This window comes from Oryx dammah, unplaced genomic scaffold (genome assembly GCF_014754425.2).
Source record: "Oryx dammah isolate SB20612 unplaced genomic scaffold, SCBI_Odam_1.1 HiC_scaffold_18, whole genome shotgun sequence".
Lineage (NCBI taxonomy): Eukaryota > Metazoa > Chordata > Mammalia > Artiodactyla > Bovidae > Oryx > Oryx dammah.
Genome location: NW_024070202.1, coordinates 92,697,287 through 92,766,457, shown reverse-complemented (window position 1 = coordinate 92,766,457; position 69,171 = coordinate 92,697,287). Strand labels below are relative to the sequence as shown.

At 48.4% G+C, this 69,171-nt stretch overlaps 1 protein-coding gene across 1 annotated transcript; it reads right to left on the bottom strand.

Moving 5' to 3' along the window:
• Positions 1-25,901: 25,901 nt before the first annotated feature.
• On the bottom strand, positions 25,902-30,621 carry LOC120877318 (leptin). The gene is made up of 2 exons (XM_040259579.1): positions 30,454-30,621; positions 25,902-28,628 (listed from the first exon to the last, which is right to left on the bottom strand). The coding sequence occupies exons 1-2, from the start codon at positions 30,595-30,597 to the stop codon at positions 28,269-28,271; spliced, it is 504 nt and encodes a 167-aa protein (XP_040115513.1). The 5' UTR covers positions 30,598-30,621; the 3' UTR covers positions 25,902-28,268.
• Positions 30,622-69,171: the final 38,550 nt, after the last annotated feature.

Sequence of the window (69,171 nt, the reverse complement as noted above, 5' to 3'; positions counted from 1 at the left end):
AGTGATAAGGAAAAGATTTCAGAAAGCAAACTCTGAGGGCTTGGACAGTATTGGTATCTCTTTGGTCCCCAGAAAAGTCAGTGTAAGGGGGCATCAGGGAGCCTCCAGCCATGACCACCTGGGTGACCCTCAGCTGGGCCAGCAGCCACAGCCCCCTCCTCAGTGTGGAGCAGCCCCCTCAAATGGGAGAATCAAGCTGCTGCAGGGCCAGACTGGGGTGCTGGGGACTCCTATATGGTTCCCCCTACTGTGACCCACCATAGGAGGTAAGGGCAGTCACAGGAGGCCTGGGCCTCAGCTCCCTCTGCACCACCTCCCTTCACACAGCTGAGGGGGATGCCAGGAGCTGCCGGGTCAACTCTGTGAACACACCTGGGACACAGCTCCATCCTGTGCTCCTGTGCAAGCTGGGGGAGAAGCAGAGAGAGACATGGAGATGGTGTGTGTGTGTACATGTGTGTGTGTGTGTGTGTGTGTGTGTGTGTAGGATGCTGACTCTGCAGGGGAACCTGTGCAGCACGGGAGGCCCTTCTCTGTGGTGAGTTCCTGAAGCTGCCACACCAAGACCTGGACTTCTCTGCCTCCCTAAGTCTCTCTGATGCGGAGCTGCCAGGGAGAACCACAGGCCGCAGGAGAATGGCCACGGATAAAATCTAAATAAAATAGAACCCCAGACCCTCTCCTCTCTAAATTTCCAAACACAATTAAAAACCAAACACTTCTTGGTGACAAATAGCAACCTTGACAAAAATGATCTGTGGGCAACTTTATTTTTAATTCACCATGGAATAATTTCTTTCTTTTTTTAAAAATGAAAGTGAAAGTCTGTCAGTCGTGTCCGACTCTTTGTGACTCCATGGACTATACAGTTCATGGAATTCTCCGGGCCAGAATACTGGAGTGGGTAGCCGTTCCCTTCTCCAGGGGATCTTCCCAACCAAGGGATTGAACCCAGGTCTCCTCCATTGCAGGCGGCTTCTTTACCAGTTGAGCTACCAGGGAAGCCCATATTTTTAAAAAATATTCATTTGATTTATTATTTATTTGGCTGTGCTTGGTCTTAGTTGTCCACAGGCACATGGGGACCTTCAGTCTTCGTTGTAGCAAGCAGATTCTTTTTAGCTGTGATATGTGATATGCGGGATTTTTTTTTTTTTTTTTTTTTAGTTGTGGCATGTGGGATCTAGTTCCCTGACCAGAGGTTTAACCTGGACCCCTGCACTGGGAGTGTGGAGTCTTAGCCCCTGGACCACCAGGGAAGTCCCCACGGGCAAGTTTAGAGTTACCTGGTTCCCAGTCTCAGATGAATAAGAGTAGAAAAATTGGTTTTGTGCACCAAAGGGGCAACCAAATGGAAAAGAAATTTCACTTGCCCCCAGGAAAGAGAGAGCAGCTTCTGGATGCTGCTGCTGCTGCTAAGTAGCTTCAGTCGTGTCCAACTCTGTGCGACCCCTTAGATGGCAGCCCACTAGTCTCCCCCGTCCCTGGGATTCTCCAGGCAAGAACACTGGAGTGGGTTGCCATTTCCTTCTCCAGCAGCTTCTGGACTCATGTATAAATGAATAAATACCTTTCCACCTTTCCCCTCCCTCCAGCCCTGACCCTCCATCGGGCTGTTGTCATTCTACCCTGGCTTCCCAGACAATGGGCTCACAGGTGAATTCAGAAGCCCCAAGACAATATACTCTTTAAACGAACATCATTGGTCTTCCTTAGGCCTAGTCTACTGGGGAAATAATATGAAAAATTTCTAGTCTGAGGTGTGGGATCCAGTTACTAGAGTATTAGTGCCTATAGTATTTAGTGCCTATGGCATTTAGTGTCCACAGTATTTAGTGACTGTTGTATTTAGTGTCTACCATATTTAGGGACCACATTATTGAGTGGCAGTAGAATCTGGTGACCTCCTGGAATTCAGTGGTTAAGAATGTGCTCTGAGTTCTGATGCATGACCCTGCAATCCCACTCCTGGGCATATATCTGGAGAAAAACATGATTTGAAAGGATACATGCACCCCAATGTTCATTGCAGCACTGTTTGCCATAGCCAAGACATGGAACCATCCTAAATATCTATCGACAGAGGAATGAATATAGAAGATATGATACATATATACAGTGGAATAATACTGAGCCATTAAAAAGAATGAAATAATACTATTTGTAGTAACACGGATGGACCTAGAGATTGTCATATTGAGTGAAATAAGTCAGACAGAGGAGCAGAAATATCGTATGACATCCTTTAAATGTGGACTCGAAAAAGAAATGATGCAGATGAAACTATTTACGAAACAGAAGGAGACTCACAGACTTAGAATGAACTTATGGTTGGCTGAGGGGAAGGATGGGGCTAAGGAACAGTTAGGGCGTTTGGGATGGAGGTGCACACTGCTGAATGTGAAACTGATAACCAACAAGGACGTGCTCTATAGCCAGTGGGACTCTGTTCAGTGTTACATGGTAGCCTGGATGGGAGGGAAGTTTGGGGGGGCACGGATATATGCATATGTGAGACTGAGTCCCTCGGATGCTCACTGGAAACTATCACAACATTGTTAACTGGCTGTATTCCCACAGAAAATAAAAAGTTAAAAAAAGAAAGGGTTAAAGTAAAAAAAAAAAAAAAGTGCTCTGAGTTTCCTTTGCTGCCTCTGAGCAAACTGCCCTCCCAGCAGTTCTTCTGTCTGCCCTGTCAGTTCAACCGCTCCCTGGGCCAATGCCCTCTGCTCATAAGCAGTTTTCATTCCCTTGGCACAGCTTCATTAAAAAAAATATACTACTGTGCGGCACCCGAAAGATTTTTCTGCTGTTCTTCTAAGTTCAGCTGTTTCTGAGTCATTTCCTCTACTTTTCTCTGCCTTCCACCCTTGCCTGGCCCCCCAGTTGAAGCTCTTCTGGCAGTGAAATCTGGATTTTTCCATCTCTGGCTTCAACCTCCAGAACCAGAATGTGATTCGGCACAAGTTTTGGGGCAAGATGGGGCAAGTGTTTATCCAAAGGGTGACAGCAACTGAGCTCTGAGTTGCTAAGAGGAGGGCCACTTGCTGTGACTTCAGCCCTAGGGTCCGTGGGGGACAGGTGTGGGGTGACAGGCTCAGACTCTGTGGGGGAAGGAGGGTGGGTGGCCCATGCCCACCCCTTGGCCAGTGGTGTCACGCAGGGGCCTCTGGGAACCCAGAGGTCCTGACTGATACAGTGGACATAACAGCATCCCTCCCTCCAAGGGCTGTGATGAGGTTGGAATGGGCCCGGGGTTGGCTCGTTGGACAGTGCTAGTTTGGTGGCCTGCATTCCTAGCTGCAGGATTAGCTGAGCAGTGACAAGGGCAAGGCTCGTTGAACTAACCGGTGGAGCAGCCACACCCCTTGGAGTAATTTGAGAAGCAAAGGAAAGGTTCTTTTCCACCTTTTCTCCACCAACCAGAAAACTTTCCATTGAGAGCTGGAAGTTCACTGGTGAAGAGTTCATTGTGCTCATATCTCCTTCCCTTTCCCATTTGGAATTTAAAATTTATCTGGAAGGGAAACACATCAACCAATTGGTGGAAACTCTTTTTATTAATAATTATTAGTAATTAACAAATAAAATATGCTTAATTCTACAAACATTGACTGAGCACCTGTTGACTTACTATGTATGAGACACTGGGCCAGGCCCCATAAATTTGAGTGAGAAAGATACGGTTTCAGTGGGAAGGAGTCTCAAGAGGGAGGGAATATATATATTCACATTGTTGTATGGTAGAAACCAATACAACGTTGTAACAACATTGGAAATTAATGTTTCCATTTCTAAATGTTTCCATTAGAAATAAACAACATTTATTTCTAATTAGATATTGCTCCAATTAGAAATAAATTAAAAAAAAAAGAAAGATACGGTTTCTGCAACTTGACAGAACTTCCCACCATCCCTTCACTCCCAGAGCTTGAGGAGGGGGTTCCTGGGTCCCTGTTTGGGTCCTTGGAGGAGTCAGACTTGTCTCCTTGAGATTCTGTCCCAGATCCTACCTTCTGACTGATGCTCCCCTTCGAAGCCTCCTGCCTCACTGTAGCCCAGAGAGCAGACACTCATGCGTGGGAGCTGTGGTCCCCGTGCACTGATAGAATGGCCCTTTTCACTCTTCATTTTCTTGCTTATCCTTTGTCCTGTGATTTGGGACACAGTCTGAAGCGTCTGATAATTTCCGACTTCTACGACAACTTAAGAATTGCAAAGGCAGCAATTAAGCCTGGTCCCTGGGGTAGTTTAGACTCTCAATCAAGCCTTTTAGGCTTTTTGATGAAAATAGAGACATTTAATATCATTAAATGATGCCCCCAAACATACTCCAGCTTTACACATTAGTCTCCCTTTCTTGCCTTCTTAAAGAATAATTTTATTTCCTCTCTTGGGTCCTTTTCTCCCTCCTCCCTCTCCATTTTCCTTTCTCCTTCTTCTTCATGTCCTGCCACAATCCTGGGAGACACCAGCATCCAAGGAAATGGCCTGTTGAACTCCTAGCCTCTCACATCCTTGACTCCTCACCCACAGGGCCCTCTCCACCATTCCAGCCCCTGCTGGGGATTTTGGTTGTCCCCGATAACACCTGCAGTCAATGTGACCCCTGGCTGCAGCCCCCGCGCTTTCAGCTCACCTGCTTGGCCACCCGTAACACCCTGCTCCTTAGGTCCTTTGGGACCACCAGCCCATAATGCCTCCACGCTCTCTCCATCCCCTGGTCCCCACTATCTTCACATGCTTCCCTTCCCAGCTCAGATTCCACACTCCAGCTCCAAGAGCCAGACTCCCTCTCTCCCTTGCCCTTCCTTTGAATGCTCCTGGCAAAACTCCAACCGTCATCAAAGGTAGCCAACGACTTTCCATAATGCCCGGCAGGCAGGCCGTGAAGACCCGGTCTCCACCACAACGGGGCCCAGCAGTCTCACTAGCCCATGTCCCCAAGTCAACTGTTGCTTCTGTCCTCCAGAAAGACTGCTTCACCTTCTCAGACTCTGACAAGCTGGCCAGCCCAGTGGTGTGCCAGCAGCCTTTTGAAAAGGGGCTCTGGAGGGGGCGGGGAAAACCCTGATTTGTAGTGTTTCCTGACTCCCACAGTATAAATACTCCCATTGTGGCCTATTTCAAGCTACTGATATGTTATCAGCTACCATAGATGTAATATCCTTAAGAGCTGAGTATGTGTGTGCTTAGTCGTTCAGTCGTGTCCTACTCTTTGCGACCCCATGGGCTGTAGCCCACCAGGCTCCTCTGGCCATGGGATCCTTCAGGCAAGAATACTGGATTCCCTTCTCCAGAGGATCTTTCCGAACCAGGGATCGAACCTAGATCTCCTGCACTGCTGGCAGATTCTCTCCTGAAATGGAGTGAAATAATTAGGAAGTGATGAGTTTATAATATTTGTCTTTAAAACTATAACTTATTTAATTGTAATATATATAACTTAGTTTTAAATTATTTTTAGTTTAAAATCCATCTGTCTATTTTTTATTCTTTGGTCGTGCTGAACAGCAGATCTTAGTTCCTTGTCCAGGGATAGAAACCTCGCCTCCTACATGGGCAGCATGGAGTCTTAACCACTGGACCCCCAGGAAAGTCTTGATTTAATTTTTTAAATATTTTATTTTGCAATAATTATACGTTCACACACAGCTGTAGGAAATAATACAGAGAGAACCCTTATACCCTTCTGCCCTTTACCCACCTTGGCCCTGCTTCTTCTTCTTCCTTCCTGTTCCGCATCCTTCCTTCCATCTGAGGCCAAAATATCGCACGCTATGAATTCTGGCTCCACCCAGTTCCTTAGAAATCTCTGCACAGCTTTTATCTCTTGCCTCTTGGGGATCTCAGAATTCCCTACTACCCTTAGTCCTCTTTCGGGTTCTCCCTGCCCAAACTTTTCCCAAGAATTATTTCCATGTCTTCCTCCTCCATCTACTCCAGTCTTCAGGTCGTGGTGCCAACTCTGACCTTCTCAGGGTCACCTGTTACTGACCTCCCCTTGAACCCTGAGGATACCTGCGTGTCCCCACTGGCTGAGCCCCCAGTAGTGTTCACATGGCTGATCACTCCCTCTTCTCAAGACATGCCCTCCCCTAGACCTCCATGTGCCCCTCTCGTCTAGTTGGCTCCTGATTTCTCCTTCTCAGGCTCCCTGAAAGGCCTTTTCCTCATTTTGTGCTCAGGTACTGGGTTCCCAAAGGCTCTGGCTGGCCTCTCCCTCTCCTTGGAGCGGGGGGGGGGGGCTCCCTCCCTCCCAAGGCCTCAGTGACCTCACCTGCCGCTGCCTTCAGGGTCTTCCTGCCAGCCCAGGTTGCCTCCTGAGCACTTGTCTCTGAGAGCCGGTCGTCCCCCTGAGTACCTTGCAGGTTCCACCTGCTCCAAGTGGATGCAACACGGTTCTTCTGCCCCTGCTCCCCTAGGCTCCCTCTTCTCAATACTTGACCCCAGTCTCACCTGCCCTGGCACCTCACCCTCAGTGCCATTTGCCTCCTCACCCGCAAGGCCTTCCTCTCCTCATCCTTCCCTTTACAACCCCCAAGCTCTGTCAGCTCCGCCCCCTCCTACCCCCTCAAATCCTGCTTTTCTCCTCCCCTGCTGCTCCTGGGTCAGGGTCCCACAGTCCCTTGTCTGAGTCATAGCAGCCTCCTAACTGGTCTTCCCAGCCTCCGTTCAATGCATCCTCCACTGCAGCCTAAAGCACCAACGTGACCATGTCACCCTCTAGCTTCAAACCTTTGGCTGGTTTCCCTGGTCCTCTGATCAAGCTCCTCTGAAGAAGGTTCTGCAGGCTCCGGTCTTGCCCAGCTCCTCCTCTTGTCCCACGTGAGCTGAGCATCATTCAGATGCTCAGTGGGCCTCAGGCTGTCCCCCTACCTTAAAAAAATTGAGATAATTCACATACCATACAATTCACCATTTTAAAGTGTAAAATTCAGTGTCTTTTTGTATATAAGTATCTCCTGCTTTTTGGAAGTTTGCTTTAGTCCCCTCACTTTTATGAAAGAGTTATGTTAGTACCTGTCTTCACTAATGGAAAGCAATCCCAAGTGGACGAAAAGAGGTGAAATACAGAAACGTGGCTCAGCATTGGTTTTGCAGCGGGTGGTTAGAGAGGCGTGCGTACCCTGAGCAGTGAGAGGGCCTTGCGACTCCCTTCTTGGCAACTACACTCAGCATCAAGCTGCCATAGCTTTACCTTGTGTCTGTGAGCATCTGTGCTTTAACCTGATTTATTCTATGCATCCATTAGCTGGATGTGTCCTAAGGTAATTGTTTCTTTGCTTTATGCCATCTTGGCTAACAAAAGGTTTCATAGGAACACTTTACTTTTGGATGTTGGGGGACACCTGTATTCACAAGGGTGTGTGATCATCCTCACTGTTTAATTTTGCAACATATTTATCACCCCAGAAAGAAACCTGAACCCCTCAGCAGTCGTTCTTTATAAGCCCCATCATCCCAACTGCTAATATGCTTTCTTTCTCCATGAATTTGTCAATTCTGAACATATAATATCAATGGAATCATACAAGCATCATGTTTTCAAGGTTCTAGAGCCTCTCTCCTGCACTGGGAATTTCAAAACACTGTTACTCTGTCTCCTCCTCTGCCTGGAGAGCCCCTGCTCAGCCTTCGGTTCTCACTCACCTCATCTTTGGGGGAGCCCTTCTCTCTCTCTCTCTTTTTAAATTATTTACTTGGCCACGCCGGGTCTTATCTGTGGCACTCAGGATCTTCAATCATCACTGCAGCATGCAAGATCTTTAGCTGTGGCATGAGGGGTCTGGTTCCCTGGCCAGGGGTCGAAACTGGGCCCTTTGCTTTGGGAGCATGAAGTCTTAGCCACTAGACCACCAGTGAAGTCCCCGGGGAGCCCTTTTCTGCCCCGGATACCAAACCCCTAGGTTTGGCTGACACCCCTGGTTTATGCCACAGCAGTTTCACTTCTCTTAGCATAATCCTCGTCATGTTGTAATTATTTATCTGTTATGACCTATCTTGTTATTATTACCTAATTTATTATGAGATCATTATTACTTATCTGTTCTTACACTAGATCCACTATAAGCTCCATCAGGGCAAGGGTTGCTGTCCTGTTTACTCCTACAGCCCTAGGGCCTGGGATATAAAAGCCCTTAATAGACACGTGCTACATGTAAAAAGTCAGTCTAGGTCTCTGGGGTCTTTGGCAGAGTCTATTGATAAGTTAGCCTCACTGTGCAGTTGCTTGTTCTTACCCTGTCTTTCTCCTCCCTGACATCTGGATGGAATTAGGGGTGTGTAGGGAAGGGCTTTGGAGAAGGCAATGGCAACCCAATCCAGGACTCTTGCCTGGCAAATCCCATGGACAGAGGAGCCTGGTAGGCTGCAGTCCATGGGGTTGCTAGGAGTCGGACACGACTGAGGAACTTCACTTTCCTTTTTCACTTTCATGCTTTGGAGAAGGAAATGGCAACCCACTCCAGTGTTCTTGCCTGGAGAATCCCAGGGATGGGGGCAGCCTGGTGGGCTGCCGTCTGTGGGGTTGCACAGAGTCGGACATGACCGAAGTGACTTAGCAGCAGCAGGGAAGGGCTTTGGACAAGACCCCATATCTCAGAGAATCTGGGACAGGCAGAGGGGAAGCTGCCAGCCCCAGAGCTGGAGCAGGTTTTGTGGAGAGACGTTCAGGAGAGACAAAGCATGAGGGACCAGGCTGTAAGCTCCCGTGTTTGTCTTTGTCTCCCTATCCGCTGTGATGGGGAGAAGGCAGTGCCCAATATGTGTCTGGTGAATGAATTAATAGAGACAGACAGATCTCAGCTTTGGGATTTGCAGCTCAGAGCACCCTGATTCCCCCTGTGTTTCTGCAGGGCCAGGATGAGGTTCTACCCAGAGACTGGCATATTGCACTGTATCTACCCTTCCTGTCCACACTGGCACCATGTGGGCCTCAAGGCAGTCCCCCAGGAGGGAGCTGTACCCTGAGAGTTGTGTTGGGCCCAAGGAAGAGAGGATGAAATCCTAGAGACTGGGCTAAAGACTGCTGGCTCCTAGGCTGAAAAGGCAGCCGTCACCCTGGGGAGGTTTACAGGATGTAGTCAGCCCCAGAAGCTGCCTTACAGGAGGAGGCATCTGCTCTTCACATCAGCAATAGCTCAGAAAGCAAAGCTGAGGACCTTGTTTCCAGAAGGTTCAGTTCTGTGGCCCATTTGGATCTTGATCACTGTCATTTGGGGTTCTGTCAAATGATCAGTGGGGGATATTTCTTTAAAAGGTGTACATGCGGCTCAAACAGTTCCTGAATTGGAGGGTGGGAGTGAGAAAGATGGGATGGTGAAGATCTTCATGTTTGGTCAGTTATTCATTCTTGAGGCTTGTATATCACTGTCACTCCAGTGGAGTTAGCTGGGTATTATCAGCCCTGTTGCAGATGAGGCAATGAAGGCTCCAAATGCCTGGAGTTACTGAGAAGGCTGGGAGCAGTATTTAACTGAGTGAGTGAGTGAAAGTCGCTCAGTTGTGTCCGATTCTTTGCGACCCCATGGACTATACAGTCCATGGAATTCTCCAGGCCAGAATACTGGAGTGGGTAGCCTTTCCCTTCTCCAGGGGATCTTCCAAACCCAGGAATCGAACCCAGGTCTCCCACATTGCAGGCAGATTCTTTATCAACTGAGCTTTCAGGGAAGCCCTTGTATTCAGCTGGGATGGAATCAAAGTTTCCAGACTCTAAGTCCTTTTCACTTCTCTCTAGCAGCCCCCTCCCAATGTTGCTATGAGAAAGGGAATCCCCTTGTCTTCCAGTGGGGCAAGAAAGAGGGTCTTAGGAAGTAGCCCAAACTGCAGAAGTCCCAGCTGGAGGGATTGGTTTACTCAGCACCACCCCCATCCCCAGCTCTTTGCAGATTACTGTCTACTGGGCACGTTGCTCACCTGGGCAAGTTGGGCTGGGGTTTTGTGAGCCTGGGAAGAGGCTGTAGCATAGAAGGAGGAGAAAGAAGAGATCCTAAGTGAGCCTACTCAGTAGAATGGAAGAGAAACAAAGCCCACCTGGGAGGGGGGTCCCCCACAGCTGGGGGTGCTGTGGTTGTGCCTAGAGTGGGCATTTCTTGGAAATGGAGGCTCTTCTGCAGTCTTAGTTCAGGGCCCATGGGGCTAAGATTATATATCAAATATAGCAGATGAAAAACCAGGGGGCCCAGGTAAATTTGAATTTCAGATAAAATGTATCATTTTTAGCACAAGTATATCCCAGATAAACAATAGATAAATTTTTAGTATAAGTAAGTCCCAAATATTGCATGGGACATACTTATGCTAAATATACATACTGATAGACTTTTAGACCCAAGTGTAGGGTAGTATTTTGGGGGCAGGATTCCTCCAAATGTCCCTTCAAATCTTTATGCTCAGATGAACAGTCACTGGTTTACTGATTACCATTTTATTACTATTGCTCAGTTGGGCTGCTTACAGTAACAAGTCAGGTAACAGGACGTACTCAAAGTTTTAGTGAGAACAAAGCGTACTGTAAAGCACTGTGTTAAAGGGTCCGAAGTGATCCAAGTCCAAAGAGCTGGGAATGAGCTTCAGAAAAGGGAGCCGGGGGCTGGCAAGCAGGCAGGGTGCCCAGGAGACCACAGGTGCCTAGTGCCTGCTCTCCCCCGGCCAGTGCCCTTGCACCAGCCCCAGGCAGGGGCAGATGTTTACTTGTCTGGGCAGAAAAGGGGGCCCAAAGCGCAGGTCGCCATAGTGCAGAGCTGGCCTCGGTGAAGGGAAAGTCACTCGGTCGTCTCCAACTCTTTGGGACCCCATGGACTCTATAGTTCATGGAATTCTCCAGGCCAGAATACTGGAGTGGTTATCCATTCCCTTCTCCAGGGGATCTTCCCAACCCAGGGATCGAACCCTGAACTCTCATATTGCCTGAACTCTCATATTGCAGGCCTATTCTTTACCAGCTGAACCACCAGGGAAGCTGGCCTGGGGTATGCAGCTAAAGGGATCTGGGTGCGCCCTGGACAGTCTCTCTTTCTCTTCACTCCATCTGAGTCGCTGGGCTCAGCATCGCTGACTCAAGGGAAGAAGGAAAAAGAGAACGTGGGGGAAAGCCAGCAGACAAAACCAACAAGAAAAGGAAATGTGCTGATCAAGTGAAATTCTCTCCTGACACCCAGCAAGTTGAGCACGTGACTGGACGCCAGCGGGGGCCCGCGGCGGGGCATTTTTTTGCAGTAAACCTGGCTGTTCTCCTCGTTGCCTCTCGAGGCCCAGGGCAGGAAACTGGAAGACCCCATACAGACACAGGCCTGAGACCCTCAGGACTGGGTCAGAGGAGGGATGATGGCAACCAGTTTCCTGTCTACGGCTGGAGAAACAGGCACAGGATGGGCTCCCTGAAGAGCAGGGGGCGGGGGTCACAAAGGCTTTTCTGGAAATAAATTCCATCCAGGACCAAAGGAAAACGAAAGGGGCAACTCAAAGTTTCATGAGGATTTGGGGGTGGGCTGTCTCCTCCGACTCCGCTCTCACCTGTGAGGTACCTGATCTCCCTCTGAGAGAAACAGCGCCCTCATCACCAGAAATGAGCCCTGGGAAGAGAGAGAAAAGATAAAGTGGCTAGTAAAGCCCTTCTGTTCACCCTCATCACCAGAAATGAGCCCTGGGAAGAGAGAGAAAAGATAACGTGGCTAGTAAAGTCTTTCTGTTTTGGCCCCCCCACCCGCCCCACTTCCATGCCCACCCCAGGCAGCCCTGGCTCTTCCTAGCAGGGCACTGACTATGTACCAGACCCCATGAGAGCAGTTTTCCGTGCATTATCTCATTCATCAGCACAACCAACCCTGGGAAGCAGGCAGTTACCATCCCCTGGGCTGGGGGAGATGGAGTAACTTGCCCGATTCACACAACTGGCAAAGGCACCTGCCTGTGAGCCCAGCTTTTAACCCTCAACCATCCCGTCTCTCGTTGGACCCAGATAAGGCTTCAGCTTCCTTCTCAGCACAGCAGTGCGGATGGCTACTACCCACAGATCTAAGTTGGCACAAGAAACACAACTGTTTTCCAGATGTGTTATATTGGCATGTTGGTTCAGACGCAAGTTGTGGCTGCTGGATAATTGGACCCGGGCTGTAGAAGGGCCTCACCTCTCACCTGTAAGTTTATGCATGGAATCATAGAATAATAAACCTAGAATAGACCTAAAAAATGAACTGTAGCATGTGGATTTTTCAGATGAGGAAGCTGAGGCCCAGAGACGCCCAGCCTTAAGATGAGAATCTGGTATCTGGCATCCCAGTGTGGGGCCCTTGATTAACTCTTCCCGAGGACGTCTGCACTCCTGTCGGTGAGCCCAGACCTCGCTTCTGGCCAGCCCCCTTTCAGCGGGGTTTGGAAGTTTGCAGGCAGAGCCGGAGCCCAGGGCCTCGAGCCCGCGGCGGCGCGGTCTCTGGGGTCTCCTCGAGCCCTCGGCGCCGCGGTTTCTGGACGGGGCGTAGGCCAGCGGGAGAGGCGGTGGAGGAGTTCCCGTGGCCGAGCCCGAGTCTTGGAGGACCAGGCTGGACGACCCCGGCCAAACGCCCCCTGGCGGGGAGAACCGAGAGAGGGCGCTGGGCCTCGCCCAGCCCCCAGCATCAGGGCATGTTTGAGAGAGTGGAATGAGGCACCGTTTGTTGGGCAGCCCCCAGGCGCTGGCCAAAAATCCATATCAGATCAGCTTAAAGGATTGACAGCCAGACATCGGAGCCCCACGGCCTTCCCAGCCCAGGTTCCAGGGCAACCTGGTTCCTGTCTAGCCAGGATTAGCCCCGAAGCTGCCTTTTCAGACACCGGATTATAAAATGTGGCAGACCTCCCCTCCACTCACACTTCCTCATGAAAGCCCCTTCTCTGCTGTTTACCCTTATCAGATATTGTATTATTTCAACAACTTTTTACATATAAAGAAATGTGAACAGTGATCATATAAACCTCAGTAGCAGGCATACACCTGGGTATGTGGGAAGGGGGTGCTCAGGCTTGGGGTGAGGATAGGAAAGGTTCCCACGGGTGGAGCCTCCAGTGGTGCCCAGGTCTGTGGCTTCCTCTTTCTTGCTACAGTGGGAGCAGTGAGTGGGCTGGAGAGCTGCTCCGACTTGCCGGGCTCACCCCAGCTAAAGGGAAAGGGCACCATGAACCAGATACCAGATATCCTGATTCAGGCCAGCCTGTGATTTATTGAAGGCCACTCCTCAAATTCCTCCCCCTAGATCTGTCAGTATTCCTAAAGCATTGCTGTTATAGGCCCCCAACCCGATCTACTGCTGGAGGGTTTGGGGGTTCAAGAATGTCCTCTTTAATCACGCTGGAAGGAACTCTTCACTTGTCACTATTACTTGTAGAGGATTCTGGCACCTGCAGAGGTGAGGGAGTTGGGGGGGTTTCTGGCAGGGACACTGGGACCTCAGAGATCACCTTGGTGTATTTCCTGCAGCTCTGGGAGGCTCTTCTTCCTTCTGGGCAGCTGTCTGCCCAGCTAGAGTAGGAGCTCCTCTGCTTGCTACTATTTGCTGTTGTTTCTCTTGAGTCTGCAACAGTGCCTGGCACATAGTAGGTACCAGGAAATGTTTGCCAAACAACTTCTTTTACTCCAGCTCCTCACATTTAACTGGCCTGACCCAGAACCTGCCAGGAGTGGCTAAAGAGCTGCCCTTCACATTCCTCCCCCAACCCTCCCACCCCCCACCCCACCCCCAACCCCACCCCAGGCAGCCCAAGGATGAGCCAGTGGCAAGAGAAGCCACAGGACTCCTCTAGAAATGTTTTTCATAAATTAGGCTCCAGTGAGGGAGTTCGGAATTCCTGAAACAGCCAGTGTGCCTTTGGGCATAAATGCTTGGCTTGCCCGCTCCCCGATGTGTCTATGAAAGGCATCCGTCAAGCAGCTTTCCTGGCCTGGCGGGGCTGGGCGGGGAGCTCCACTCTGCCAGGATGCTTCCTAGAACCCCTTGGGGCTGCCTGTTCTGGGCCAGGACTGCCTTCTTCGCCCGGGGCCCGCCTGTGGGCCGCAGCTGGCCCCTGAGACAGCAGCTGCTTGTCCTTCCTCCTGGGCTGGGAACACATCTGCATTTGGCCGTGCCCAGATTGAGCCCTATTACCCTCCTTGCTGACTGTGCAGGAGCAGAACATTTTCTCCAGCCCTCACCCCGCCTCCCCTGGGAAAACAAAGCTGATGTTCCCACAGCCAAGGTCCTCACCAACCAAGGAGATGATGGCCATGTCCAGTTCTTGGAAGAGCGAGGCCAGAGTGTGTTCTTAGGAGGGCAGGAAGGCGCCGGGGGATCTCGAAGCTCCCCAGATGGGGCAAGTGGAGCGAGGCCGTGAGACTAAACGATGCAACCGGAACCACCGGAGATGAGGAAATCAGAGAGAGAGGGGTGGGGGAGGAGGAGAAAAGCCTGATTTGCAGATTTCATTTCTGTTGTCTGTGAAGTTAGACTTCAAGTGAAATCAAGAGCACAAAAGCAACAAAGCAGCAGGAAAAGTTGAGAGATCAGGCAATTAGTGTGTGCTTCGGGGGCTCACAGGGAGACTTGCTCCATGCTCCACCCCACGCCAAAGGCAGAATACCAGGAGTCACCCCGCCTTAGGGACACCTCAGAAGACTATGACAGAGGGGCTTCCCGGGTGCCTGCATTTTGCTAGGAGACAGTAACATCCTGGAAGGCAGGGACCTGGCTCTGGTTTATTTTTGTATGTACCATGCCAAATACAGAATCTGGCATACATTAGTTGCTCAGTAAATAATAGCTATGTGCTCAGTAAATAATAGCTATGTCCTGGGAGTTGTGCAAAGCCTTTTGCACATGTAAATTCATCTTATCCTTTCACAAGGTTATGAGATAGATATTATTATCTTCATTTTACAGAAAAGAAAATGGAAGCACAGAGAGATTTAGTTACTTGCTCAAGGACACGCAGTTAAAAAGCATCAGAGTTGGGATTCAGAACCACAAAGACTGATTTGAAAGACTGCTCTTACTCACCATGCTCTACACTCTTGAAAGAAAAAGAGAGCAAAAAGAAAGAAAAACATCTTAGTCATGGAATTGAAAGAGATCCCGGGGATCACTTAAACCAAGCTATTTGCTTAATCAGTTAAGGTTTAGACAAGTGAAGAGACTTGCACTAGCCAGCTATTGGCAGAGTCAGAATTAGAACCTGAATCTCCAGACTTCCGGTCCTGGAGCTTGCTGCTCTGCGAGCTTGTCTTGGAAGAGAACAACCAGTGTCCTTCAGAGTTTGTAAACCAGCTATTTAATAGAACTAGTGTCCACTAGGCTTGGGGAAACAGTGGAAACTGGACACTTTCTCTCTCCCCAGTTATCCCCACCAACTTGTTCTGGCCAGGCTGGCTCCCTAGGTCACCCAGCCCAGCTGAAAGATGGTGAGGCTGCAGGTCTCTAGGAGGCAGGCAGGAGGTGTCCCTGAGGGAAGATGCCCAGGCCAGCCCTTGGGAACGTGGGCTCTGTCTGAGGCACAATACTCTATGGCCCAGCCCGGGACATGACGGTGTCCCGTGTGGACTTTCTGTGCTTAGATTGCAGCATAAATTCCCAGTTCTCTGGCATCCTGACTGCTTACAATTTTCAGGGTAATTTTTCTCCCAGGGCATTTGTTCTGGATCCCTGTCTGATACAAAAGATATCACTTTTGATTCAACATATTTAAAACTCATTTTTCCCCTAGACAAGACAAATTGAATTTGTCTTCCCATATGGGGCCTTTCAAAAAGATTGGTGCTGAGACAGGCTGGGTTCCCAGAGTGATGTAGTTTGATTAGTCCTGACATTCTTTTCCTGCTTATGGTCGGGGGTGGGCGGGGGGGGGGTGGTGGTAGGTAATTGCAGATATTCCATCTGGGAGAAGGTGTGATTGGATTTTTCTCCTATGGGGGAAAAACAAATTCTTTCACATGGATGAGTTTTTGGCATCTGCTGTATGTCTCTGCTGCGAGGTGGAACCTTCTAGAATAGAAACCTCCCTGCAGCACACAGTCTGATGGTTCAGGGAAGCCTTTAGTTCAAGCCGGGGGTGGAGGGGCAGGGTGAGCTGACTAGCTCCTCTTCTGGCCTATGCAGGCTTTGTAAAGCCTTGTCCAGGACTTTCCTAAGGGTCCAGTGGTTAAGACTTCACACTCCCAATGCCAGGAGCCCAGGTTCACTCCTTTGTCAAGGAACTAGATCCCACAGGCTGCAACTAAGAGTTTCCATGCCGCAGTGAAAAGATTTTGCATGCTGCAGGTAAGGATTCCACATGCTGCAACAAAGATCTGAGATCCTGAGTGCCACAGCCAAGACCCAGTGGAGCCAAATAAATAAATAATTTTTTTTAATGGGGGGAAAAAAAGAAAAAGAAAAGTCTTGTCTTGCTTATCTCAGATAGCGCTGGAAAAGCTTTCTGACCTACTGAATCCCACTGTGGGGTTTGGGGTCAACACAGAGTGGGTTTTCTGGATGCTCCTGATGCTGGGCTGCCTCCTCTCCTGCCTGCCATCCCAGGACTTTGACAATGAGTCCCAGGGACAGGGCTGGAAAGGCAGAGGCAGGGTCTGCAGGGTCAGGGGGCAGCCTTTATCTTGTCTGCCTGTGCTTTGCCTCAGACACCGGCAGAGGGTCTGGATGAGAGGGTCCCTCGAGGTTTCCAGGGGCAGGCCAAATAATGGGGTGGGGGTCCCCAAGTCCCCAGAGTCTCTTCGTCTCATGTCAGGAGGCACTATCTCCTCTGGCCACCGTGCCCCCTAGCAGAATCTGTGAGCTGTGAGGAGGCCAAGGGGGATGGCTAGCTGTTTCTCTGAGGGGACTTATCAAAGAGGAAGAGAGGCCTTGAGGAAAAGGCCAGGGGGTGGGTGGGAGGGGGAGAAGCGAGGTCTTCAACGGGAAGCCTCCAGAATATCAGGCTGAAGTTTCCACCCAGCCTGGGACTTCCCCAGCACTCCAGACCCTGCTAGACTTGTCTCCTCCCTCTCTGTGACCACAGCCCCAGTCCTACCCCTGGTCCAACTACCGGCCTCTTTGAGGAGAGAAGGAGCTGGAAAGTTGTGGAGCAGGTCCATGGCAGGGCCGAACATGCTTGCGGGTGACCCCTCAGTGCCTACCTGCTGGGCTGGGCTCTAGTCAGGGCTCTGGAGGGCCCCGTGACCCAGTGTTTGTTCTTGGGTCCTTCTGAGCTCCTGCAGTGTGCATACTGCAAAGTAATACCGCTGAGGTGTTGGCCGATTAACTCTGCAGCAATAAAGTCTAATCTTGTTAAATAAAGGCAGCCTTAAATAAATAGCTGCTCATTCCTGCCAATATTTTCCTGCTGCCCCAGCCAACATAGCTCTGTGACCTTCAGCCAGTCACTTAACCTCTCTGAGTCTATTTCCATACCTAAAGAAAATAAGTACAATACTCTATTCCTTCACCCTGGTTTTTGTGGGGATTAAACATAATAATGTGTATAAACGTCTTTTCCAGATGTCAAGATGCTATTCTCCTATATGGGATCATTACTGATCATCATGCTTATTGTAATGTGCCCAGAACTGCCATACCTTACAATATAAAGTGTCAGCAGCAGGAGTTCCATTATAAGGGAGGAAAAAAGGAACCAATTTTCCCAATGGAAAAGAGTGACCCCAGAAAGAGCAGAGAGACCAATAAAATAACCCCAACAAGAGGGATGACAATTTGGATCACTTCATGTCAAGGCTCAGTTCAGTATAGCCAATAACAAAATGTTCCCATTCTATTGAGGAGAAATTTTCAGCACCAAAGACAATCATTCCACGTTTTTCTAAGCCTGGGGTCAAAGGATATTTTTTTATCTGATGCTGTGTAATTGAAGTTAAGGGGCTTCCTCCCAGGTGGCGCTAGTGGTAAAAAGACGAGATCCAAGTTCAATCCCTGGGTTGGGAAGATACCCTGGAGTAGGAGCTAGCAACCCACTCCAGGAGTCTTGCTTGGAAAATTCCATGGACAGAGAAGCCTGGTGGGCTATAGTCCATGGGGCCACAAAGAGTTGAACATGCCAGAGCGCAGCACACAGTTGAAGTTAAGAGCCAGTCAGAGATGGTTTCAGATCTTTGTACAAAGAATAAGAGGTCAAAGTGAGTCTCCCCTCTTCCCTTTCTCAGAAAGAAATCCTAACTGGAACAAGGCTCTGGAAGGCTCTCAGGAATCAGAGAAGCCAGGACAGATGCTCAGAGCATTCCTGGAGGAGAGCATCTATTGTTTCTGTCTTCCTAAAGTCCATTCCTGTTTCTCTTTTTGGTAAAAGAAGCCTCATTGCTGGGGGGTGGGGGGAACTATCCCTTCCTCACTCTCATGCCAACTAAGACGACTTCTTCCCCAGTTTCTGGAATGACTAAATCTGACCAATCAGAATACTGCATCTTCTGGGCCACAGTGATTAGCTCAGCAAGGGACACGTGATCCAAGCCAGGCCAATGACAGTAGGTCCTGGGACTTCTGTTAGAACAATTAGGAAGGAGATGTTTTCTTCTTCGGGTGGATCCTCCAAACTGGAATATAGAAGCGTGAAGTTTTTGTGGTCACCTTTGCTACCAATCTAAGAATGATGCCAATGTTGAAGGAAGCAGAGTTGAGAGACTGAGAACGATTCTTGTTGACATGGTTTGAGCACACTGGTTTAGCTGCACAGGAAAGGCAAGACAAGGCAGGGTAAGGTAGATACATTCCAAGGTCCAGAGTGGGTGCCTGAAATCACAGATAGTACAGGACCCTGTATATGCTATGCTTTTTTCCCATCCATACATACCTATGGCAAAGTTTAATTTATAAATTAGGCACTGTAAGAGATGAACAATAATGATTAATAATAATAAATAAAATTTTAACAGTATAGTGTAATAGAAGTTATGTGAATGTGGTCTCGCTCATTATCAAAATATTAATCTCTTATTGTACAAATGTAATGCCTTTTCCATCTTATCTAAGCACTGACCTTTCACTGTGGCCATACCTTTTGCAGTTTGAGGTATGCCAGCAAAACTAGCACATGTTTCTTTTTCCTTCTTCACTATTCCATGGGTAGAAGATTCATTCTTCCTGCGGATCTTAGCAACCTCAGCATACGATTTTTCCCCTTTCCTTCTTAGGTCTAGAACTTTCACCTGAAGGAAACACTGTACGGCTTCTCTTTGGCATATCTGAATTGCTAGCATCACTACTCTTGCACTTTGGGATCATAGTTAAGTAAAACAAGGGTTCCTTGAACACAAGCATTGAAATACTTGGACAGTGGATCTGAAAACTGAGATAGCTACTGAGAGTCTAATCAGAGGATACTCGGGACAAAGCGATGATTCATGTCCTGGGTGAGAGATTTCATCCCACTACTCAGAATGGTGAGCAACTTAAAACTTTTGGATTATTTCTGGAATTTTCCATGCAGTATTTTCAGACCCCAGTTGACTGAAAGTGATTGAAATCTTGGGAAACTGCTGAATAAGGGGCTGGGGGGACTACTGTATGTATATCCAGCCTGGGTGTTGCAAGTCTGAAGACTCAGGTTCTACTCCTCAAATGGGGGTCTTGTGATACCTCTAAGCCTTGGTTGTTGTTATTTAGTTGCTAAGTCATGTCCAACTCTTTGCCACTCCATGGACTGTAGCTCGCCAGGCTCCTCTGTCTGTGGGATTTCCCAAGCAAGAATATTGGAGTGGGTTGCCATTTCCTTCTCCAGGGGATCTTCCCAACCCAGGGATTGAATCTGTCTCCTGCTTGGCAGATGGATTCTTTACCACTGAGCCACCTGGGCCTTGGTAGCATTTTCTAACACATGAGATAAATAAAAACACTCTGCCACACTGCACCAAGGATAGGACGGTCATCAAGTGTGGAGGGAGTTTCCTGGGCTGTTTTCAGGATCTCCAAATAATTGGTGGGTTTTGAAGGCCAGTTCCACATTTTGTGCTGACCAAGGTCCAAGCTCACGTGAGGAAGGGAGGGGGCTCCCCCTTCTGTGACTGGGGCTGGTGGGAGGGCGGGGAGGCTCTGCTTCCCATGCCTCGCGCTGCACCTGCTGGGCCTCCCTCAGACGAATACACGCATTTTATACACAGAAGAGGTGAAGCTGTGAGGGTTGGCATTCCCTCAGGAATTATGGCCAAAAAAGGGTGGGGCTAAGGCAACTTCAGAATCGTTGTTGGTGGTGGCTTTTTTTTTTCAGTTTATTTTGTTTATTTCGCTGCACAAGCTCTTATAATAGTTGTGAGATGTGGGGTCTAGTTCCCTGACCAGGGATCGAACCCAGGCCCCCCTACAATGGAAGTGTAGTCTTAGCTACTGGGCCACCAGGGAAGTCCCCAGGATTGGTTTTCTGACCTGTGATATTTCTGGAGGCCCTCTGCTTGGGATGAAACGCTGGTCTTCAACAAGAAGGCCCTGCCTGAGGTTTGGCAGCCCTGAGTGCCCAGGGCCTGGCTTCGGCCCAAGGACGTCAGGAAACACACCTTCCAAACAAGGCCTGCCCCGCTCTGCACTCCTTGAATCTCCTGAAGCTTGTACGGAAGGTGTGGGTGTGTGTTGCGGGCTGAGCAGTGCACCGGGGCAGAGTACAGGTCCAGAGGAAAAGGGATGAGCCTCCTGGGGCTGTGGCCTGATGCAGAGCCCTAGGGGCAAGGTTCTGAAGGTTGGGATGAAGAATCTTTTTGTTTGTCTTTTCTCAACTGGTAAAGAATCCACCTGCAATGTGGGAGACCTGGGTTTGATCCCTGGGTTGGAAAGATCCCCTGGAGGAGGGAAAGGCTATTCACTCCAGTATTCTGGCCTGGAGAATTCCACAGACCGTACAGTCCATGGGGTCGCAAAGAGTCAGACACAACTGAGCGACTTTCACTCATTCACTTGTTTGTTTTGAACAACAGTTTATTCATTAACTTTCTTGAATCGTTCTACATAAGTGACCCCTCAGTTGGCTTATATGAAGTGCCAAAATGTCTGAATCTCTGTGCTGATGGTTTAGTCACTCAGTCGTGTCCGACTCTTTGTGACTCCATGGGCTATAGCCCTCCAGGCTCCTCTGTCCATGGGATTTCCCAGGCAAGGATACTGGAGTGGGATGCCATTTCCTTCTCCGGGTGAATTTTTTTTTTTTTTTTAATGATAACTTAATTAGGAAAGAGACAAAAATCCTGTTTTCCTTCACAAATGGGCTGAGGGCGTCTCTCTATATAGTATGTTTAATATGGAGGAGTAACTGAACAGAGAGAGGACCATGATTTTCCTGGGGGGAGGGGAAGGGAAGGCTCACGGCTTCCTCAGGTACCCTGGGGCCCAGCAAGGAGGGGACAGAGCTCACAGCCTTGATTTCTGCTCTTTTTTTTTTTTTTTTAACCAGCATCAGAACTTGTCTTGCCAGAGTCTTCAGCTGGCTCTTAACCACTTTCTCCTTGTTTGATTTGCTAAATGTCTGTTTCAGTTCAGCGTTTCACACCTGCTCCCCCCCAGGCCCTGGGACATCTGCCAAGTGGTGACATCAAATGTGACGGAAATGCAGCTCGGCTCCACGTGGCATCCTCACTCTCCCTCCTCCCTCCACCACCTCCTTCCTTCCAAGAATGCAGACGCCCAGGCAGTGGAGGGGCTGGGCCGAGTGACCCTTCCCCTGCAAATATTTATTCTGGAAGTTTTACCCCAAAGTAGAGGACCTGGTATAATGAACTCTTATGTACATACCACCCTGCTTTAACAATGATCAACATTTATGATCTTATTTATTCAACTTCATATGTATATCTATACATACTGTACATATGTGTGTACATAATATATTACGGCACATCTTGCTTATTTAACTCCATGTATATGTGTATACATACTACACTTATATATGCATATATATACATAATAAATAAAAGGATATATTTCTTCCTGAAGTATTTTAAAATAAATCCCAGGTATCACTGTATTTCACCTTAAACTACTTCAGTTTGACTCTCTAATGAATAAGAAAACTTTAAAAAATAACTAATCACCATGCCATCATCAGAGCTAAGAAAATTCATAAGAATTCCTTGTCATCATCTAAAACAGAATCCACAGTCAGATTTCTGTCCATTGCCTCAAAGCAGTCTTTCACAGTTGGTTTGGATCTCTATCTTTGAACTCAAAAAGAAGTTTGCTGAGCAAATTCAGAGTGAGCAGAATTCTAATGAAAATTCTAATTTAACGGCTGAGGCTGTCTTCAGGTTTTTTGCAGAATTGGTTTACATGTAAATAATGGGCTTAATGTACGAGAGCCTCAGTTTCTTTGGTCACCAAGCAGGAACGGGAGGCCTGCATTGTGCCAGACGCTATAGCCAGGCACTGAGCGAGGTGAGCGGCCCTCAGAAGCTCACTACTCAGAGTGGAATGTGGCTGTGAAAGCCATCAAAAATGATTCCCTGTGAGCTAGTGTATAGGAGCAAAGAGGCTGTGAGAGTTCGGTGGAAGGAAGAAATGCCAATATTAAACCCTATTTTTGTAAGAAGACATTTTACACAGAAAATATTTAACAATTGAGACTCCTTTGATTTGGCCTGATTGTCCCTGCAGTCATCTATCATAAGGTGATGCCATGGGTTGAATGTCTGTGTCCCCCCTCCCCCACATTCATATGTTAAATCCTAATGCCATGTGATGGTATTAAAAGCTGGGGTCTTTGCCTGATGATTAGGTCATGAGGGTGGAGTCCTCATGAACGGGGTTAGTGTCCTTATTAAAGAGAATTCAGAGAACCCCTAGCCCCTTCTGCCACATGAGGACACAGTGAAAGATGTGGTCTATGAACCAGGAAGGGGGCTCTCACCAGACACAAAATCTGCTGGCACCTTGGTCTTGAACTTCTAGCTTCCAGAACTGTGAGAAATAAATTTCTGTTATTTACAAGCCACCCAGACTATGTTGTTGTTTCGTTGCTGAGTTGTGTCTTTTGCAACCCCATGGACTGAAGCCTGCAAGGCTCCTTGGTCCATGGGATTTCCCAGGCAAAAATACTGGAGTGGGTTGCCATTTCCTTCTCCAGGGGATCTTTCCACCCTAGGGACTGAAGCTGCATCTCCTACATTGGCAGGTGGGTTCTTTACCACTGAGCCATCTGGGAAACCCAGACTATGGTACTTAGTTATAGCATCCTGGACACGCTAAGACAGGTGATGCTTAACTCTATACATTTCTCCTCTTTTCATTCCTCTCCTCCCTTCCCTGCCTTCCTTCTTTCTTAATCTTGTAATCCTTCCCTCTTGATGGATTCCCCTTCCTGCCCATACTCTCTCAAGTCAAGCTTTGCTGAGGTGGATTCCCCTCTTCCTGAGGCCCTCTCACTTAGCCCTGTTCCCCGGGGAGGCCCAGTGTTCCCTGAGTGCGGATGTGTGATTCCTGCACCTCTCCAGAACCTTGCTTCCCAGTTCTCCCAGGATCTGAATCCACTCCATTCTCTCCACAGTTGTCTTACTTTGAGATCTTCCAAAAGCAGCGCCCGAGTTCTTGGTGCAGGAGGTGTGTTAATGTATTTTGGAGGCAAGAGTGAGGGGGGCGGGACTGAGATGCGGAAGGAGGAAAAAGTATTGAGAGTGCTTTATTCATGTGGTGACTGGTGTGAGCACCAGGGGCTCAGTCCAGGTAGAAGGTAGTTCAGAATTGCTTCTGCCTGCCGTAGGAGGCTGGCCCCCACTCCCCGCTGGTTGTGGCTTGCTTTTCTGAGGTCTTCACTCTCTTTCACTTTCAGGCTGACCCATGTGAGCTGAGAAAGCTGACTAAGGCTTCACCACAGAGCGATGCAGAGGGGGCTCTGCAAGGCTCAGCTGCACACACGGCTGCATTGAACTCAGAAGTGGGCTGAGGACATCTACTGTGTCTGTTACAGCCGTTCTCATTCCTTTTTCTGCCCTGACTCATTAACACTAATGACAGTAACGTAATTTATTGAGTGCTCTTTGTGGAGCAGTCATTGGGGTAATAGCTTCACTCAGTGCAGACAGTGTTATTATGCTCCCATTGTACAGACGATTAACTGAGGCTGAGGCTAAGAGAGGTTAGGGCTTCCCAGGTAGCGCTAGTGGTAAAGAACCCACCTACCAGCACCGGAGACATAAGAGATGTGGGTTCGATCCCTGGGTCAGGAAGATCCCTTGGAGGAGGGCACGGCAACCCACCCCAATATTCTTGCCTGGAGAACCCCATGGACAGAGGAGCCTGGCGGGCTACAGTTCATAGGGTCACAAAGAGTCGGACATGACTGAAGTGACCAGCGTGCATGCAAGAGATGTTAAGTAGCTTGCCTAAGGGTTAAGCACCCCACTGGTGGACTTAACCCAGATGGATTTGTGTGGTCAGATGTCACTAGACTCAGATCCTGCTGTTAAAAGCCTGGAATAAATTGCTCTAAATTCCTTTTGGAAAAATAGGGTGTGAGTTTTTTTTTGGTTGTGTGCTGCTGTGCAGAAAGTTTCTGGGTCGGGGTCTTCAGAAGGCCCTCCTGGGTTGCTCACAGGTTTTTGTCACTAGACTCAGCCAAAGTCTTGCCTTTGGAGATTGAACTCAGCCACCAGACACTACTCCCAGACTCTGCCAGCTGTTTGGCAGATATGAGCTGCTGCCTCAGGGGAGCACGAGAGAATGCCTGAGGAGGGAGAATGTTCTGAAAGGACAGCTTGAAGAACAGGCCTTTCTTCTCTGACCCTGGGAGTCACTTCACAGAGGAGGGAGTGTCATCCCCAGGCCCCTGCCCGGAGACCCTTGCTGCTGTGGGCTGGCTGCCCCAGCTGCTGGCTGGAGGTGGGCGGACTTCTCAGGCTGCGTTTGCATTTCCCCAGCCCCTCAGGCAGGAGGGGTGGGGCATGGATCATGGCATAGCACCTTCCAGGTCCCTGAGGAAAGTGTTGTAAGAGATGGACTGAGGTCTGAACTTCTCAGCAACGTGGGCCGAAAAATTTCTTTTTTGTTTAAGTTGGTTTGCCTTAGCGTTTCTGTCATTCCCAGCTAAAGGACTCTTTTCCAGTCTAACCAGGAGAGGCCAGACACTTCCCCAAGCTGCCAAGCAGCCCACTTAGGCTCTAGCCACATCGGACTGCCCCACTTCTGTAGTCTCCCCCACCTCAGGAGCTTTGCTCCCCCCTCTCCGCCTCCATCCAAGCTAGGAGAGGTGGGTTTGCACAGGTGTGTTCCCTGGGCCTGGATCACTGACATTTAAAGCCCACTGCTAACACACTCCAGTATTCTTGCCTGGAGAATCCCAGGGATGGAGGAACCTGGTGGGCTGCCATCTATGGGGTCTCAGAGTCGAACACAACTGAAGTGACTTAGCAGCAGCAGCAGCAGCTAATTGTGATGTGAAGAGAAGAAAATTCACTTAAATCTGTTTTAAGGCAGACACTCTGCTAGGTCATTATCTCATTAAACTCTCCAGAGAAATCAGCAATTTTTGGAGGAGCAATTTTTCACCTGTGGAAGTGACTGCCTTTGAGGCGCCGGCCCCCTGGGTCCTCCCTGGGGCTTGAGTTTTGAAACTCTCAAGCCCAAACTGCACCACAGAGCTGAGTGTTTGTGCTCTGTGTCCTGGACGAGACCGGTCCGGTCTCTTTCAGTCTGTGTGCCTGCTCTGTTACTGGGCCACGTGTTTTTATGTATGGTTTTGTTACAGTTGCTCCTTTCTCAGTTTTTGTTTCTGGAATAGTTGGCTGCTTGGTTTTTCTCAAGGCTGATCTGTATAGCCTCTGGTGCAGCAAGTGCTCTGGGCTTTGGGGGAATCCTTTAGCCTGAATAGGTGGCCGGCTGTGGCCAAGCCCCGGCAGAGCTGATCCCAGGGATGGACTGGGGCCAGCCAGGCGGTGCCCTGCACATACAGGCAGCCCTTCTGGAGCCCCTCCACAGCGGACGACCAAAAACAAGGACCAAGGGGCAAAGGTCATTTATTTGGACTTTTTGGAACAAAAAAAATTGTTTTAAGTTACAGAAAAACACAATCATTTACATTTTGGAAGTTTCACACTCTGGGAACGAGCCCTAGTGCCACGCCAGGCTTTGTGAGCAAAAGGCTTAAAACATCCCGGCCTGACTGGGCTGTGATCATTAGGACATATCTTCTCGAGCAGGTCTGATTCTGTCCATCACATGAGTCTTGTTCTAGAACTTTCACCCTTACTCTTTCAGTAGCAAACATCTTTGCCCCTGAAGTCCTCTTCAACATAACCCTTCCCTCCCATCTTTCCTTTCTCTGCCTTTCTTTGTAACTAGCTACTCACCCTATCACCTCCCCTCTGTGTCTTAGACCGAAGCTTCAAACAAAACAGCCTCCTCCCTCCAGGCAATTCACTTCCCTCACCACCTGCAAAATTGGCCTCAGAACTCCTCTCTTCAGCAACACTCCTGCCCTCCCTGCCCTACTTTGTCCACATCTCCAGAGACTACCACCTGGCTCAAGGGGCACTCTGGAGGTCAGAGGACCGGGATTCTCATCTTGGTTTTGCCCCCTGTCTCCTGATATGGTCTTAGGTATTTTCTTCTTATTAAATTCTTAGCTATCCCACTTCAAAGGGATGTGGCATCACAGTAATAGATGCTGACGTGCCCTGAAAAGTAAAAATGCTACCAAGTGCAAGCACAGTTAGCCTGTAGGCCCCTGGGCACTGCCCTCCACAGCTCAGCATTTCCCACCTGCTGAGGACTGCACTGTCTCAGCTGCTCAGTTGCCATGGTGAAACAGCAGCCTTTGCATGCTGGTGAGTGGGATTCTACCATCTGGAATGCAAGGTCCCTGAGGGCAGGGCTTGCATTTTAATATTTATTTGGTGAGCTTCTCAGCCCATAGCACCAGTTGGGTCTAAGCACAAGTAGGTGCTCAGTCTTAAAATTGGTTGCTTAGATTCCAATTTTCTTGGACCGATCCACCTCCTGTCGTGTGATGGCTGCATCACAATGGCAGGATTGTGGGAAATCCAAGCCTCCTCCTTTGTTCTACTGCACATGACCACTAGTGAGAAGGAGACTCCTGGGGGCTGGTCCTGGGGTCTTGGGCCTCAATTGACCCATTGCTGACCCAGGTCGAGGGACCATTCACTGAAGCCCACACTGGAACACTTCCCCCTCCCACTGGAATAAAAATTCTTCCCAAATGGATGGGAAGCATGGCCTTGCTTTGGGTGAGCATGCAAATCCCAAAGAAGGTCACGACCATGTTATCAATACAACGTGGTGTCAACCCAGACCATTCACACCAAGGACCCCTGCTCTGGGGATCACCATCTCCAGTGTGGGGTCCTCACTTCCTGATGAGCAAGTCCACTCTCTAACAGTCAGAGAAGGCCAGAGCTCACCACTACCCCAATGGCCTTCAGCTTCAGTACCCCCACAACTCCATCCGTGAATGGTTGGCAAACCCCCACAATCCCCCCCGAAGGAGTCATCTCCTCTTCATGAAAACCGCAAAGATGAGAAGATGACCTCACCCCATCCAAAGAGTCCATCACACAAATGTTATTCAGAAAACACATTCTGGATCTCCCTCCCTCCCATCAACACATTTCCCACCTTCGGGTAGACCCAGTGATATATTACACTTGACAAAATTCTTCTTCTTTTTAAAATAACTTGGTCCTTCGAGATCCATTCAGAGCAATGCCATTGCAAACACTGTAATTTAAAGTCAGTCACAGTAGAAACAAAGCCAATCCCTGGAGAACAAACTTGAGAGCCCTCAAGTCACTCAAAATGGGTTTGCCTCGGCGAGGCCTGTCGATGGGCACCCCAGTAGCATCCTTCACCCCAGCTGACCCCAAAGAGCCTGGAAAAGCTGGTGTTTTGCTTCAAATCCGTTCAGAATAAAATGCATAATTAATAAATAAATGCTTCCATCGTGTGTTGTGTGGGAATATCCAGCTGTATATGCCCGTAGCCTTCATGATGCTCCCTGGATTCTCAGAGGGAATCTTGCTTGATGGTCCAAAGGCTCTGAAATCATCCCAGGTCATGCTGAAGCATGCAGTGAGAGGGAGCTGGAACAGGGAGGAAGACTGCTGTGAAAATCCCAGCTCCGGTCTACTGTTTGCTGGATGGGCCCCCCTTCCTGGTGGGCATGGAACCTGTATTTATATCTTTGGTTTCCTGCCTCGAAGTTTTCTGCCTTTGGAAGAGCAGCTGAGAGGAGCAAGAGAGAAATGGCCCGCTGGCCTGCATAAAGGATGTCCACATAGGCTCTCTTCTGCAGACAACCAGAAGCTCAGGTTTCTTCCCTGGACTTTGGGAAGAGAGGCCTTCAAGGCTTCAGCATCCAGGGCTGAGGTCCAGCTGCCGCAACATGTCCTGTAGAGACCCCTGTAGCCGGCTCAGGGCCACCACCTCGGTGGAGTAGAGGGAGGCTTCCAGGACGACACCCAGGCTCTCCAAGCTCTCCAGGGCCCTGACCTGTGGCAAGGGGCAGCTCTTGGAGGTGGCCAACAGGTGGAGAAGGTCCCGGAGGTTCTCCAGGTCATTAGATATTTGGATCACATTTCTGGAAGGCAGACTGGCGAGGATCTGTTGGTAGATTGCCAATGTCTGGTCCATCTTGGACAAACTCAGGAGAGGGTAGAGCCCAGGGATGAAGTCCAAACCAGTGACCCTCTGTTTGGAGGAGACGGACTGCTATGCAGGAGGAAGGGGACAGCAAGAGCTCAGTGGGAGAGAGGGCAGCTCCTCACAGATCCCTCAACTCTGTCTTTCCCTCGAGTGTAGAGGTGCTTCCTCCCCCTTCCACACCATCCTCCCTGGACCCTTACTTCTTGTGCCCATGTGGCCGCCATTCTTCCAAGCTGGTGTCCTGGGCTCCTATCTTTCTGCCCTTCCCAAACCACCCTGCCCTTTGCTTCCAGACCAGCCTTTGCAGGCTGTTCCCTTTTCCAAATGACTCTGCTATAGAACCAGCCATGACTCCCTATTTCCTGCTTGAGTTTCTTCCCCAGGCACTGAGGTCTTCTGTACATTCCCCGTCCCCAGCTCTTCCACCCCAAGCAGACTCCTCCCTCACAGTCAGATTCTCCAGGAAGTCTCACTCCCTAAGGGATTCAGGCCATTACCCCAGTGATGCCCCAGCTCACTGCTCTGCTCAAGTAACCTCGGTTACCAGGAGGGGCTCTCCCCTCCCCCGCTACCCACAGCAATCAATTCCGGCACCACACAGATTGGGGCTGCTGCTGCTGTTGCTAAGTCGCTTCAGTCGTGTCTGACTCTGTGCGACCCCTCTGGGTCTATTGTGTACAGCTTGTTGAATGACTGTTTTGAAAGCAAGGAATTTAAGGGCTTTTCTCTAGGAATGCAGACGCTGTCTATTTCTGATCTGTCCCCACTTCTGGCCACCTAACTGCTCCCTGGCTGCACAAAGCCACTGTTAGAAATATAGAGTGGTCAGGAGATGTGGAAGTCTCCAGATTGCTCCATGCAGGTGAGCAAGTTGGCTTTTAAGGTGGGAAGCTATCAAAAGTCATGACTGAAAACCTTGAAAGAGGGCACACACAGTTCTGGTTCTGCAAGGGTATGCAGGGAGGGTCACTTGCTTTATCGAATTTAGTCTCATGAAGACCTTATGAAGACTGTTAAGATAGTCCTGTTGTCTAGATGGCTATCTTAATAGTCTTCACAAGGTCTTATGGGTTTCCCTGGTGGCTCAGATGGTAAAGAATCCGCCTGCAATGCAGAAGACCTGGGTTCATTCCCTGGGTTGGGAAGATCTCATTGGGAGAAGGAAATGACAAGCCACTCCAGTATTCTTGCCTGAAAAATTTCATGGACAGAGGAGCCTGGTAGACTACAGTTCATGGAATCTCAAAGAGTTGGACATTACTGAGCAACTAACACTTTCCCACTTTCATTTTCTAGATGAGGAAACTGGAGTTTAAAGACCTTGTGGAACCTGACTAGCTTAAGACTTTACAGACAGAGAACAGAAGGGTGAGAAGTCACACTTCATCTCCCTCATTCTAAATACAGACCTCATCTGTGGTTGCAGGTCTGAGCTTGTGGACCTCAGAAAAAATGCCCCAAGAGATATTGATAACTGTTGGCAAAAACACAGAAGGTTGTATTTGAAGAGGGCTTGACGGGCAGGGCTGGCAGTGATGAGGAGAAGCTTTGTAGGCTCGGAGCTCAGCTACCAGCCAGGAAGAATGCCTAACGACTAAAACATTCTAGAAATGAGATGAGGGAGTGCTGCTGGGGTTCTGGCCACCTGCCAAGGGGACAGCGGGACCTTTGTGACTCCCTCTGGGCCTGGGTACTAGGATTCCGGTCTGGGAGGGAGGAGAGTGAGAAGGTGGGAGGCAAGGAAAGTGGACAAGGAGAGGAGCTGTCTGTACGCTAGGGGGGCGTCCAGGCCGCTGGGGCCCTGTGCAAGGCTGCACAGCCTCCTCCACCAACCTCTGGGGTCCCCCATGGGATGGCCACGGTTCTACCTCATCTCCCAGTCCCTCCCTACCGTGTGTGAGATGTCATTGATCCTGGTGACAATCGTCTTGATGAGGGTTTTGGTGTCATCCTGGACCTTGCGGATGGGCACAGCCTCCACGTGAGACAGATAGGGCCAAAGCCACAGGAATTGGTACAGGGGTCCACAGCGCATTTTCCTTCCCAGGATGGGCTTCTGGGGCCTGAAAACAGAAGAAACCACACATGGCATGTCGCCAGCTCTCCGAGAACACCCATGTGCTCCATTACCACCCACATCCACGTCTTTGGATGTGGATAACAACGAGATTTGCTGTCTGCCGTGGCTATCATCTCCTCAAAGATAATTCATTATCTAGAAATAACAGTAATGAAATGCATTCCCCTGGAGAGAGGTGCGGTGGAATCAAGAAAACCACAGTGAGGTGTGCTGTAGACCACACAGCAGTGAGCCAGGGCATGAGCGGATGGACGGTGGGCTTTTAAGGTCTGGTTTGAATCCAGACATTTAATAGCTGCACGACTTCAGGCATATCCCATAACCGCTAAAAACTCCCCCTGTATCCCCTGCAATGTACCTATCTCCAGGGTTTTATGAGGCTCAAATTAGATAATGCGCGTGAAAGAGCTTTAAAGGAGTTGTGAAAGGTTCTCTATTACTATCCTATTATTAGAGATTATGTGACCGTCCTCTTCATTACTCTCTCACAGCGGCACGCTGATACCTCCGTGATGGCATTTACTACTGGCTTTATTACTTCTTTTCTCTCCTATTGGGAGCCTGACTCCAACAGCCACTTACAGGTCTGATAATGTCAGACGCAGTGCTGGGCATCAAGGATGCCACAGTGAACAACGGATGTTTTTTACTCTCAAAGTGTTTCCAGTTTAATAGGGGAGATAGTAAACAGGCCATAACAATACAGGAGGAAAGAGCTCTGCAAGTATGGCTGAAACCAACACAATATTGTAAAGCAATTATCCTTCAATTAAGAATAGATAATATATATATATATATTTTTAAGAAAGAGCTCTGCAAGAAGGACAAGGTATTGCAGGATTGCAAAGTGGGCTCCCTGGGAAGAGGCATCGCCTGAGCTGGGTATTGAAGGCCAAGGAGGGGTTCGGAAGAGTGTAAAGTGGTTGCCGTAAGTGGCCGAGAGAGCAGCTGGTGTGAAGACCTGAAGGCCAGAGAGAGCACATACTCAGCCCACCGTGTTCACTCAGGATGCCTGACACTTCCAAAGTCACGGAACCGTGAATTTTGACATTCACAATGTCTGGATCCTTGATTAAGCTGTGAAGTTTTAAAGAGATACATGAGGCAAAAGGTAATCAAGTTAAATGCCTGCAAGTCTGTGGCCAGTGATCCATGCTAAGTATGTGTGGATGAGCCTGAAAGAATGATCATGGGTGTTAAGTATTAACATGAAGGTTTTGGAGATGGCAGAGAAGTTCATCTCCGCTTTTTGTGTTCTGCTTCATCTGGGTCTTGATTAAAAACAGGTAATGCATTTTCTGTCCATAGGTGGCAATATTAGTATAATTCACATTCTGACGCTATAATAGAAGTAAGCAGTCTTGGGGATTCCCCAGTGGTTAGAACTTGGTGCTTTCACCATGGTGGCCCAGGTTAAATCCCTGGTTGGGGAACTGATATCCCACAAGCAAGAAAAGAAAATAAATAAGCTTTGGAACTTTCTTGGTGGTACAGTGGATGAGAATCTACCAGTCAATGCAGGAGACACAGGCTGGATCCCTGGTCTGGGAAGATTCCACATGTGGTGGAGCAGCTAAGCCCATGAGCCAGAACTCCTGAGCCTGCGCTCTAGAGCCCTCAAGTCACAGCTACTGAGCCCAGGTGCTACAACTACTGAAGCTCATGCATCGAAGTCGCCCTGGCTCTCCACAACTAGAGAAAGCTCACACATAGCAACGACGATCTAGCACAACCAAAACTAAATCATTAATGCAAAAAGAGAAAGAAGCAGTCTATTTCTATATTATAATGCTTGATCAAAAGTATGGGGTTTTTTAAATCTGAATTTTATCAATGGGGAAACGTGAAACCCAAGAAAACATGCTAACTTGTCCAAAGTCAAACAAGTAAGCTGCGAAGCTAGGATTCATAGCCAAAGGTGCCACACACAGAAAAGTGTTCCACACCTGGAACACTTTCTACCCCACCCCACCAGTTTCTCCAGGCTTTAAGGGAAGCCTAGAGAAAAGCCCAAATTATAAGCCACCCTGATGTCTGACCAAGGGCAGCTCCTGGGGTCGTGGCACTTGGGAACAAACACCCTGCTCTATTCTAGGATGAAGCTAAGAGGTTGTACCCCCATAACTATTTCATGTATGAAATATATAAGTAATTTGAGAGAGGGTACTTCAAATGGTTTTGTGCTTGTTTTGGCTCCTAAAAATTCAATACTACCTCTATTAACTCCTCATTCTCTGAGTAAACATTTCCATCAAATGCTTGAGGAACGGAATTAAATAGTGCTAATCCCTCAGCATGAGCCCAGGAAACCCTAGCAAAAGTGGAAGCCAGTGGTTAGACACCAAAGCTTCATCAGTGGGCTCCGCCCTTATTCACCGAGTGTCTCTGGGCAAGATTTAATTCCCTAAATCATCAGTTCCTATCAGTGAAATGGAACAAATAACATCACTTGGCTCAAACGGTAATTGAAAAGCACCTGTAAAGTCCCTGTCTGCTGTGTGTATGTGCATGTGTGTAAGGGTGTAGGTGGAGGATGGGGGTGGGGGACAGGGGGAAAATGTCAGCTTTTTTGTTGAATTGTGTAATTACTTGGCAGAACTTGAAATGCTTTGGCAACACTACCTGTTGCCAACCCTGAATCCAGCCTTTGGCCCCTTGCCTTCCCTGGGCATTTCAAGAGGGTGCCTGGTATTTCGGGGTCCTCCCCCTGAGGCACAAAATTGAGTGGTAACCTTTTCTAGGATTTATGTATTAATGACACCCTCCTTCCCTAGAGAATTTATTACCAGATTAACTCTGATCATAGTCACTCGCACGTCATGGCCACCTTATAATACCTGAGTGGAAAAACAGTTTTACTAGCCCCCTCGATCACCATGGATAATACGCTTCAGTGGGCACTGAAAATAAATCACAGTTCCTTGAGATGTGGAATTGAGAAGCTGCTGCTGAGTAAGCCTGCCTAAGAGGAGAGGCCAGGGTTAGGGGAGCTCCCTGGGGGTGCTGCAGAGAGAATGCGTAACAGGCCCATCTGAGATCAAAGTGATGAGGAGACCCCAGTCCACCCACACACACAACATGAAACCACTTGCTCACGTGTATAACACATCATACTCAGGTGTGCACACACACACATCAACACATCTAACCCTTTTAATTAAAATTTTTTTTTTTTTTTGCTGTTCTTTGAGGCACATGGGATCTTAGTTCCCCGACAAGGGATCAAACCCGTGTCGCTTGCATTGGAAGCATGGAGTCTTAGCCACTGGACTACCAGAGAAGTCTTATCTACGCATCTAACCCTTTTGCTAGAGGCTGGTGATTCGTCTCCAGGATCTACTCCCTTCTTCCGAATTAACAGAACATCCAAGTTTAGAGAGGTGGCTGTTCAGAATAAATACTTTATTTCCCAGCTGCTGATTCTGGCCGACTGAATACAAGCAGAAGTGCGATGTGGCAGTTCTCGCGCCGTGTGCCTTTGCTCCTCCCTTTCCTGTCCCCTCCTCCACCCGATGCCTGAATTATGGATGCAGTGGTCTGTGCTCCTGGGCTTCTTAGGTGGCACTAGTGGTAAAGAGCCTGCCTGCCAGTGCTGGAGATGTGAGAGATGAGGGCTCGACCCCTGGGTCAGAAAGATCTCCTGGAGGAGGGCATCGCCCCCCATGCACTATTCTTGCCTGGAGAACCCTATGGACAGAGGAGCCTGGCAGGCTACAGTCCACTGGGTTCCAAAAAGTCAGACACAACTGAAGCGACTTAGCCCACATGCACATCCTGCGTTCTCGTGCCTCTCGGAACATGAGGGTGACGGCCTCACTGTGTGAACGGTGACGTAGGCAGCTGGAGGTGGCCAGGTCCCCGAGCACTTCCTGGAGCTGAGATGATGCACTGGCGTGGACCACCTATCCCTGGACTTGTGCTGAGTGTGTGAGAGACGTCGCCTCTGTCTTGGTGAAACCACTGTTATTTTGGATCTCTGCTAAACATGGCCAAACTTAATGCTAATGAATTTATTCACCTGGACACAGACATCAGACTTGATCAGACATTGAGTCTTTTGGTTCACTTCAGCGTCACTACCAGGGTGGGGCCTGGCCGTGGCCTGAGATTTTCAGTTCGTGGGGAGTGGCTGGTAAGAGCAGGACAGCAATGACAACTTCACTGAGCACAGTGCTGGACACATAGTAGTTTTGCTGTTGTTGTTCAGCCACTGAGTCGTGCCTGACTCTTTGAGCCCCCATGGACTGCAGCAGGCCAGGCTTCCCATCCCTCACTATCTCCCAGAGTTTGCTCAAATTCATGTCCATTGAATCAATGTTGTCATCCAACCACCTCATCCTCTGTCTCCTCCTTCTCCTTTTGCCTTCAATCTTTCCCAGCATCAGTCTTTTCCAATGAGTCGACTCTTTTCGTTGTGTAGCCAAATTATTGGAGCTTCAGCTTCAACGTCAGTCTTTTCAATAAATAGTCAAGGTTGATTTCCTTTAGGATTGACTGGTTGGATCTCCTTGCTGTCCAAGGGACTCTAAAGAGTCTTCTCCAGGACCACAGTTCAAAAGCATCAGTTCTTCAGTGTTCAGTCTCCTTTATGGTCCAGCTCTCAATCCGTACATGACTATTGGAAGCATAACAGTTACTCAACATCTATTTGATGGTTGACATCTAGCATGTATGGATGGCCCACTGTGGGCCAGAGGTAGAGATGAAAGAGACATGCAACCACAGGAAAGTGGGATTAGGAGTGGGGATGGTTGGGGCTGAACTGGTGGTTTTCCCGGGAAGCCCAGGTAGTACACCACAGTATTCAGCATTGTCAACTACTTACATATGTTATTTGTTAAAAATAAAAGTGAAGAACAAAACTGTTGTGCTCTTCAACAACAGGTTTCAGAATTTACCTAATCAACTATCAATACAATGCAAGGAAGAATTTTAAAGAAATAAAATGCCTTGAATAACTCAAGGGAGGGACTCATGAGTAAAACTATGAGCTCTAGAGCTCAGCAGAACTATGTTTCAGTTGGAGCATAGGGCCTTGGGAAAGTTTGCTGGTCTCTTGGAGACTCCGTTTGCTTAGCTGTAAAATGGGTATGAAACAAATCATAGTTCCTACCTGTGGCTGTTATGTGATGGAGAATGCTTGCTCTGTGCCTGGCACATGGTCAGTCCCAATACGTGTTAGCCGTTGTCACTGTTAATTCCAGTGAGGGAATAGAGGAAGCATCTTGGAGGAGGTGGCATTTAATAAGGGCCCTGAGAATGTGGGGGCTTCCCTGGTGGCTCAGACAGTAAAGAATCTGCCTGCAGTGCAGGAGACCTGTGTTCAATCCCTGGATCGGGAAGATCCCCTAGAGAAGGGAATGGCAACTCACTCCAGTATTCCTGCCTGGAGAATCCCAGGGATAGAGGAGCCTGGCGGGCTACAGTCCATGGGTCACAGAGTCAGACAGACTGAGCGACTCACACACACTGAGAACAGAGGAGTGGGATCGGGTCTGTGAAGGTGGAGGAGAGGGGAAGCCCCAGCGGAGGGCTCAGAAAACGGTGGCTCCCGGCTGGCACGGGAGGTGCGATGGGAGGGGCGGAGCTGTGAGTGCCAGGCAGGGAGGCCGGGCTTCTTTCTGTGGAAGTAAGGCACTCTGATCACTTCCAGGCTTAGGCTTGCAGCCCAGGTGACAAGAAGGAGGCAGCTGGAAATTGGGAAAGGCAGGAGGAGAGGTTTGATGAACGAGCGTTCATGCTGATCCGCTAGTACTGGTGGGACCTCAGATGGGCTTGTCCTGCTGACAGCTGGAACTGCGGGGGTGGGTCTCAGTTCAGGGGGAAAAAAGGGGAGGAGGTGCTGCAGACACAGACCCAGGAGCGCTGGCTGGAGCCACTGACGAGAGTGAGTAGAGAGCGGAGTGGGGAGGAGTCATGAGGGAAAAAGGCAGGTGTCAGCCATCTGCCTGGGCTGCAAAGCCTTTTCCCTCTAGAAGTTTTAAATGTTTAAGGAGCTGTCATTTTCTCAGAAGAACTGCTGAAACGTTGAGCCTGGAGAGGAAGGGAGCACTACTGGGAGAGGGTAGGGGGTGGCTGGACTGTGTGCAGCTCAGGAGCGGGGAGGCTTGCTCTCCACCCTGAGGTCTCCCCTCCACTCCGCTGGTTCCCCCACCACCCGCTCTGTTCTTGTGCATCCTCCAGACGCCCTGCCAGCTGACATGTGCCACAGACTGCCTTTCCTCTCCTTGAATTAAGACCTGACCACGCCCCATCAGGTCTACCAGCATCCCCTGCCAAGGGGGCACTGGAGAGGAAAAGAGAGAAACCGGTGAATGAGCTCCACCCCCTACCCCCAGGAGAGCACTAGAAAATGAAATGTAATCACAGAAAACAGGCTCAAGGCTAATGGAAGAGGATCCTGTAACCTTGCCATCAACCCCGCCATGACCCCTGCTCTGACTTCACCTGGGTCCTGGGCACTGGTCCCCCCTCTACTCATCCAGGGTTGACTGCAGGCCTTGTTCCCCCACTTGGCAGTTCCCTGCTGCACTCCCTTCTCCACAGACAAGCTTGCCCCTGGGTTCCCTCAAGAAGCTGGTGGCCTCCAGACGTAAGCACCCTCACCTTCCCTCCTGTCCTGGGGGATGCAGTGGACCAAGTGGGGGCCTCCATGTCAAGGTAGAAGGTGTTTCTCTAGATCACACACACACACACACACACACACACACACACACACACACTAGAAGTTTAGCTGGGCCCAGGGCAGGCCTACCCCGGGTTCTAGCAGTGGAGGGAGTGGTGGGGGAGATAGGGAGAGCTCCAGGTCACAGACCTTTGCTAGCTTTGAGCTATGCAAACTCCTCTGCCTTCTCACCATAGAAGGTAACAGAGGTAAGCAAGGGGCCCGGTACAGCTTTCTCTCTTCCTTCTTCTCCAGCCAACAGAGTCCCCTAGACTGCAAGGAGGTCAAACCAGTCAATCCTAAAGGAAGTCAACCCTGAATATTCATTGGAAGGACTTATGCTGAAGCTGAAGCTCAGTACTTTGGCCACCTGATGTGAAGAGCTGACTCATTGGAAAACACCTTGATGCTAGGAAAGATAAGGACAGAGGATGAGATGGTTGGAGGGCATCACTGACTCAATGGACTTGAGTTTGAACAAGCTCTGGGAGATGGTGAAGGATAGGGAAGCCTGGTATGCTGCAGTCCATGGGGTCACAAAGAGTCAGATCCAACTGAGCAACTGAACAACAACTCCAATGATCTTTGGTTTGTTAGTGCAAATTAAATTCAGGTAATGTGGTATTTGACAGAGGATGATATGGTTGGATGGCATCCCTGACTCAATGGACATGAGTTTGGGTAAACTCCGGGAGTTGGTGATGGACAGGGAGGCCTGGCGTGCTGCGGTTCATGGGGTCACAAACAGACACGACTGAGCGACTGAACTGAACTGAACTGAATGTGGTATTTACTATTCATTTTAAGGAGAAAGCTTTGGGTAATCTATGCCTTCTCCCTCCCTGTAGAAATCTTTCCTGTTGGTTCCCTTGCATTATTCCCTCTCAGCCTTCCTTCATTCCTTTCTCCCTAACTCTAAGTAGGAAGGGACTTGGGGATGAAGAAAGGACAAAGGATGAAGGAGACAGAGAAGTTTGGGTGCTCTGAGTTCTTCAGAATCCAGTGGAACAGACAGAAGCTTAAACAACTCATTTTAATACAACCCGGTGAAAGTTATAAGGGAAGGACCCTGGAGCTAGGGGAGCACAGGGAAAAGGGCTGACTCTGGGCAGCTGAGATAGCTTTGCACTGAGACCTGAAGGACCAGAGTTCCCCAGGGGGAGGGAAGCAAGCAGGGCATTCTAGGCCAAGGGGACAGTGTGGAGTTGGGATGTACCACGGTGGGTCTGAGAGAAGTCAATAGGGTAGAAGAGTGGTGTATGTGAGGCTGGAGAGCTAGAATGTCCTGGGCTTGATTCTATGGGTGGCCGGGACCTTCTGGGTGATCTACCCTATGCAGGACACACACACACACACACACACACACACACACACACACACGAATCCTGGAGGCGATGTTTGCATGAACAACAGTGGGCAAGAGAAGCAGAATACTCTTTTCTCTTCCCTTTCCTCCTCTAGGTCCTGATTGGGTCAGTTAACATCTCTCCCAGGAATGCTCTGAGGAGTCCGGTTTGCCTTTGATGAAGACTCAGAAACTCAAGGGTCGCCATGGCTGACCTCACAGGCACAGATTAGTTAAGAGAGACCAGGGCCCATCTACCCACTTGGGGGTGGGGGCGTGTGGATTATGGTCAGTGCTTGTGGTTTTTCTTGACCTTTCTGGTTCCTGTCCTTGTTGGTTCTAGGCTCGCCCTGTCCTTAGCCTCAGGGGTGAGATACTCTCACATATACTGCTCACTTGAGTATTTCTGAATATATGTTTTTTTCATCCAGAAGACATATAGATACACACCTGTAAGAAAAACAAGTGTCAGGAAATAAAATTCATCTTCACTATGGGTGATGCACACTGGAGAGTCTCCATTCTGGTTTTAAGTGTTGGTTGCAATATACAGTTGAAAACACTGAGCTAGCATGAGTGATTTTCTCTTATTTGCAAGAAGGAGCCTGGTTGAGAAATCAGGTTAACATACTTAATTGGTAGCCAGAATGCGAGTGCAAGGGTTATAGTTTTTCTGTTCATCAGAAACTACCCTTAGATTTGATCTCATCAGGGACAACAAATAGGTTTCAATTTCTGGGTCAACTCTGATCAGTTTTTAGTGGTTCCTTGGAGTGCTGAGTGGAGAGGAATCTGACGCTCCCTCCAGTATGAGAGGGACAAGGTGCCGTGATCAATTATTGATGTCTGCTGGGTCCAGGAGTGGTGAATATGTCACTTGTTCAACATCTCCCCCAAAGCCTTGGCATAGAGTAGGTCCTCACTGAATGTTTGTGGAATGAATGAATGAAATATTTCCCATCTCTGGTTTTCATTATCTAATGAGGTTAACCTACCTCTACATGGTTAGGCTGCTCCCATTTTAAAGTCCATCTAGAATTCAGTTTTGCCCAGCAGGAATTCCTAAGAAGCTTTCTTAATGAAGACAGAAAGTGCTGCAGAATCCTGATCTCCTTTTCACGGCTTCTTGCACCGCACAAGTGTCGTCTAACACAACATGGGCCCCTATTCCCATTCAGCTTCCTGATTTCTGTTCCATTTTAACTATTGTCCCAGATACTCCCTGTCATGATCCCATTCATCAGCCTGGCTCCTCCTACTGTGCTCTGGGCCTCCTGCCCTTCTCAGAGGTCTCTGCTCTGCCCAGCCTGTCTTCCCTGTGGCTTCTTCACTTCTTCCTTGGCACACCCAGTCTGGAGTACCCCAGAGTACAAACTCAGTGTGTGCACAGATGGGAATGAAATCTTCTGTGGGATGGATGAGATATCAGCATCGACACTGATCCTTCCAGAGAGCTGATGGATGAATGGAGCAGGAAAGACGGTAAAATGCCATTTGCTGAAAAGCAAGGCACATCTGTTGTCACACATGAAGTGCAAAGGATTCTGTGGGACCAGGCAGCAGGTATGTTGTTTTTAAGCCGAAACATCCTCTCTTTCTACTTCTCTGAGACAACTGTGTGGACAAAGAAGAATTCCAAGGCTCTCGCTGGCAGGCCAGGAGGGCGCTGTCGCCACTGGACTCCTACTGCTGGTGGGAATAGGGCCGACTGACTGACTGCAGGAGAAATTGGCTTGGTTTTCCTTTCAATTACATGCATGTGGTTGAAGGATACACACACCATGAGGATTCCCCATCCCTGGAGCCCTAATCTCTCTCTGACTCACACTGACCACCACCACCACGTCCCCCTAAGTGGCATCTAGGTTAGAGTGGGGACAAAGACCCAGGTTCTCCCACGTGGTCACCTCCACACCCTGCACAGGCCACTCAGACGCGAGAGGCATCCGCCTGCGGCTGGCGGGCAGGAATTCATTGCAATCTCCTTGGCTCTGTCCTTGGCACTTGGAGCCATTTCCTGGAATGCAGGGGGAGGAAAATATTTCCCCCAAATACCAAGAAGAGTTATTTTGGGCATAAGATGTACAAAATATGAGAGGGATGCTCCTTTGGCCAACATGGAAATGTTCCCCTCAGCCCAATGTCCAACTGCTTGAAAAGGAAAGAACTGAGTCACACCCACTGCTTTTCTCATGCCTTCTCCCTCTGCCTACATGAGAAAAAAGATCAGCAAGACCTTCCTGCTCAGGAGGGCATTGGAGTGGGGGCAACCATGGCTCTGCACACCGTCCTGGTGGGAAGAGACTGGATACCCTCTGTCCCACCTGGTCCTAGCTGCCCACTGCACTGCCACCTTAGGCTCTACAGAGCAAACACCAGAAGCTGGACAGGACAGCGTGGGGAATCTTTGAGCTCTTGCATCTGGGGTGGTGCCTTCCAGTCCCTGGCCTCTGCCTCGCCTCCCCTGCAGACTACCTTTCCATCCCCTCCAAGACTGCTGTTCTCAAATGACAACCAGGTCACCATCGAGTGTCACTTGGATCGAACTGTATTTAAGAATTCACTTTTCCAAAGTGCCACATCTTTAAGCTATAGAAACTGGAGTGTGAAGGCAAACCCACCCCCCATGAAATTGAAACCAAGCCAGGAGAGAAGGCAGGCCTGGTAGGTGTCACCGGGGGGTCCACCTGCCAATAGTGTGCATTTATCAGTTTTGGCTAGAGAAATGGTTACAGTGGGAAAAGTTTAACAGGCCTTTCCCATGATCCCCTGTTTGGTCGCCCCAAAGGAACCCTATTTTATCCATAGTGTAGAAGGCAGTTCTCATGACTTTGAGGACAGATGCAGTGAGATCTTTCATAATTTCTTTGGGAGATTTGGGTTCTCCCAGTTTTTCTGCTCACCCCTACTTCCTCATCTCCATACTATGGCCTGGGTTTTATACAATCCTTTGGATTCCCAAGTCAGAAACCCTGCTGGAAAATGTTGCCTGAATTCTCATCTGCAGACCAAGACTCTTTGTACACCCTCAGAACTCACACTCCTCAGAAACTCAACGCACGTCCCCTGCACAAGGGGGCGGGGTATCCTGATCTTTGGGGGTGTGCTCGAGGCCATTTCCAAAGCATGTCAAAGGCAGGGCTGGAGGCTCTGGCAGTCTCCTGGGGCCCAGGCTGGCTCCTGGAGCGCTGATTCCTGCCCCGAGGGCAGGCACAGCCCAACCCCAAAGCTAGCGTTCCCCAGCTCCCAGCCGCCTTCCCACCGGTTAGGACTCTGGTGCAAAGTTACCCGAATCCAGAACCAAGCCGTCCGCCCTGCCCTTCGCCTGCCTCAGTTTCCCCAGGGTCCCGGGTGGACTGGGCTGGGTGGCCTGCCAAGAAAGACCGGCGGAGAAGGAGAAAGGAGAGCGCCGGGCACTTACCTCGCCGCTGCTGGCGCCGCGATTCCTCGATCCCTCCGGGGCTCCATGCCTGCCCGCCCCTCTTATAGCCGCCGAAGCGCAACTTGCGCAACTGCCCGGCAGGCCGGGGCGCACCCGCAGCGCCAGCTCCCGCCCTGCGGGGCGGCGGGGCAGCGTCGGGCCGGGCGGCCGTGGGTCGGGGCCTCCAGGGAAGGACTCGGATGCGCCAGGAGCCCCACGCCCACCCTCCGGTATCGCCTGAAAAGCTGGGGGCGGCTGGGCAGGTGTGAGAAATCCTCGAGGTGGCCCCAGGATCTGACCCTCGGGCCTCGGGGAACGGCCGCCTGGGACAGGGTGGCGGTGAGGGGTTCCTCTGAACCAGCTGGGGGCGGTGGCGCCCCGACATTGAGGCCGGAGCAGCCAGCTCCACTGGGCGGCGGGACCCGACGGCTCTGAGCCCCCGGGGAAACCCGGGGTTGGCGAGAGCGACCGGCCGTGCGCCTCACACCTGCCTTGATGATGGTGTGGAGGGGATGAGGAAAGTCAGGCTCACACCGGTCTTGTTGCATCGGGGACTTCCTAACCGGAACGTGCTCCCGCAAAATCTGTGTGCTCCGCCGAGTCCCACAGGGGTCCGTTTTGTTCACATCTGTATCCCACATTGATAGCCCGGTGCCTTGCACGAAGAATTTCATTTTTAAGATATATTTTAAAATGAAAATCGCAAATTTAGGTTTAACGTACTATTTTTGCATACTTGCACCATTAATTTTCTTGGCTAAAATATTCTAAAGCAGATTACAAACGTCATGGCGTTTCATCCTTAAATACTTCAGTGTTTATCTCTGAAAAATAAGGAAGCATTTCTATCTCTATCACAAGACCATTACCACACAAGAGTAATTCTTTATCATGAGCTAGTCTGCATTTGAATTTTACACAATGTCTTTTTAAAGATATTTTATAATTGCTTTGTTTGAGCCTGGTTGTTTTGCTTTAAATAATTATCTATTGAAGAAAGGAAGGATATTGTACTATATGTTTGTGAAGTCGGAAATTGTTAGCATTGACCATGATTTATAATTACATGGCCACTAAAAAAGGTGGGACAACAACTAAATGTTCAGCATAGGAAATTAGCAAGTTATTGAAAATCACATAGCAGCAATATGCACACATTAAAATTATGTTGTAAAATAATATTTAATGATGTAGGAAAATAACTTTATTTTGTGAGCTGGAAAGAATCAGAAAATGGTATGTGTTTTCTGATCATACACATGCCAATCAATACTCACACTCTCACACCAAAATATACATTATCAATCTTTAAGCTCTTTTTTGTGCTTTTCTACTTTTCATAAAAGCATCTACAGGGGACTTCCCTGGTGGTCCAGTGGCTAAGACTCCCTGCTTCCAAATGCAGGGGCCCCCAGCTTCAATATCTGGTCAGGGAACTGAACTGGGTCCCACATGCTGCAGCTAAGAGTTCTCATGCTGCAACTACACATCCTGCATGCTGAAACTAAGACCCAGAACTGTCAAATAAAGAAATATTTCTTTTAAAGAAGTGTCTACATGAAATTACATTTTGAAGAAAATCTTTCCTCCCCTCCCCCTCCCCTGGAATTGTTTGTGTTGTTTTTCATATGGAGGCAGCAGCATCCACTACGACCACATTTTTCTTGTCCACAATATCTTTGTAACTTGGTTCTAAGCAGAGACTTAGCTCACAGGCAGGGGCTCTGGCAGCCTCAGGTTACTTGTCTTACCATCACCTTTTTAAGGGTCAGAGATCAGATTGGGACCAGAGTTATTGCCTGAACACCAAGTAGCACTTGAGACCACAGTGTGAGGGTGTGGACTGCCTGTCTGCCTATCTACCCATCAGCTACCTATTTTTTACATTTTGTGTTGATTAATAATTATTTTAAATAAAGTATTACATATTACTATTTATATTATATAATTATGTTTATATTATAATTATATATTATTATATAATAAAGTATTTTTACTTTTAATGTTTTTATTGAAGTATAATTGCTTTACAGTGTTGTGTTAGAATAATGTATTTTTTTTTAATTCAAAAAGAACAAAGATATGAAAACTCGGTCTCTCCCCAATCCTCCTTTTTTCCCTAGATGTAGTTGTTCTCAGTTTATGGTGTGTCCTTCCATGGATATTCTTTTTCTGTCCTTCATATATCTATTTCGTTAAAAAAAAAGAAGTGTGCGGGACTTCCTTGGTGGTACAGTGGATGAGAATCCGCCTGCCAATGCAGGGACGTGGGTTCAGTCCCTGACTGAGGAAGATTCCACATGCTGGGAGCAACAGAGGTCATGTGACTCCCAAGCCCAAGCTCTAGAGCCTGTGTGTTGCAACTACTGAGTCCCTGGGCACCTGGAGCCTGTGATCCACAACAAGAGAAGCTACCACAGTGAGAAGCTTGCACATTGCAATGAAGACCCAGCATAGCAAAAAGTAAATTAATTAATTTAAAAATATATTTAAGAGCATTTAAATAATGTCGTATTATTCACACTAATGTTCTTGCCCCTTGCCTCTGCTTTTTTTTTTTTGGAAAAATTTAAATCTCCACAATACACTTGTAAGGAAAAATGGCATTACAAATGTCCATGTACCATTGCCCAATTTAATCAACCATTATTTATCTCACTTCTTGCACCTAATATATCTAGAATACAATTTCTTACCAATACACAGGGTTGTGCCAATCATTTTAGAGTCAGCGTATGTTTCAATCTAACCCAGAATTGTTTCAATCTAATCATATTGTTAGATACATAATGTTGTTAATTAATAGACTCAAAAGTACTTATCTGAGCACAGTGTGAGTATATTTGTGGGAGATTTCTTGATAAATAGAATTGTTGAATTCAAGGGTATGTGCATTCAAAATAGAAATACATTGTCAAGCTACATTCCTCAGAGATTGTACCGATTTACATATGCAGTTGGCAGCAAGTAACACTGACTCAAGCTCCATTTCATTGTCTCTTATAACTGGAGGAGGACAGTTGTAGTAGCTTGGAGACATCATCAAGAATCCTGTTTCTTCTGATTCTCTGTTCTTCCATTGTGCCCTTGTGCTCATTGCTTCACGGTTGGAAGATGGAAGCTACTCCTCCAGGCACCAGGGCCTCACAAAGGGCAGGGCAGAGGCAAAAGATTTTCTCTCTTTTTTTTTTCACCAAGCCATGTGGCATATGGGATCTTAGTTCCCGTACCAGGGATTGAATCTGTGTCCCCCCGGCAGTGGAAGCTCAGAGTCTTAACCACTGGACCACCAGGGAAGTCCCCTGATTTTCTCCTCTTGAGACTGTATTTCAAGTTGGGAAAGCCAAGTCACTGCTGCTGCTGCTGCTGCTGCTAAGTTGCTTCAGCCGTGTCCGACTCTGTGTGACCCCATAGACGGCAGCCCACCAGGCTCCTCCATCCATGGGATTTTCCAGGCAAGAACACTGGAGTGGGGTGCCGTTGCCTTCTCCGAGAGAAGTCACAGTTTCCCTTATTTCTCATTGACTGGAACTGGGAAATATCCTTAAACCCATCACGGGCCAGATGGAAGGTGATTGCCATGACTGATAAGACAAATCATAGGTCTGCCCCCTGGGTCTGGGGGAGATCAAGGCAGGTGAAAGGAAGCTTTGTTCTTTCCTGAAAGAACTGGGGTTCTGTGAGCTCAGAAAAAGAGGAGAAATGGATCTTGTGAATACAGTGAACAGTGCTTGCTCTACTTCCCAGGTGGCTCAGTGGTAAAGAATCTGCCTACCAAGCAGGAGACCCAGATTCAATCTCCACGGTTGGGAAGACCCCCTGGAGAAGGAAATGGCAACCCATGTCAGTATTCTTGCCTGGGAAAGCCTATGGACAGAGGGGCCCAGTGGGCTACAGTCTATGGGTTCACAAAGAGTCAGACATGACTTAGTAATTAAACAGCATACTCAACTATGGTGTTTTATCAAACTTCTGATACACTTGACTTCATTATTAAATAGTAAAATCCTTTTTGTTTGAACCTTGAAAACCCTCACAGTTAAAATAAAAAAGGTAATTCTAACCCTTTGAATCTGAATATTGCTTTTTCTTTTTCAAAGCACTTTCATGGTCTCTTGATTGACAATAACCCACAGAAAGAGATAAAATGGGTCTTATTTCCCTGTTATGGATGAGAGCCTGGAATTCAGTGTGGTCAAGGGACGGGCCCCAAAAGTGGCATCATTAGAGACCACAGTTCCCAGCTGCCATGGCCCTTGTGGTTTTTTTGCACTGAGATCAGTCACGAGCTGCAGGCTCACGTGGGTGCGCCAGGGTCTGAAGGTGTCCTCACAGAGCTCTATGCTTTGCAGAGTCACTACTGGTGCCCTGTTGAAGGAGGAAAAAGGCAGACAAAGGTTAGATCTCTGTTCTGATCTTAGGCAATCCCAGGCACTTTCTCTGGTGTGAAATGTGCCTTTCAACCCACAATGAGGAGGACCTATACGAGCTTATAGATTGGACTAAAAAAAGCAACAGGATAATTTGGTCAAATAATGAGCTATTTTTCTCTAAGTTATGGATGAGAGCCTGGAATTCAGCGTGGTCGAGGGACAGGCCCAACAAGTGGCATCATTAGAGACCACAGTTCCCAGGTGCCATGGCCCTTGTGGTTTTGCACTGAGATCAGTCACGAGCTGCAGGCTCACATTGGAAAAGGAAGTGGCAACCCACTCCAGTATTCTTGCCTGGAGAATCCCATGGACGGAGGAGCTTGGTGGGCTACAGTCCACGGGTCGCAAAGAGTCGGACACAACTGAGCAACTTCGCTTCACTTTCTCTAAGTTAAATATTTGTGTGAAGGTGGGAATGGGTGGGTGGGTGGACTGGACTGGTTCTCCTGGTATGTATGTGTCTTCTCAGGAGTGAGCTCCCTAAGGGAAAAGACTATCTTATTCCCCTCACTGTTGCCTGCCCTGGCACAGCTCCTGATGCATAGTGATGGCTCCATAAATGCCTATCAGATGCATGAGTGGTCTGAGTTACTTCTGCTAATGACTGATGTCCTCCCTGTTACCATCTGTCAGAGCACCGTGTTTCTTTCTACATGCTGCTGCTGCTGCTAAGTCGCTTCAGTTGTGTCCAACTCTGTGCGACCCCATAGACGGCAGCCCACCAGGCTCCCCCGTCCCTGGGATTCTCCAGGCAAGAACACTGGAGTGGGTTGCCATTTCCTTCTCCAATGCATGAAAGTGAAGTCGCTCAGTCATGTCCAACCCTCAGCCACCCCATGGACTGCAGCCTTCCATGCTCCTCTGTCTATGGGATTTTCCAGGCAAGAGTACTGGAGTGGGGAGCCATTGCCTTCTCTGTAGCATGAATCAGAAACTACAATCAGTTAATTACTAATTTGTCAATGATTTTATGTTTGTCATGAGAATGTAAGTTCCATGAGAGTCGAGACTGGGTCTACCCAGTTCTAGCCCAGTGTCTGAAACATAGTAAGGACTCTAGAAACGGTTAAATGAAGCTTTGAGCAAATGCTTTTAGCAGTGTCTGGCACATAGTGGGCCCTCAGTAGACGTTCCTGGAATAAACCCTGACTACATACCACATGAGACTTCATGATCACACATCTCTGACAGCTGAGCTGAAGACTCCAGTTTGAAAAAGCAGAGCAGGGCCAAGGAGCCAGGCTGCCCAGCAGTGCCTGGGATGGACAGACAGCCCAGCCGAGGTCCACTGGCTTCCACAGGATCACAGCTGGAGGACAGCCTCAGGGCGCGAGACAGCAAATTCTTTATAAAGAAAAGGAAAGAGGGGCTGAATTTTTTAAAATTAATTTTGATTGGAGTCTAGTTGCTTTACAATGTTGTTTTAGTTTCTGCTGTACAGCAAGGTGAATCAGCTATATGTATACATAAATCCCCTCTTTTTTGGATTTCTTTCCCATTTAGGTCACCACAGAGCACTGTGTAGAGTTCCCTGGGCTGTATGCAGTCAGTTCTCATTAGTTATCTATCTTATACATAGCATTGATAGTGTATATATGTCAATCCCAATCTCCCAAATCATCTGGCTCCCACACCTTCCCCCTTGGTATTCATACTTTTGTTCTCTACCTCTGTGTCTCTAGGGGAGCTGGATTTTGAAGGACCTTGCAGAGAATAGGAACCATTAAAGGCATCAGAGAGGATTCACATGGTCAAGTCACCATTTGGGGAGATTAAACTGCAAAGCAATATAAGAAAGATTGCAGGGAAAAACTAAGAGATAAGTTATAAAAGATTTCTTTTATGCCCATTTATTCATTCATTCTGGAGAAGGCAATGGCACCTCACTCCAGAACTCTTGCCTGGAAAATCCCATGGACAGAGGAGCTTGGTAGGCTGCAGTCCATGGGGTCGCAAAGAGTTGGACACAACTGAGCGACCTCAGTTTCACTTTTCATTTTCATGCATTGGAGAAGGAAATGGCAACCCACTCCAGCCTGGAGAATCCCAAGGACGGGGAAGCCTGTTAGGCTGCCATCTATGGGGTCGCACAGAGTCGGACACGACTGAAGCGACTTAGCAGCAGACTTAGCAGCATTCATTCATTCAACCAGGAAAGCGTACATTGAGAGTATATTGTGTGCTGAGGACTATGCTAGATCCTGGAGATGCAAGAATGAGTAAGATTTGGGTTTCCCTGGTGGTGTAGTGGTCAAGAATATGTCTGCCAGTGCAGGGAACACGGGTTCAATCCCTGATCCAGGAAGATTCCACATGCTGCAAAGCAGCTAAGCCAGAACACCACAGCTGTTGAGCCTGTTCTCTAGAATCCAGCACGCGCAGCTACTGAAACCTCCGCTCCATGACAAAAAAAGCCACCAACTAGAAAGTAGCCCTTACTCGCCACAACTAGAGAAAAGCCCAGGCAGCAATGGAGACCCAGCACAGCCAAAGCAAATAATAAAATAAAAGATGTTTTTAAAAATGAGTAAGAGTTCGTCCCGGACCTCAGTCATAGTCCAGGAGCATGAGTGAGGACACAGAAGCAGGAAAGACCCAAGAGACATTTTGAATAAAAGAACACTAGCCTTGTTAACTGAATTTTTTCCTGGGAAGAAACTAAGCATCCGTCAAAGTTCCATAAGCTTTCCTACCTAGAGCTCAGTGATGGTGTCACTGGCAGAGGCAGAAACTGAGGGGGTGTCTGCATGTGGAGGGCAGCGATAAGAGTGGGACTAAGGTATGTTGCTAGTGTGATTGTTTAGAACCTCTGGTTGCAGATGTCCAGCAGTTAATTGAGGCTGAATTCCAGGTGGAGACATGGTTCTAGGCATCATCTTCAAAGACAGGAAAGATGACTTCTCATGAACCCAGGGTTTGGGGGACCAGCAGCCTCAGGCCTGTGAAACAGTGTATCATTTGCAAGGTTTTGAGTAGATTAGTGTGCAGTGGAGGGTGTGGAAGAAGAGGGAAGTGACGGGAATTTGTTGATTTGAAGGACAGAAGGGGCTTTGAGGAAGCCACATGTAGTAGAGGGCACCTTGAGATAGCTGTCTACAGATGGCTGGGGAAAGAGTCCTTTGAAGAACAGAATAAGGACAGAGAATTTTGCTCCCTTTAATAATTTAATTGCCCAAGTAATCATGTTCATTTCAGAAAATTAGAAAATGCAAAGAATGCAAAGAAGCAAAGCTATGACAAAAAGTCATCTCTAATTCCACCATGTGGAGATAACTTGTTAATATGGTTGTGCTGATTTGCCCAGACTTGGTAATGGCTTCTTACATCCCAGGCTGGAATCCAGCCTGGAATCTCTGAAGAAAGAGATGACAGCCAAGAGACTGACTTCAAGAGGATCAGCCTCTGGGCTGCATGCTCTTTCTCTGTCCTAATCTCTCTTCCCCACTGGAGTGGAAGGACGCAGGCCATGATCCTGTGTAGAGTTGGACCCTCCCCAGGTACCCGGGGCTGAACAGGCATTTGGGAATATGCTGTGGAGAAGCAGAAAGAAGTCTTCAATCCTACAGAAAACTGAGATCTAATGCATTCTGATGCTTCCCAAGTCAGCAGCCCAATTTTGTCCCTAAAGGTGTTTTATCAGACGACTTGCACAGTCACCTGTAGATATGGTGGCAGCAGCTGGAAGCTAGCTTCATAGGCTGCCCCTACTTCTCCTGCAGTTAGAATAGTAACAGGGTATCCAGCACCTTCTCAGTGACCCTGGAGGAATTCAGTCTTCCAGGAAAAATCTGGGAACACTCAAAATCACCATGGAACATGACTATGACATCAGTCTTCTGCCAGAGAGGCTATAAGGTGTGGTATCTCTGAGGGTTGGCTCTGGGGTCACACCGTCTGAGTCTGAATCCTGGACTTGTGATCTAGAAGCCTGTGACATTAGGGAAGGGGCTTCCCTGGTGCCTCAGATGGTAAAGAATAGACCTGCAATGCAGGAGACCTGAGTTCAATCCCTGGGTTGGGAAGATTCCCTGGAGAAGGGAATGGCAACCCACCCCAGTATTCCTGCCTGGAGAATTCCATGGACAAAGGAGCCTGGCGGGTCGCAAGAGTCAGACACGACTTTAGGGAATGAGTTTCTCTCTGCTTCTATTTCCTCATTGGTAGTGAGATCCTTATGGTACCTTCTCACACCTTATTATCAGGGTATTCAGATTGTTACAAGTAAAGCAGCTGGTAGCCATTCTACAAATGGGGACATTCAGGGAACACTGCATGGTGGGGTTAGTCTGGAAGTCTTCCTGAAGAAGGCTCTTGGCTTGTATGGGCTGAGCAGTCAGGGAGGGGAAGTTTGAATATGCCTGCTCAGTGGAGTGGAACGCAATGACCAGAAGCTCCATACATCTATCCTTCTTTTATGCAACCACCAGGCCTGAGTCCTGGTTTGTCCCATCATGGCCTGTAATGAGGCCAAGGAGTGGCCAGATTTGTTTGCCCAGGGCTGGGGCCAGACTTCCAAGAGCATTTTTCCTCCAACACGTTGCATAAGCAGAGGTTGCTATGTGGCACCCTGCATGGTTGAGACATCACCTGGGGCACCCGGAGGTCTGGAGGATCCTCTTGGGCCAGGCTACCTCCCAAGCAGTGTGGTTCCCCAGCACCCAGCCCTTAGTACCCAGCTCCTGCCTGGGTATATCTCGGATAAGAGACACTGCCCATCGCCCTGTGTCTGGGAAGATGTCACTTTAAGGAGCAGAGTATCTTTGGGACTTCCCTGGTGGGCAAATGGTTAAGACTCCATGCTTCCATTGCAAGGGGTACAGGTTCAACCCCTGGTCAGGCTACTAAGATTCTTCGTGGGCAATGTGGCCAAATAAATAAAAAGAAAAAAAAAAGTATTTTTATTCTTATTATGTAAGTACTGAACATTCTTGTAGACAACCTCCAGAGAAGATTTCTTATAAGTCACTATCCTGAAATCACTAATGTTTTATGTTTTTCATGCACAGCTCTTCTCTTTTGTGTCTCTATAGATGCGTATGTGTGTGTGCCCAGTTGTTCAGTTGTGTCTGACTCTTTTTGACCCCATGGACCGTAGCCCACCAGGCTCCTCTGTCCATAGGATTCCCAGGCAAGAATACTGGAGAGGGTTGTTGTTTCCCTCCCTAACAGATGTGTGTGTGTGTGTATATACTTTTTTCTATCATAAATAGAATCATAAAGTAATACCATTTTGCAATTGATATTTTCAATTGTCTTCAACTTTCTTTTCGTATTATTAAATATGCATCTACCATGTAATTTATAATGCTGGCAATGTGAAACTGTGCCATAAATTATTTAAACAATTTCCTATGGTTGAAAATTTAGATTGTTTTCACTGTTGTTTTTTTTTTTTCCTCATGAACAATGTTCTCACGCCTAATCTTGTAAATAAATTAAATATTCATGCTTAGTTCCTCAGGCTCATTTAGAAAAGCTGGGTCAACAGGTATGTATATTTTAAGGCCTTGGATGCCTACTGCAAAGACTCCCCAGCTGAGACCCCCAACAGTGGCTGTCCTACCTGTGGCCCAGAGAAGGGAACCACCTGCAAGGAGCTGGGCAGATGTCACCAAGTATCTTGGAAAATCCCCCAAGGCTGAAGGGTGGTGGCTGGGGTAAGGACCACGGTAGAAAGTGGACTGCAGTTGGGACCTTGAGCCACCCCTTGGAGAGCAGGTAACCTGAAGAGAACAGGTGGAACCATGTATGTAACTCTGCGGAGGTGAACGAGGTGCCTCAAAGAGGAAGATCCCAGAAAGGACACCCTTCCACACAAAAGCCTGCTTGTAGATTTCAAGGGAGCTCTGGGGTAGCCTACACTGCTGGACTGTAGTCTGTCTGTCCTGCCAAGAGCAGTGATGTGTATATTTATCTCTGCACCCCCAAACCCAGCCCAGTGATCCAAAAATATTGATTAAACTGACTTGACAGCCTGCACCCCAACTCACAGCCCTTGTACCTCCTTGTCCCCCAAGCTTAGATCAAAGTTTCTGGCATCTTGCTGCCTTAGAAGTGGACATTGGAGCACCCTTTCCATAGGCCACTTGAGCAATGTACACATTCCTTTCAACTGGCAATTTCACCTCTAGGAACACCCTAAAGAAATCCAAGACCCCCAGGAACTGCCTGCTCACCTTTCGCCTCTGTTTCCTGGGGATTCTCTTCCTGCCCCCTCCACTCACACACTCTCCATTCACACACTCTCCATTCACATCCTGGGTTCCTCAGCATCCTTGCTATTTCCTGCCCCATTACCTAAATTCTTCTCCTCAAGGCACAGTTAAAATACTACCTTCTCTAGCAAGCCTGCCCTGACCCCCAGCTGGACATCTTTTCTACTGTACATTAGAGTCAGTTACATGCATGATTTATCTGAACCTCCCAACCACAATCTATTTGAGGGCTGGCAGGCAGAATCCACAGCTATTTTATCTTCATCCTTCTCTACATCTGGCAGAGTGCGGTACCAATAGCAGGTTCAGAAAGTTGGATGGAAGGGTGTCCATCGGGAAAGGAGGTTCTTTTAAAGCCTCGCAGTGACTCTCTGTGGTACTTTGAGACCACGTCTTCTGCCTGTAGATATCGGCATCAGAGATGAGCTGCAGAATCAAATGCCCTTTGTAGCAGCAGCACTATTTTCAACCCCAATTTTTAGAATCTCCATCTAAAATTTAGGTGAGCCAATGGAGGCCAAGAGAGATGAAGGGCGTTGGCTGAAGGCATACACAACAATCGAGAATCCATCTGATCTGATTTCAAGTCTGAGGCTCACTTTCCGAGCTCAATCACTGTATATTTATATTATGATACAAATGTGATTATTTCTAACAGAAAAGCATTCACTTCTTTACAATAACATCTAGCGTGCAGAACTTTAAACATATGCAGAGAGTTCCCCTTGGGAGTTCCAGGGAGATTTTAATGAACTAAAATTTGATTCAGAAGTGCCAGCGCCCTGAACAGGATTTTATGAGATAAAAAGCTGCTGACACTTACTAAAGACTGGGACCATGGGCAGGCCCTGGAATCCTCTTTTTCTCATCCCTAAAGCAGCACCCTTTTATTAACAAAACTTGAATTTTTATTGGTAGCATGGTTAATTACTGATAGTAAATTTGCACAAGGGAGCGTTATTTAACTCCTTTAACCCCTGCTGTACCAGGAGGGTGGAGGAAGACCCTACACATGTAGACTACAGTCAACCCTTTAAAGTGGGTAACAATTCCATGGTTGGGAATGAGGAGGTTGAGGCTCAAAGAAGTTAATTAACTTGCTCAGAATTGCCCAGCAGAGCCCCGATGCTAGTTCTGGTCAGTCTCAGAAGCCAGGGCTCTCTCCCGTGTCTGGGTTCGTGGGTGCACACCAGAGGCTCTTGGTGCCCAAGTCTCCACTCCAGCCTAGTAAAATCAGAATTGCTAGGCTCAGTGCCAGGTATCTGTATCTTTAAAAAGCTCCTCAGGTGCTTAAATGAGCAGCCAGGGTAGGGGAGGAGGGACCAGGGCAGAGCTGCCTCTCAGTTGTCACAGGGAGGGAGGAATCTGACCCACATTACAGAGCTCCTCTCCATTCACCTCAGAATCACCCAGGATCCTCTAAGACAGATGCTGCCCAGGCTCCACCACAGATCAATGAAGGTAGAGATGCTGGGATGGGATACACCCATCAGCATATATTCTTTTTTTAATTTTACTTATCCACTCTTTTGGCTATGCTGGGTCTCTGTTGATGCGCAGGCTTTTCTCCAGTTGCAGCAAGTGGGGACTGCTAGAGAGTTGTGGTGTGGTGGCTCCTCTTGTCTGCGAGTACAGGCTCTAGGGTGCGTGAGCTTCAGTAGTTGCCTCACATGGGCTCAGCAGTTTTGGCTCTCAGGCTCTAGAGCACAGGCTCAATAGTTGAGGGGCACAGGCTTAGTTGCTCCACAACACGTGGGATCCTTCAGGATCAGGGATCAAACCCATGTCTCCAGCATTGGCAGGCAGGTTCTTTACCACTGAGCCACCACGGAAGATCCAGCATATATACTTTTAAAACTCCCCAGGTGTTAAAAGTGTAGCCAGTGTTGAGAACTGGACTCCGAAGACTGGACCCAAATGGCCTGGGGAGGCAGCTGAGCAATCCCAACCTGACTAGGGCCGAGACTAGGAGAAAGGAACCTCTCAGCTAGCTCTGGGGAAGGAAGACAAGGAGAAAAAGAATCAGCATCCAACAATCAGTATGCAAAGACGTCGTTAAATGCTCAGAAAGAATTCCTGCTCTCAAATCAATTAAATGCTTTCCAGCAAATTCCTTGACAAATTTACTTGACAGATTCTTTCTTCACAGAGAAAGCAAAGTGCACTTTAGTCTTTGCCTAGAAAAGTGATATAAAAAGATCGTCGTGAATGGGGTCCAGATGAATGAGGTTAACTATGGGACAAAGGGGACTCAGCAGACGGACAGCAATGGAATCTGTGCAATCTATTAAACACCAGCTTTTGTATGCAAAGCGGAAAAGAGCTGCGGAATAGGATTACTATGCTGACAGGGAAAACAAAAGAAGTTTAACACTCAATGCATGAAAAAGCAAGGTGAACCCAGGGCAAGGAGCCCGGTGAGGAGGGCAGGCTGGGAGCTGGGAAACACGGCGGCCAGTCCAGGGTGGAATGGGGCCTGCCTCTTCCAGGTGACGTCCAGGCTCTCTAATCCATGCTGGTTGTGACCTTGGCAGAGCCTGCGTACTTCTCCCCTCTCCATTCTGAGCCCTCCCTCCTCGGGAAAAGCCTGGGCAGAACGCTGCCCTGAACTCCCTTTAGGAGGGCGTGGGAATTTCTGGGAGAAATTGAAACAAACCTCTCTCTGGAGGTAGCAAAGAAAAACAACTTTACTACTGAATTAGCATTAAACCAGAATGTGAGGTGATCCGCTGGGAGAATGCAAAGATGGGAAGAAATCACTCGTCTTTTCTCTAGACAAGCAGCCCTCACCCATCGGGCCAGAGAACTTGACAGCACCGTGGGTCACGCATAGCTCACCCTGGATTTATTTATTGCAGTGGCCACCTGTGTCGGCTAACTGCATTTACCCAGAAGAGAAAGAAACTCATCTCTTTATGGCAAGAGCTAGTTTTGCAATGGAAGCCGAAGTTAGGGTCCTATTCTATCACAGAATCTAGGAGACGGGGCACTTCTTCCGGGATGATTCCATTTCAAAGAGAGGAATGATTCCTGGGTCCTTGAGAAAGACATGCCTGGATAGTAAAGCTGGCAAGAGGCTTATTTGGCTTTTGAAAAAATTTACATACATTTCAAAGAGACTGAGAAAGCACTTCCAATTACAAGTTTTCTAAAGTAAATGCTCTGAGAAAAAGGAGTGAGGTGAGGTGGAAAAGTCTCTTCTATTATTTTCAACAGAGAGAGTTAAGCTTCTTATTTTGAATGTCTATTTACCCTTACAGAACACTGGCCTTCCTGCAGAGCCTGTAGGGGAGTGATGGGAATGTTTAGCTTGAGGGAGGTGTTGTCGGCTCAAGACCTAAGGGGTGCATTTGTGGGTGCTCAGCTGCTCAACACATACATGTGTCTGACTGTGACCCCACGGGCTGTAGCCCACCAGGCTCTTCTGTGCATGGGATTTTCCAGGCAAGAATACCGGAGTGGGTTGCTATTTCCTTCTCCAGGGGATCTTCCTGACCCAGGGATCAAACCCACGTCTCTTGAATCTCCTGCATTGGCAGGCAGGTTCTTTTACCACTGAACGAGCTGGGAAGCCCCAACCTGAGGGGGTAGTGTAGACTCAAGCTGGATTTAGTCTTGCGACCTGGACAGGAAGAAGGGTGGACAGTGCCTCCAGCTCTTGGGGAGTTTCAGATTTGGCTAGGATGTTAGCAGTAATAAGTGCCACATGAATCCCCTGACCCCTCTGTCTTTCCGGACTCATTCTGTCCTCCCTCTTTCTGCTTTCCCCCTGCTCTCTGCTGGGCAGGAGGGCAGGTTGGGGACCCCAGCCAGGGGTGACTCCTCGGCTGTGGCTTCATGCCTCCCTCCTCCTCCTCAGCACAGATCCTGGCTTCTGCTCCACTCCAATTAGACTCTAACCCACTAGAAGCTGCAGCCAATTCTGCGGAAAGTTCAGATCTTTAGGGACTTCATAAATTAGCTTTTCCTGCTAAGTGTTCTCCAGAAAAGAAAAAAAGAGAAGAATTATTGAGGAGTGAGGGGCAGGTTGCAAAGCACAGCACAATTGCTGCTTAGTCTTTCCAAGCCCTGAGTGTTCACATGCAAATAATCGGGCAGAACCATCCCAGGAGGAGGGTGCTATGGGGTTGAGGGGGTGGATGCAGGGAAAGCTGACCGGCTGAGGGCTCACTGGGTGGCTCTGGGCAGGTGGTGGGTACAGGTTGGGGAGGGATAGTTCTGAGATGCAGGTGGTGGGACTGGGCTTGTTTTCTGCTGGCAAATTCTGAGCAGGACCTTGCATCTTCAGGACACGTCTGCGAGCGTGTGGCCTCGTATTTATGTTAGAAAATGCAGAGGAGAATCCTAGATTTCTAGACCCTTGCGTGTCCCTGAGCAAGTTTTGCTGTGTCTGTTTCTGTCCCATGTGGTCCTTGTTTTTGCTCGTGGTGCAGATGGGAGGTTTCTGCATGGGATCCCCCCTTGCCAGCTGTGGCCAGAGATAAGTCCGACAGTTTCTTAGTTGTAAGCAGTGTCAGCAGAGAGGGAGGGGCACCCATTGAGGCTGGAATGGTGTGTTGAAGGGCCCAGTCCCTAGGGAACCGGGGAGCAGTCTCTATCTGCTCTGCCACATGCTCTGGGCTGTACCTGGTCCACTATTCTTCATTCTCCTGGCCCCACACTTGGCTGCGAGCCTGGCTCCAAACATGTAAACTCTCTCATACCCCTAACCCCTTGTACCTGCAGGTCCCTCAGTCTGGAACACCCTCCCAATCTTTCTTCATCTGGCTAAACACAACTCATCCTTCGGTGATGTCACCTCCTGCAGGAAGCCTTCCCTGCCTCTCTGGGATCAAGAGGGAGTCCTTCTTTTGTGCTCCCATCTCATTTTGGACCTACATCTATTAGAGCACTCTTCACACCTTGTGATTCACACCCTGGTAAAAGAATCTGCCTGCCTGGTAAAAGAACCTGGGTTTGATCCCTGGGTTGGGAAGATCCCCTGGAGAAGAGAAGGGCTACCTACTCCAGTATTCTGGCCTAGAGAATTGTCCATGGGGTTGCAGAGTCAGACATGACTGAGCAACTTTCACTCTTTGTCTCATCCACTAGATGGGCCACATCTCGAAGACAGAATGCATCTTTCATCCCTGGCTTCCCACCAGCCAGCACCATTCTGAGCAGAAAGTGAGTCTGTAACATGAATGAATCTTGAGTGACAGCACCTCATAGCACTCCCTAGGCACTCTCCCTACACTGCTTTCTGCTCATCCTGCCATAGGCCAGAGCACAGGAGAGGCGGACGGTGTTATTCCCATTTGACTAGAGAGGGTCATGAGCTTGGCTGGTTAACAGATGTCTCCTGACTATCTATGTCCCCACTTACCAGCCCAGAAGGAATCTGCACCTTAGGAGAGCAGCCACAGAGCAAAGGCGGCTGGAACCTCAGGCAGCAGTCTTGGGAGAGCTGTGCCCTAAAGCCTCAAGCCCCTTTATTTAATTTAATCTTGGTCTTCCTCAGGCTTGAGTAGCATTCAATGATTCTGAATCTTCTGTCTTAAGTGTTTGCCAAATCTGGTTAGATTTTTTGTGTCCTTGTCTATAGCTTTTCTCCAGCCCTGATCTCTCATCTTTTAAAGAACCCCCTCCTGACTTCTTACAACTTCTCAGAAGAAGGATTCGGTTTCTTGTAGGTTTCTTTGTCTCATCCCTGCTTCCTTGTGGAAAGAAAGTAAATTATACAAAAGTGTGATGTTTCCAGAATGTTCAAAACTTTTGCTGAATCAGCAGGAGAATTTTCCTCACCTGAATCCCTTCCTCAAGAATCAGCTCTTTGCTGAGTTTGTTATCACTAATCTCCATCGAAATATCCCTTAGCAACCAGGTCCTGATAAAGTGAGATTGTAAGCTGACCCCTAATGTCGCCTGATTCTGCAAAGCTGGCTCTCTCATAGGTACAAAGCAGTCCATCCCGGAATATGATTTTTAAAGCCCTTTTAATGAAAAAGGGACACAAAGACAGAAAAAGATTTCTATCTGAGCGTCCCTGTGTGCTCAGCACGATCCCAGGGGATGCAAAAATAGAAAAGTACTGGAGGAGCTGGCAGTCACTTTAGGGAGAGCCCCTTGGGAGTCAGATACAAAGCACCCTGGCCAGACTGTGGCAGCCCATCGAATCTGACTCAGTGGGGTGAACTCCCCTGCGTTCAGACCACCTGTAAGTTGAGCTGTTTCCTGTGGTTCCCAGTCCTCTTGCAAGTATAACTCTCTGCCCAGGGTTGGTGTTGGTTTCGACTCTCTCCCAGGTCAAAAGAGCTCTCGCTCATTGGAGAGGACACGAGCGTGGGGAGTTGAGAGGACAGGAGTTCGGTAAAGTCACAGGGCTGAGTTGCCCCTCTGCAGGCAGGGTGACAAGGCCCAGAGCATCAGGAAGGAACACTGTTGGGCTTTGCTGTGTCCTGATGGGGGTCGTGGGAAGTTCAGCCTTCCAGGGATGTTTGGGAAAGGCCTGGGGAAACCTTTGACACCAACAGAGCTTTTCGCCTTAGAAAAGCTGAGCCAACTTGGTTAATAAAATTACCCAATGCCGGTCTGATCAAAAGGGTCCACATTATGCCTTAATCTTAAGGCCACAGCTCCATGCAGGGGTGGTGTGGAAACTGCCTGTGGGTCGCGTGTAGATAGAAATCATTAACATTTATTGAGTGTTTGCTGGGAGTCAGGTTTTTGGTGAAGTCTTTTCTTCATTATCTTATTAATTAAGATGCACAAGGTTCTCCAGAGGCGGATGGTCTCCTCCTATTTGGAAACAGTCAGGAGAGAGAAATTTCCACTTGGGACAGGTGGTGATGTCAAGAGCAGCTGTCCTAGTTAAGATGACTTCCTCCTGGACAGTGCTGGTCTCCTGGAGAGCCAAGACCATGCTCTCTCAGCATTCCTGCCCCCTCACCCCCGGGCTCCTCTGCCCACCAGAGCCAGGGTGAGCAGACATGTGTCCCACCCAGGCTGCACCCAGGCTACCTGTGCTTTGAGAGGAATTCCTCACTGAGCATCACGCCACGTGTTAATCACTGTGTTGTCTCATTTCATCCTCATCATAATCTTATGAGGGAGGATAGTATTTTTGCTCCCATTTTACAGATGAGGACACTGAGGCACAGAAGAGATGAGGATTTGCTCACTCTCCCACAACTAGGGGTTAACAAGCAAGTTCTCCCCATGTTCAATCTGTCTCCTCACCTGCCATGGTTCTGACTCAGTCCACAGGGTTCTACCCTTTGGCTTCACACTTGGGTGAGTGGGACCACTCAGAATCTCGAGCAGGACTAAGAGGGTCTGAAGAATTGTGGAAAGGTGTCTTATTCTGCAAAATTGATCAATAAACAGACAACAGAAAACAAGCAATCTGCATTGTAGATTGCAACAGTTGGCAAGACCTGCCAAAACCAGAGACCGAGCAGCTAAATACAGAAATTTATCTTCTCACAGTTCTGGAGGCTGGGAGGCTAAGATCAAGGTGCTGGCAAGAGAGATGTGCGGCAAGAACTGAGGCGCCCGCCTTCTGGCTGTGTCCTCACACGGCCTTTTCTCTGTGTCCACACATCCTGATGTCTCTTCGACCGACTCTGTTGGCTTAGGGCCCCATCCTTATGACCTTATTTAACTTTAATTACCTCCTGAAAGGTCCTGTTGCCATATACAGTCACATTAGGGCCTAGGGCTTTAACATACGATTTTCAAGGGTACAATTCAGTCTCCCACATAGATGATTCAAAGTCTGTGTCCCTTCTATAGCAGCCCCACAGCATGGGACACAGTCAGGTCATCCCCAGGTATCCGCCCCTCTCTGCAAGACCTGGGGGCTGGAGACTGCTCTCCGGAAGCCACACACCTGAGAGACCACTGCCCCACTGAGAATTCAATAAAGATTCATATATATATATATATACACACACACATATATATAAACAGCATGTTACTACAGACTCCTTGCAGCTCTATAAAACCCAACATTCACACGTAGTTTTCACCTCATCTGAAGTTTTTACATTTACCATCTTGACATGGGGACTGAAGCTACAGCCCCTTATCTGGTCTAAGTTTCTAACAATATTGAGTTCTCATAGCTGTCTAGGGATCCAGAGGGCTATGATCTTTCCAAACACAAAACTGGTTTCTCTGGGCCCATCTTTAGAACATTTTTTCCAATGAAAGGAATGACTTTGCAAGAAACCATGCGTACCTGGGAGCTTCCTGCCAATTCAGGAGAAGCAAGAGACTCAGGTTCAGTCCCTGGGTCAGGAAGATCCCCTGGAGTGGGACCCAATCCCACAGTCTTATTTCCATTCTCATCATGCAGTAATCCCCCGAGCCACAGATCCATGTATATCTAATACATGCTTCTGCTAAACCACCCCAGCTTAGAAGATTGCTGGAGATCAGTCACCTCACTGGCCATGGGAATTTTCATGGGACCTTGATCTGCCTAGGAGAAGTCGAAAGTTCACCAAGAGGACTTCCTTGGTGGTGCAGTGGTTAACAATTTGCCCGCCATTGCAGGAGGCATGGGTCCAAACCCTAATCGGGAGATCCCACAGGCCTCAGAGCAGCTAAACCCAGGTGCCACAACTACTGAACCCAAGCTCTAGAGCTGTGCTGCGCAGCCAGAGGAACCACTGCAACGAGAAGGCCACTCACCACAACAAAGAGCTGCCCCAGCCTGTGGGGCTTTGTCTGGAACTGGACATTTCTTTATTTTTCATTCAACCAAGGCTGTGGGGGCCTCAACCAGTGTTTCCTGCCTGATCTACTGCTGACCAAGTAGTCGAAGTGGTGGTCAGGTTCTCCTTGGGCCCTGAGTGTGGCTGTCTGCATTCCATGTGTGTGAGTGTGTCTAACGAGCTTCCATCCCGGAGAGAGGCAGAATTGAGTCGTTCTATGGGGCAGGTCACTGAATATTTGCAATTTCAAGTTCATGGCCACAATGTAGCATTTCAGAGGAAGACAGAGGTCTGGGAGCAGACAGTGGAGAAAGCAAGGCTTGGAGGTTTCCAGAGTGACTGAGGTGGGGAGGAAGGGATGGGTTCCCCACCTCCTTCCCTGGCTGGGCCCTGCTGCTCTTCCAGGCCAGGCACAGTGGGGCACAGGAGGAGGCAAAGGGCTCCCCAGGTCCCCCTGTCCCATGTGTGGTCTCCTCTCCCTTCCTCTCTACTCTCCACAAACTTTTTCTTTTCCTGGGTGAGCCAGTTGAAGTGGGCACGATACTACTAATAAGCTGATTTAACAGAAGTGTTTAGCTCATTGGGCCTTTGGGATAGATCTCAGCTGGCCCTTGCCTGAAAAGATAACAAGCTTCTGTGAAACTAACAAGGATACTAGCCCACTCTACTGCTATATTCTTACTTTATATGCTGATGGTATTGATAATCATTTCTGTAAGTGGAGTTCATCTTTCCTCTGGCAATAGAAAGACTGAATTGTAAATGGTATCCTGGGGGCCTCCTCTCTTTTCTAGAGCCTCTCTGAGCTCGGGGTTGGGGGGATAGGGGGTTGGGGGGGGTGGGAGCGGATAGGCACAGATGACTCCACACATCCACTTACCCTTGGGGCCCCTGGTCCATGTTGTCCATAGCATATAAAGTCATTTGAAACATCAGTAATGAATTGTCCTTTCTCTTACATTCCCTTGATCTCTCTTTACTCACAGGCTTATTTTGAGAAAGAAATGAAATTAAAATAATTATAGTCAACCATCTACTACATGCTAATCCTAGGTATTTTATGAATACTGTTTCCAAACCTAATGGCAAGATCATGATAAGAATCATAACTACTATTTTATAGATGAAGAAACTCAGAGAAGTCATGAATTTGCTCAAGGTCAGTAAGTTAAGATTCCAGCCTCGGTCTTTTTGACTCTAAAGCTCATATGTTCCCTCTCGGGTACTATGCTGTATAAAACATTGCTCCAGCCAACACAAAATTAGGTTGTGCTGCAGTAATGAGCGACCCTCATATCTTAGTGACTTCTGACAACCGAATTTTGCTTTATCCTCACATGTGATGCCTTCCTTATTCACATGCATCACAGTTGGCTGGGGGCCCTGCCCCAGAGTCCCCCAGGACTCTTGCTGAAGATGTAACAGTCACTGGACTGTTGCCAGTCCCCATGGTAGAGGGAGAGGGCATTCTGGAGGGTCTAAAACTAGCAAATAAATGCCCTGGCATTGAATTGACACACTGCTTCTACCCACAACTCACTGGCCGGAATTATACTTGAAGTTTCCAAACCATAAGGGGGGAGGAAGTGCCATCCCATTGGACAGCAGAGAATGGAAAGTACATGGCAAGCAGCATTCAAACCTGCCGTGAGTGTGTGACACAGTACTTGGCACCTACATGCTCAGTAATCACTACTTCATACCCCCTCCCCTCCCCCAACTGTGAACAGATTATGAGGAAACACTGCTGTTTTGGAATAAGAGACTGGCATAATGAGCAGGCCGTTCATTCTGTGCTTTCTTCAACACTTTATTGACTTACAGCTGAATCATAGGATGCTGGCAGCAGTTCACATCTGGATCAGATTGCTCCAGGGCCCGAGTTTCCAGTGACTTGATGTCTCACTATGTAACAAGGGTGTCCATCAGTCAAAGTCAAACGCTCTGTTGCAGGTGATGGGCAACACTCACATGCACGCCACGTGACACCCCTCCCATGGGCATCCCCATCAGCCCAGGGCTACACGCAACCCCCGGCTGGTAGCTGTAACTCCACCCTTTCTTCTTTTAGACAGGGAGGCATATCAGAATGCAAGTAAGTGACAGAAGCATCATCACAGGGATATGTTGGATCTATTCTAATTGTTTAAAAAGTGCATCAATTGTCTGAAAATCTCAATAGTTAATTATTAATAGCGAATTGCCTATGACACACCTCATAACTGCTCGAGATATGCAGCATGTCAGGACACCAGCGTGGATGAATTACTGGTCAAGATGATCCCAGACCAACCTGTTGTGAAATGAAGAATTGTGTCAATTAACTGGTTGTTTTATCTAGATGGTGCCAAGGAATTGATGGGAGAGAACATTTTGTCCATGCTAACTAAACTGGCTAGTGGCCTTGGCATTGTGTGGACCCAGCTTGAGTATTAAGAATGTGAGCATAATATCAAATCATGGAATGGTAGACTGAAAGGAATTTCCAGAGATAATTTTCATCTGTTACAGATGAGGAAACTAAGGAACAATCGGGTTAAAAGATTTGCTGAGAGATACACAGTGCAATTATTAACTACTGTTTTAGAAGAGGTAGATGTGTGCACATCTTCACCCACAACATTTTTAACATTTTCTGTAGCTATTTCAGAACTGAGAGGCTCAACCAAATGGAATTGCATACTTTCTAAAAGTAGACAAGAATTTAAGAAACACCCCATGGTGCAATTGTTTCATTGCTTAAACTTGCTGCTGACTCATCTGCCTTCCACTTCTTTACCAACATGGTCGTGGCATCCGTCACTTACATTGGCTCTTTTCCCCAGCTGGTCCCATCCTCCTCCACTGGGCTGGGAAACAGGATGTAGTCACATCACCTCCGTGAGTCCTCATTGGTTGGTGGGTGGGGCTCAAAGGTGAGGACTCCAGCGGGAATTCCTTGCCAACAGGGGTAGGCCTCCTGTCCTCCAACATGAAGAAAGCTGCCTGTTGCCCAGGAGAGTGGGCTGCTTAAGGCCAAAATCCTGGAATCCCCGGAACAAGGAAGCCAAGGGTTTCAGGCTTCATCTTTTTGAGAAAGGACAAACTCCCCCTACAACAAACAACTCCTGTGCTACACCTAAAGTGTTGGGGAGAAAATGTCTCATCCAGAAATAGTCCTTGAGTCCGTGCCCTCCCTATTCCCACTTAACTGTGAATTATATTTTTTTATTCACTTTGGGTTCTTGACTCTTGAAAGGCCTTTAGTTTGAGGCAGGTGATTTTGTGGTGTCCGTTTCTCAAGTCTACTTCTGAGGCCTTGAAGACTCCCTGCTTCAGGGAGTCTTTCCTGGGAGGAAGGGAACTCCAGAGCAGTTCCGAACGGCCCCAGGGTCAGTGACCAAGATCTAGGCTGTCCACTGTCACTCCCAGTCTAGGATTTTGGCAGCTCTCCTAATCCCACAGGCCCAGATGCAAGAGGCAGCCCTTGGCATGAACAAAGAACTCTTAGGCTCAGGGCCAAGAAATCAACCCTTTCCCCCAAATGGAGCTGTCCTTCCCCAGAAAACACACTTCTTCCCCTCTCCAGTGGGTTGTGTGGCTTAAAGAAGTATTTGGAGTAGCTGGGAGCTCCCAGGTGGTTCAGTGGTAAAGAATCTGCCTGCCAAGAAGGAAATGTGAGTTCGATCCCTGGGTGGGGAAGATCCCCTGAAGGAGGAGATGGCAACCGACTCCAGTATTCTTGCCTGGGAAATCCTATGGACAGAGGAGCCTGGTGGGCTATGGTCCAAGGAGTTGCAAAGAGTTGGACACAACTTTGAGACTAAACAACAACAAGGAGAGCTGGGCAGATGCGTAGTAGGGTGGCATCCTGGGACAATTCTCCCCCCTACTCATGCCAAGTAAGAGGGAGGGATGGAGGAAGAGAGGATTCTCCATCACGGCAGGTACTCCCCACCCCTCAGTTTTGATGGATTATTGAAAAGATGTTGTGGGAAGTCTTGCCCTTTCCAGTCCTTCTTGCTGGCTTTGGTGCAAAGCTGCAAACACAGCCATACACTCCACCTTGTAACACACTTACTGGTCACACCTTGTGGGCCACTCAGTTCAGATCCTGAAAACTATTGGTAGGAGAACTGATGACTGAAGAATCTAAGACTTCAAAGGAGAGTAAAGTTAGGAGAAGAAAGGTCAGGAATGAACTAGAGAACATTAGAATGGGTTTTTTGTTCAAAAAAGAACACAATCCAAGAGCATACTGAATAAAGAGTCTTCTAAGATCTATCCTATCCACACCTGTGGAAGCGTCAACCAGTTCAGCCAAGCTAGTGAGCAGTTGAGCAACATGAGCGTCACTGGGAATGCACTCTCCCTAGAGTGGCAGCACCACTTCTAGGGATGTGTCCTAGAGAAACAAGTTCAAGGATGTTCACCCAGAATCCTCTGTGGTAGTGAAAAATTGGAAGCAACCTAAATATCCATCAGTAGATGAGTTGATGAATTGTGGTCTATTTGTACAGTGTAATGCTATTCATCAATCAAAATGAATGAACTAGGTCTCCACCCATCCACAAGAGTAGATCTTGGAAATGTAATGTTAGGTTAAACCAAAAAAAAAAAAAAAAAAATTCAGGTTGCAGAATGATACATTCAGTGTGACACCATTTATGTAAATTAAGAAGCACTCAAAGCATTGCAGGGTGTGATATATGAGTAATTCATATGTAGTAAAGTGTGAACACATATATGAAAAGAAAATCCATCAGTCTCAGGACAGTTGCTATTTTTTTAGAGGGAGGAAAAGTGGTGCAAACGGAACTTTGCCAAACCTGTTGCCAAACAAAAGTTTTTCTTTTTTTTTTTTTTTTTAACTGATCTGATATGGCTGTGGAAAAATGTTCAGCTTTGCTATTTCTGGGAGTAGCTGCAAGGATTTTGTTGTATTACCCCCTTATATTTTTCTGTATGTTTGAAATATTTAAAAGTTGGACAAAGAAAATTCCCATGGCATTTTGCACCCATTGACATGAGCAGTAATGAGTATGGTACTGTGATTTTCCATTTTTATCTTGTATCTGAAAAAAATTTTCCGAGACTTCCTTTCCTTGTATCTCTAACAAAATGCTCATAAATGTGCTTTCGTTGTTGTGGAAATATCAAGAGGGGCACTTTTCCAGCCAGTTATTCTGGGCCCTCCTGATCTCATGCGTGGTTCCCTCATCAAGATACCTGGAGGGGGCAGACTGCTCCCAGCAGGCTGCAACCAACTGCATAGCAGGGCTTCCTGCTAAAAGCCTGCTACCCTTCTGCCTGGAGGGAAGGCTCAAGGTCTGGTTTACTTTCTCCTTTCTTTACCTTTCCCAAAGTTTTCTACTTTGGGAATGCTATTGCTTGGCCACCCCCAACATCTCCCTTTTCTTTCTTCCTTTGTTTCTTTTTTTTAACATTTTTATTTGTTTGCAATGAGTCTTAGTTGCAGCACTTGAGATCTTTGATCTTTGTTGCAGCATTCAAACTCTTTAGTTTGCAGCATGTGGGATCTAGTTCCCAGACCAGGGATCATACCCAGGCCCCCTTCTTTTGAAGTGCAGAGTCTTAGCCACTGGACCCCAAGAGAAGTCCCAACATCTTTCTTTTCTATCCCAATCTCAAGATTCATGATTCTACCAGCGCTGACCCACTGAGGGCTTCTTCAACTTGGATGTGTATCAGAGTCACCTGGAAAGCTTACTCAAACCTAGACTGCTGGGCCCCACCTCTAGAGTTTCTGATTCAGAAGGCCTGGATGGGGCCCAGTGGTATGCTGGAAGCTGCTCTCTGAAGGGATAATAGGCACTGATTTACAGTGTTTGCCAGTTCCCATGGTGTAAATATTCCCATCACAGCTGATTTCAAACTCCCAACTTGACTGTCATTAAATGTGGAATTAGGGAGGGGATGGGCACTTTTCTTTCTCCCAAGGTGATGCAAAGCGTCTCAGCACATTTTTGTCATGGGACCTGAGAATCTGCATTTCTAATAAGATTCCCAGGTCACGCTGACGCTGCTAGTCCAGGGAGGCCAGGCTTCCAGAATCACGGTTCTAGAAGGTTGAACACAGGAGCGTGGAGTTTGGGATGGGATTCCTGGATTGTGTGAATAACTCTGCAACTTTGACCTTAAAAATCCCACTTCCTTAAAAGGAGCCCAGGGACCTGCTGGTCCATGGTTAAGACTATGCTTTCAATGCAGGAAGTAGGGGTTTGATCCCAGGTCAGGGAACTAAGACCCCACATGTTGGTTTGATCCCTGGTCAAGGAACTAAGATCCCACATGCTGCGTGACCAAAAAAAAAATTAAAAGAGCCCAGGAGATTTCCTGCTCTGACAGCAAAGGCAGTTTCACACCCTAGGGACCATCATGGGCTGTCCTGCAGATAAGCCCAGCCCAGGGTCCAACATAAGGGGTACACTGGCCCAGATGTTCTGTCCCCTATCCTGAAAGCTCCCTGTCCACAGACCACTAACCATACTTCTCCCACCTCAAGCAACAGTCTGCTCCCCCTCCCCACCCCAGACCCCACAGCTGGGGGACACAGCTCTGCAGGAGATGGGCTAGTCCCTGGGGGCTCTCGAAGGACAGAACCGACTCTGAGGGTGTCCTTGGCAAAACATGCCATAGATGCCAGGAAAAAAAGAAGAGAGGGAAATGGGAAGGAGGAATAAGAGAAGAAAAGGATACAGAGGCAGGGCGGGGAAAAGAGAGTCTGGAACAGAGAGGCTGAAGGTGGGGGCTCAGCAACCCCCGCCAGATTAGGCACACACCAAATGACACCTGTCCACTCCCCTCCAGGTGAAACAACCGCGCTTTGGTCCTCCCACTGTCCCTCCCCAGGCTCAGCAGGGATGAGGCCCCCTCTGGGGAGAACAAAGGGAGCTCGGCAGATGGCAGATGCTGCTGGGAGGAGAAAGCCCTTCCCAGGAGGAAGGCAGGATTAACACGCTGAGGTATTGCCATACATGCTCATGATATTATCAAGTTGGTATATAGGATTAGATGTCATTAGGATTACAGGGTGTAATAACTCCAGGTGTGGTTGACATTTCTATTCAAACTGTAGTTTGGGGAAGCCTATAGGTTTCATTGCTGGTAATTTTTCTCTTTCCTCCCAGAGCTTGATGTTCTGTCTCAGTCCCATCGCCCTCCACCCCCGACCCCCTTGGCTGGTGAGCCCACAAGTTCCTCCAGCGCCCTCACGGCTCCCACGCTCCAGGAGAGCTGGTGGGCCCTGGAGGGGAGCAATGGTAGCTGAGAGAAGGAATCCAACTTCCTCTGGTTTTTTGGAGGCAGAAGCTGAGGCCCAGAGAAGGACCGGTTCAGGGACACTCCATCAGTGTCAGCCCCCAAAGATGGGGACCCTGGCCACCTGGAGAGACTTTCCATGTTGCCATGAACTCTGCCCCTTTCTTCCCATCCGTTCTTGACTTTCTTTTGCCCCTTCTGTACCGTCTCCCCTCCCCCTCCTCCCTCTCCCTAAGACTCAGCCTTGGTCCCTCCCGCTCTGGTAGCCGTGCCCCTCCCATTGCCCCCATTCCCTCTCAGCTCCTGGGGCCTGTGGACTTGCTTCAGTGCTGGCCACAGCCCTCGGGCCCTTGGCACGCCTCCTGTCTGTTGGGGTGCCTTAGGTGGGGGCCATGCACACGTGGCTGGTTTCAATCAAACAGCTTGCTGCCAAATGAACCCAAACACACAAAAGCAGACAGAGCAATGCTCGGGCAGCCGGGCAGACACTCC

Excerpts from the sequence above, each read along its gene's own strand:
- LOC120877318 (XM_040259579.1), bottom strand. The coding sequence starts at position 30,597 with ATGCGCTGTGGACCCCTGTACCAATTCCTGTGGCTTTGGCCCTATCTG. Across the intron at positions 28,629-30,453 it reads TCAATGACATCTCACACACG|CAGTCCGTCTCCTCCAAACA; the intron begins GTAGGGAGGGAC and ends CCTCCTGCATAG.